Source organism: Notolepis coatsorum, assembly GCF_963971535.1.
Source record: "Notolepis coatsorum genome assembly, chromosome: 5".
Classification (NCBI taxonomy): domain Eukaryota; kingdom Metazoa; phylum Chordata; class Actinopteri; order Aulopiformes; family Paralepididae; genus Notolepis; species Notolepis coatsorum.
Window position 1 is genome coordinate 162,517,816 of NC_140169.1, and position 72,089 is coordinate 162,589,904.

General features: G+C 44.1%; 1 protein-coding gene across 2 annotated transcripts; it reads right to left on the reverse strand.

Annotated features, from left to right (window-relative positions):
* Positions 1 to 9,163: 9,163 nt before the first annotated feature.
* On the reverse strand, positions 9,164 to 58,810 carry ppig (peptidylprolyl isomerase G (cyclophilin G)). Of its 2 annotated transcripts, none has more exons than XM_084314564.1 (13): positions 58,702 to 58,810; positions 41,435 to 41,516; positions 37,378 to 37,452; positions 37,181 to 37,288; positions 32,150 to 32,194; positions 25,429 to 25,516; positions 24,760 to 24,789; positions 24,528 to 24,667; positions 23,105 to 23,261; positions 21,088 to 21,267; positions 20,069 to 20,150; positions 19,595 to 19,728; positions 9,164 to 12,447 (listed from the first exon to the last, which is right to left on the reverse strand). In XM_084314564.1, the coding sequence occupies exons 2-13, from the start codon at positions 41,493 to 41,495 to the stop codon at positions 10,773 to 10,775; spliced, it is 2,775 nt and encodes a 924-aa protein (XP_084170690.1). In that variant the 5' UTR covers positions 41,496 to 41,516; positions 58,702 to 58,810; the 3' UTR covers positions 9,164 to 10,772. The 2 variants fall into 2 exon arrangements, with proteins under 2 accessions (XP_084170690.1, XP_084170691.1); XM_084314565.1 differs by having other exon boundaries at positions 58,697 to 58,810.
* Positions 58,811 to 72,089: the final 13,279 nt, after the last annotated feature.

Sequence of the window (72,089 nt, forward strand, 5' to 3'; positions counted from 1 at the left end):
TCATCGGGAGCAGTTAGGGGTTAAGTGTCTTGCTCAAGGACACTGCGACAGTGTGCGACACACTGCCCGGGAGGAGACGGAATGGAACAGGGAACCTTCAGATCACCAGACGACCACTCTACCTCCTGAGCCACTAAGCACTTAAGCACCATAGTAGGGCCTATTTTTGCCAAATCTTATGATACACGTAGATTGGTATGGTGTGTAGAATACGTGGTTCAAGTTTCAAGTTTGTTTATTAATTATCACAATAGAATACACATACTTTACGGTGAAATGCTTGGTTCTGTATGAGCCTCTGAGAGTGTGCTTCATACAGTAAAAAAAAAAGTAAGTAAAGAGGAATATACAATATACAGTACAATATACAATCTAGTACAACCTAGGTACAGTGAGTAAAAATGTGTAAACAGTGAGGTACAGTGCAGAAAATGAGGTACAAAACTTTGAGGTAAGGTGCAAAGTGCCCACAAGCCTAAACCGGTCACAGACAAATATTTTCAATGAGTTTGTGCCGACAAATTTGCCCACTTAATAATAGAGGCCTTTCATGGACTGTTTTAGAATGTCCTGATCTGTACTCCATGTTGGAAGAGACAACAGTTGCTATGTGCAAAACAATGAAACGTAATCATTTGATATTATTACTGGATCTCAGTGGTGTCATTTCAGTAAAAGACAAGGTATGGCGAGGAGGGGGGGGGGGGGGGGGGGGTGAAGGGGATTTTTGGATTTCTTTTGTCAAATCAGTTGTGCAATAGTCACTTTTGGTGAGTTGTTTCTATACAATTCAGTTATATGACATTTAGGTATGACACAGGACTACACAAGCATTTTTAGTATAGAAATGTCTCAACAGACTAAAGCAGGGAACCACAATATTTTGCATACGAATTATGCAGAATGTAATATTGTAATAAATACGAGAGTTATACCAGTAGCAGGAGAAACTGCTACTTAGCAGGGAAACTGCTATTTATCCAGATGCCTGAAATAACCAACTTCACAACCGGGTTTACAAGGAATACCAACTTTATTTCATTTAAGTCCTATGCTAAATAATGATATGAGCTATTAATTAAAACCTATGAGCCATGAAGCCGATACACCTTTCCCTTCTGTGACATGCAGGGTTTAACAGAACCAGAGAATGCAGCAGGTATAGACAGACGTCCCCTAGGTAAATTTATATCACCTCTAAGTTAATCACTCTATACATTACAGCACTACAGCACTATCACATCTATAGGTAAACCCTTCACCTCTAGGTGGAGCACATCTCACAGCACACTTTATATATGGGCAACAACCCTTAGTTTGAACGAGGTACGGTACATACACAATGCACAACAATAGTCACACACACACTTTATCCGACCAGCTCTGGTCCATGTGAATATCTAGGGCATCGCCTACCGCTATCAGCCCACACTCTCGCTGTAAATCCTCCGCCACCTCTCTCGCTTGGTACGGCCTCACGTCTAATAAGACACTTTATTACAACACCTAAGTAATTCATACAGGTACTAGGGGTCTCTAATTGGGGGACTAATCGGACCCCGTAAAGGTAGTCTGCAACCGTAACTCAGTCACCCTCTTATATGAGGCACGCAATTATGAACATGCATACGTCCTATTACAGTAACCCACGTCAAAACACCCTCTTTAGGAGGCACGGCACGTTATACAAAGGAGATGCCTAATCACACACACGGCCCGCTAATCACACTCCCAAATAGGCACTGGTAGATAATGGATCAATTGTACACACTAATTATAGCAGACCCCCCCAGGTCCGAATTACCCCTCCCTCTTGGTTCCCCTGTTCCCCTTCAATGGGTCACACAATATCTATACAACATATACCAGCCTGGGCTATATAATAAATAGGGCATATAAAAGGACTAGTCGAATATGCAGGTTAATTAAGGGCACGATATCATACAGCTAAGGTAACTAGAAAATACACAATATCCCATATACAATATATATATATACAGTAGGCCTACACAGTTATAAAAATAGACTGTAATACAAAATCCTATACTAAGTGCAAATGTGGGTAACAGTGGACTTAACTCGGCGCACGGCGCGACCCCCCCCGAGGGTCGACGCTTTGGACCCCGTCCAACTCTCCGGACGAATGTTCCGGCACACGGTGGTCCTCCAGGATACAGTTGGGTTTGTCACCTGGTAACGTACTCGGTGTCCGCAAGGACGAGCCAAGTATAAAGTATTTTGGGAGCGATGTAACTCAGACCCTCTATGTCCCGTCCCTACCTATCTCCAGGAGGGTAAGCCTCCCCTCCTCTCGCTACCGGGAACTATGGACGGCTATCTAACTTCTCTTCATCGCCGGCTGATAACTCTCCACGATCGACCCCACCCCCCGGGCCCTAACAGAGTCTGGTTACTGCGTGCGTGCTCCAACCTCGATCTCTGAGTCCCACTGGCTTATCAAACAGTCTCAGCGTCTCATCCCGCACACAATCAGCAACACCTGTGTTCAATAATGAGCCACTTGAGTCCCTGCTCGTGACGTCATCACTTCGGCCCATTCACATCACACTATCATAACTGTCTATTACTTTTCTTGCAATTGAGCGAATTTTCCTTAGGTACGGTTTTGAGGTGTGTGTTCAACAGAATGTAGTATCAAAAACACATTCACAAAAAGTATGAGTTACTGAATGCTGAACTGCACTATTATAATCACTAAGCCAGACCTTACCCGTGTCCCTGTATCACTTGTCTCTGCTGCCCTTTGATTAAAAAACGTCCCTATGTCCATTTTCCTTTTTTTTCAGTTATTTCAGTTAGTCTGTACCCAATAGTTCGAAGCTTCGTTCATAATGTTGACATTCGAATTCTAAATCAACATAAAAAAAATTATAAAAAAAAAAAAAAAAAAAGTGCCATACCTTGCCATACCAAAATGACGCCCCTGCTGGATCTTGTAAACGAGTCCCAGTGGAACAGTAATATCATGCTTTCCCAATGTTTGACCTACTTTGCCACTGCACAGCAATCACACATTTTCTCTTGAAAGTGGTTACCAATGGTTACTGGCAGCCATCTTGGAAGAAGGAGAAATATGCAAACATTCCGTGCTAGGCCTCTATTGAGTTTGAAGTGGCTGGATGAATGTTTTAAGCTCATTTGGAATCTTGGGAATCACTGAGCCGACCACATAAAAATCCACACAACACCGGAGTAGCCTATCATAAGACCTGCTGGAAAGGACAAAGAAGATGATGCATTTAAAAGGGGACATATTATTATACAAATGGGCGTTGTCAAGTTTTTGTTTGGATTTGACGTCTGAAATGTTTAAGTTCTGGGGAAAGATCACAGACACTCTTTGGGCAGAGTTTGAAGTCTTCAAATGAACAAGCCGTTCAGAATTCTTGCTCGTTTTGATGTCACAAGGGGGACACAAGCATTAAATTATCTTAAATGAAGAAGAAAAAAAACTACAAACCCTCATACTGTCTTTTACTATTATGCACTTTGCTACCAAGTAATCTATGCCCATATTACTACCTACTATGCTATTATGTCTATACTACTACTTACTATGTTAATGTCTATACTACTACCTACTATGTCTATACTACTACCTACTATGTTAATATGTCTATACTACTACAGTGGCGGCTCTGCCACTAGGGGCGCAAGGGCGCCGACCCACCTGCTGTTTAATCAGAGAAGAAGAAAATAAAACTTTAGTTTTTTGTTTTATAGCCCTATAAATAATATAAACATGTTTAAAATGAATAATATTTACTCATTTTAAGTATGTTTGTATTTCCAATGCACAATATAACGTTATTATCTAAAATAAAAAAAACACTCGTTTTCCTGAGCAGGAAGTGACGTTTTTTTTATTTTCTTTTCGTATTTCTCGGCCCGGGCTAGACGCGATAGCGCTCTGAGTGCGCGTCACAGTTTGATCGCTGTATCCGTCACAGCCAATCAGTGCATAACGCGTTGTGCGTTGAAATATGACTATTATGTTGGAATCCGGGCGCGATTTGAAGCGGTCTAGCCAGTAGCGTCAAGAATTTCTGTAGCCGCATTTCGCGGAGACGCTCTCTGATTGGCCGACGCCAGTATTTTTTTCCGTAGCAGAATTTCACAGAGACGATCTCTGATTGGCCGAATCCAATTTCTAATGTTCCAATTCTAGCTTCCTAGGTTGGTCCGTTGGTGAGAGATAGTTGTGTTGTTGTGTTGTTGTGAGATGCAGGCAGCAGAGCGTGCCGTGACTGCAAGTTCTTTAGACGGTTAAGCTTAGGCACTCTTTCAAAGTTGGTTAAGGTTAGAGTTTGTCTTAGAGCATGGCGATAGAACGCCAGGTAGTTTGCAGTCTGTTCGACGTGGAAAAATGGACAAAGAAATGTACTTGTGTTGTGCTAACAAGCTAACAGTGGCTAACAAGCTATATGGCGGATGCAGTCTGGAGACAGTGGACAGTGGTCTGGAATACATCAACAGTAGATTATACACGTTTATCAAGCTCTCCTGCCCTGGACGTTTCAACTAAACAGTGAGTCTCTCTCTCTCTCTCTCTCTCGCTATACACAGCTGTCTCCGCGAAATGCGGCTACGGAAAAAAGTATTGACTGTGCTTGCTGAGACGATAATTAATAGGCTAGCGATTCAAAACGCGCTGCTGTGTTGTGAACTATAACATTAATTTAGCTGCTGCTGATGCATAATGAATGAATGGTGAGTTGTTTAAAATGACAACATACATGTGTTAATTATTTGATTTGATTGATCCGAGAGACAGAGAGAGATTGCTCCAGAGCATCTCAGAGCATTACATTTTCAACTCGACCTATTAACGTGAACTGCGACCCACAAGGCACCAGCGCCAGCGGCCGCCACTGGTGGCAAACCATGTTTCCCCTCGGATTAAGAAATAAACCATACCATATTAGCATAGTAGATATTAATATAGACATTAGCATAGTAGGTACTACACAGTAAATTTAGCTGAGTACATTTTACTCAAACTGCGAAATTTACTGTGTAGGTAGTAGTACAGTGGCGGCCGCTGGCGCTGGTGCCTTGTGGGTCGCAGTTCACGTTAATAGGTCGAGTTGAAGATGTAATGCTCTGAGATGCTCTGGAGCAATCTCTCTCCGTCTCTCGGATCAATCAAATCAAATAATTAACACATGTATGTTGTCATTTTAAACAACTCACCATTCATTCATTATGCATCAGCAGCAGCTAAATTAATGTTATAGTTCACAACACAGCAGCGCGTTTTGAATCGCTAGCCTATTAATTATCGTCTCAGCAAGCACAGTCAATACTTTTTTCCGTAGCCGCATTTCGCGGAGACAGCTGTGTATAGCGAGAGAGAGAGAGCGAGAGAGAGAGAGACTCACTGTTTAGTTGAAACGTCCAGGGCAGGAGAGCTTGATAAACGTGTATAATCCACTGTTGATGTATTCCAGACCACTGTCCACTGTCTCCAGACTGCATCCGCCATATAGCTTGTTAGCCAAGTGTTAGCTTGTTAGCACAACACAAGTACATTTCTTTGTCCATTTTTCCGCGTCGAACAGACTGCAAACTACCTGGCGTTCTATCGCCATGCTCTAAGACAAACTCTAACCTTAACCAACTTTGAAAGAGTGCCTAAGCTTAACCGTCTAAAGAACTTGCAGTCACGGCACGCTCTGCTGCCTGCATCTCACAACAACACAACAACACAACTATCTCTCACCAACGGACCAACCTAGGAAGCTAGAATTGGAACATTAGAAATTGGATTCGGCCAATCAGAGATAGTCTCTGTGAAATTCTGCTACGGAAAAAAATACTGGCGTCGGCCAATCAGAGAGCGTCTCCGCGAAATGCGGCTACAGAAATTCTTGACGCTACTGGCTAGACCGCTTCAAATCGCGCCCGGATTCCAACATAATAGTCATATTTCAACGCACAACGCGTTATGCACTGATTGGCTGTGACGGATACAGCGATCAAACTGTGACGCGCACTCAGAGCGCTATCGCGTCTAGCCCGGGCCGAGAAATACGAAAAAATAAAAATAAAAAAGTCACTTCCTGCTCAGGAAAACGAGTGTTTTTTTATTTTAGATAATAACGTTATATTGTGCATTGGAAATACAAACACTTAAAATGAGTAAATATTATTCATTTTAAACATGTTTATATTATTTATAGGGCTATAAAACAAAAAACTAAAAAGTTTTATTTTCTTCTTCTCTGATTAAACAGCAGGTGGGTCGGCGCCCTTGCGCCCCTAGTGGCAGAGCCGCCACTGTTTGCCACCACAGCGAATACAAATATACAAACATGGAAGTAACAATTACATGATACAATACAGGATACACAACACAGTAGGAGAGCCTCTCGACACAGTGCTAACGGTGTTCGTTAAAAGATGTTACCGCAGCAGTAGAGCATTGAGGCATCAACATTCATTCATTCATTCAACAACCTATCACTAAATGAGCTTCGCAGAGCATAAAAAAATATGCTTATACTACCTACTATCTCTATATTACTAACTACTATATCTACTACCTACTATGCTAATATGTCTATACTACCTATGCTAATATCTCTATATTACTACCCGTCTATACTACTACTTACTATGCTGATGTCTATACTACCACCTACTATGCTAATATGCCTATAGTACTACCTACTATGCTAATAGGTCTATACTACCACCTACTATGCTAATATGTCTATACTGCTAATATGTCTATATTACTACCTACTATGCTAAATTATGACTATAGTACTACTATGCACTCAAGACTGTAGCACTCAAGTTCAACAGTTTGACGAATAATCATACTTATACCCTTAGCTGCCAGAGTTGTACCTTCCTGCCGACTTGTACACAACTTGTAAGTCGCTTTGGATAAAAGCATTCAGTTAAATGACTAAATGTAAATGAGCTTTAAATAATAATGAATCATCTGCTTTCTAGAGCCAGGAACTCTGCTGTTTGTAGACGTCTGTGTGTGTGGGGGGGGTCAAGATAGGAAATAACTAATTTTAAATGATATATATTGCTATAGCAACCAGAAACAGCATGTTTAATACGAGGGAAGATAAATAAAGTCACATTTAGACCAGTTTCTTTTTAAGAAACATAACATGTTCCAGATTGGAGTGGAAAAGTGAAAAGACATGATATACTTGTAGTAATATATCTGTAGTAATGACTTAGTACCAGTGTCTTTATACCTGTATCACTGTGCATATAATACAACTCTGTAGATACATCTGATTAGAACTAGTCTATTACTTTATATATTTCATACCCAGTTTAAATCACCTGTACATTGTATATTACTATAAGAAATGGATAAACAGACACGTAATGCTGGGGCTGGTTCTGCATGCATCCAATATCATTCTCATGAGCAAAAACACATGGACATTTCCTATCACATTCCATATAAGTGAAGGTCATATTCAAGGTGGGGTAAGCAAATTTCGTTTAGAAACATTTTGGTAATATTTGGTGAATTTCTCTTTAACACTATGGGTGCCGGCCAGAAATCCGGAAAATGACTGGATTGCCAGCGCTATTTGTCTATGGAGAAATTCCCCTTCTTTGCAGGGCTATAACTTTTTAAATGCTATTGCTACATTGCCATTATTAGGGCCCATTCAAAGTCCTATATGTATTGTTCATTGTGTAGCAACGTTAAACTTTTTCATTCACATATTCATAGTAAAGTATGGTCTAATGTATAAGTATGTTTTCATCTCTTTCTGCAGCTTTCTCCAGAACGTGATATATAGCCCCAAATGCATTATATTGATGATGAAATAGTTTGATGGCAATCGGGGCGATATAAAAAATTTCAATTGGACGTACTTCTAGAATGATCTACGTATGATCCGATGATGACCGGATGGGCGGGGGATCGTTTATAATTCCGTGGGCAGCGTTATATCATTAATCTAGTGTGGGTGATATGTTCATCATAACAGTTTATATGGAATACGATCAAAAATAACGCTGAATCTTACCGTATCCTCCTCGCGCCGTTGGGCGATGAGCGTGGAACAGTCATTTACCTATTACGGTATGTAGAAATATCGGGTCCATTTCCAGCTTGTATAATAGTATATATGTCCAAATCATGTTGTTTATCGCGTTATTGGCAATCGATCGCTATGTATTGTGTCGAGATAGAGTCCCGGTAGCCAAACAGAGTGCCCGGAAGTAATACGGCCGACCAGCACAACCTCCATAGCACATCCTGTTTGGCGATTGCGCCGATCGGCCACCAGATGGCGCTCCTGAACCACCAGAGAGCTCAGTGGGTCCTCCTGGTGGATCTCAGGCCAGCGGAGGGGAAATATGAATCCGATCGCAGATTTTTGAAATATTGATATAAGGACGCTGTAAAGCGTCCTCCGGCAACTTGAGCATGGCCGGGAATGACGCTTTTAAGCATTTTCCGGCAGTCAAAGTGTTAATATAATGACGATACATTTGAATCTAATCTAAAAAGTTAGAAAACTAAAATATATTCAAACAAGTTCCTAAAGTCCCCACCAGGTGTGCTAGCATGACGTTTCTCTTCTGCTGCACCATGCTTTGCTCCGACAGGTAAACGTCTCTTCGTTGTACTGTACTTGTGCTGTATGACGACAATTAATTTTAATCTAAACCTTTTAAGGAATTTAGCATGAGCAGTGGAAGTAATACTTTTAGGATACTACAGGGGGCGACAGTGGCTCGGAAGGTAGAGAAGTCTGGAAAATCTGGAGGTTCCTAGTTCGATTCCCGCTCAGTGTGTCGAAGTGTCCTTGAGCAAGACACTTAACCCCTAATTGCTCCCGATGAGCAGGTTGGCACCTTGCATGGTTGCCTCCGCCGTCGGTGTGAGTGAATGGGCAAAATGTGAGCAACAAATTGGAAAGCACTTTGGATAAAAGCTGCTACATAAATTTATAAATGCATCCATTTAACATTTATAACGTTACCCAGGGAAAGACTTGTCGTCACTGAAAGTTACTCATTAGTCGTTTGTTACTAAAGTCTTTGATAACGTCCAGGACACCCTGGTAGCGACCATCCACGTTATAGAATAAATTACAAAAGAATATTCCACAACTTTACAGTAAGTTTGTTTTTATTCATTCTTTCCACAATCTCTGGGGCACTTTTGAAGTAAAAACAAATCTTACACAAATAAGAATCCATACAAACTTATTCCACACTACCTACAGCATTATTCATCCGTTTCCATTTGAAAAGCAAAACATAGGTATCTCAAAAGCATTTTACAAAAAGAAAAAAAACACTACAGGAATAATGGTGGATCCACATATTTCAAACAGGACAATCGGGGGGGGGGGGGGGGATTGCATGTGAGAAATAACAAGAAGAACGCAACGCATATCCATAGCAACCGTTGTACTAGAATCACTAGCATGTTGAAAGTGAGACACCTGCTGTACGTCCTCCGCTACCCCGTCTCCCTCTCTCTCCTCCCTAGCGTCTCTCCCCCTGGCGTTTCCACTCAGCTCCTGTAGGTGTCCTCGTGTCTCCCCCCACATGCAGTCTAATCTCATCACCTCCCCTGTTGTATTTATGTCCGACCCCCGGGACTCGAGGAGATGTCAACAGTCAGCCATCCCGTGGGAGATGGGAGGGGGGGTATGGTGCAAGCTCAGACTGCACTGGTGGAGTGTCTGGGGGAGCAAATTGAATGGAAATGTGGTCAAATTGCAACTGTGCACGTGCGATACGCCGATGATATGGCACTATACTGTGTCACTGTGATTTCTCCTCGATTTTACCTCCTTGGAATCAAAGTCTATGCTTAGCTGTCAAGTCGGTTTGTGTAGGGATGGGCATTGATATTGGAATATTCTTTAAATTATATATATTTAAAAAATCAAATAGTTTACGCAAATATAGTTTAGTCTAAAAAAAAAAAAAAAAAACCCTTGTTTTTACCGGCACCTATACCGTGTAGTGTTTTTACAGGCACCTACACCGTGTAGTGCACCGAGAGGGGACCCTATTAACGGTTACACCGCTGAACGGCATGCTGGGTACAGCTCACTAGCTAGCCAGGAGAACAGAAAAGAAAGATGAAGAAAAAGAGACCAGGGATGCTACACTGTAGTACGTTTACCATTTCAAGCGTCAGTGATGTAACTTTCGGAATGAATGCTTTTGTCCCCCTTACGAACGCTTGCCTGGTCCACTGGTGTTACCCGTTATCGATTACTATTCAAATAGTTCCAATTCAAATAGTTCCAAGTGACTATCGAATAGCAATTTTGTGATTTGCCCATCCCTAGTTTGTGTCGTCTGCTCTTGGAGTAGTCAGTGAACTGATTCCCACTTGATACTCTTGTTATCCTGCCTGCTGCTTACGTTATACTCTTCAACTGCCCCCCTGCACTTGGATCCACATTCTTGCCCGGTCTTACGTGCCAAGAATTGAGAAAAAAAAATCGGTCTTTACTGCATCTTTAACCCCTCAAACCGATTAAGATACATGACATTAAATAACATTTATAAAATGACAGTTAAAAAAAAAAAAGTGAAAGTGAAAGTAAATTAAACAAATGGTTCTCTGCTGCAGTGAAATCTTATGAAATTTTTATGTTTACAAATTCTCTAGAATTGGATCTATAGTAAAGCCAAGATATCATTGACCAAGGTATTTAAAATCAAAACCGCACACTTCCAAAAAGGGATCTAGTGACGACTTCAGATCAAGAGGACAGTTAATGGTCTTAATCACTATCATCAGAGCTGGAGCTGGACTTATTCCTCTTGCTGTGGTTTCTGTCTTTGCCTTTCGTGTTGCGGTTCCGAGTTGGACTTCTTGATTTGTCTTTGGGGGAGGACTCCCTCTGTGGACTCTTCTTGGAACCGGGACTCCTTCGACCCTTCCTCTTGTCCTCTCGGTCGCTCCTAGAGCTGCTGCTGCGTCGACTCCTGGACCTCCTCCGCTGAGAAGAATCATCTTTATTCCTTCTATGAGAGTCTTTGCTGTGGTCCCTATGGTTGCTCTTACTCCTGGAGCGTTTGCCCCGGTGAGAGTCCCTGGCCTTGTTCCTGTCTGGACTCCGTGTCCGGTCCCGGTTCCTGGACGACCCTCGCCTCCTCTCGTCCCTCTCGCCATGGTGCCGTCTGTCCAGACTCCTGCTGCGCTCCCTGGCCCTCCCTCTGTCCCGTCCCCTGTCTCTCGACGAAGCGCGTCTACCCCTGTCCCTGCCCCTGCTGTTGGACCGTTGCCGGTCTTTTGCGGCGTTGCCGTCCCTGTTCCTGCTCCGGGACCTGTGCCTGTCCTTTCCGGCGTTGCTTTCCCGACTCTGCGACTTTGTCCTGCGCCTCTCACCGTTTCTGCCTTTAGCATCATCTCTGTGTTTTCTGTCAGACTCAGAAGGCTTCTTCCTTTCTTTGCTTTGGTCGGATTCTGACTCTTTATTATCTTTTCCCTTCGTGCCGTTCTTGTCTTTGCTTCTGGAGCGGCCTCTCCTGTCATCACCCTTGTTTTTCTGATCCCTCTCTCTGCTCTTAGATCGTCCGGTCTTCTCTCTGCTCTTAGATCTTTCCGTCTTCTCTCTGCTCTTAGATTTTTCGGTCTTGTCTCTGCTCTTGGATCTTCCAGACTTGTCTCTGCTCTTGGATCTTTCGGTCTTGTCTCTGCTCTTGGATCTTTCGGTCTCGTCTCTGCTCTTGGATCTTTCGGTCTTGTCTCTGCTCTTGGATCTTCCAGACTTCTCTCTGCTCTTGGATCTTCCAGACTTGTCTCTGCTCTTGGATCTTCCAGACTCGTCTCTGCTCTTGGATCGTCCGGTCTTCTCTCTGCTCTTGGATCTTTCAGACTTGTCTCTGCTCTTGGATCTTCCAGACTCGTCTCTGCTATTAGATCGTCCGGTCTTCTCTCTGCTCTTCGATCGTCGGGTCTTCTCTATGCTCTTGGATCGTCCAGACTTGTCTCTGCTCTTAGATCGTCCGGTCTTCTCTCTGCTCTTCGATCGTCCGGTCTTCTCTCTGCTCTTCGATCGTCCGGTCTTCTCTCTGCTCTTCGATCGTCCGGTCTTCTCTCTGCTCTTAGATCGTCCGGTCTTCTCTCTGCTCTTAGATCGTCCGGTCTTCTCTCTGCTCTTAGATCGTCCGGTCTTCTCTCTGCTCTTGGATCTTCCGGCCTTCTCTCTGCTCTTGGATCTTCCGGTCTTCTCTCTGCTCTTGCTACGGCTTCGGGACTTGGCCTTCTTCTTGGACTTGTGTTTGCTGCGCTTGTCTTCCTTCTTGGAATCGTCCTTCTCTTTGCTCTTAGATCTATGGGACCGACCTCTCCGGTCTTTCTTACCCTCAGCAACATCGTGCTTGGTTTCAGAGACCCTTCTCTCCCCTCTTGGAGGTTTACCAGCTTCGTTCTTGAGATCCGACATATCACCCCTGTAACGCAGAGAGGAGAATATCACTTTTAGCTATGCTGAAATGTCCACCTTCCTCAGTATATGACTGCTAAACATAATAAAAACAAATGTTAAATGTTAAGTGATATATTGGGTAAAATAAAATGGCTAACTACATCAAACTAATTTACAGTCAATTGAGTGTGTTTATTGATGGCCTCTGGGTCAATTGACCCATCTCAAGCTCCACCCTCTTTTCTTGATCCTCCAATCATGACCGTATCTTCCCCCGAGTGTGAAAGGAGGGTTTGTCTGAGGGAAGCAATGGTTGTGATTGAAAGATCAGGAAAAGGGGGCAGGGTTTCAGATAGGTCCAATTACATTGGTCTGCTTTGAAACGCAATATCATTGGCCTTTCATTTGCATTCAGAGCAGGAAATGTAACTCGTTCAATGTACAAGCTACAGTGGTTAGTAGTAGGGATGCAATATTTGGTGAAAGATTGAGATTATTGTGGACAATATTGCGATTGCGACATAATACATAAATTATGTCAGTCTACTTAATAATAATAACTTTATTTTAGGGCTCTCAGTTTATCGCGTTAATTAGATTAATTAATTACACAGCAAATTATCGCGTTATGAAAATTAACTAAAAACTAATAATTTTATTTTTTATTTAAATATTCTTTTTATCTCATTCATTCCATAAGAACGTAGAATACACATTTACAGAAGTTTTTTTAATATGGTCCATTTGCATGTTCTTGGTATCTGATTCTAGGGACATCTATGGATCTCAGGGAATGTATTCCCAGTGTCAGACACTGTGTCCGTTACTAGGCTCGAGTAAATTGTGATGAACCAAATGAGAATATCAATTTTTTTTTATCTTTGACTGAATAACACCATGCTAAAATTGACCAGACCTGAAAAATCTAAGCAAATGAATAAATGGAAGATAATTAAACAGAAGGTTTTGTAGATACAGTACTGAATTCTGCCATCCGGACACATGCAATTTGAAATAGCATTATAGAATATCAGGCCTAAAATGGTTATGAGATTAAAATGGGATTAATTAGATAAATATTTTTTATCGCCCGACAGCACTACTTTATTTGTATAGCACTTTTCATAAAGAAGTTGCAGTTCAAAGTGCTTCACAACAGTAAAAAATACAGGCATAAGCAAGCATAAAAAAGATAGAGGTAGCAAGGTAAGGTAAATCAGTGTTTCACATTCACATACTTGCTTGGTTATCAAGGAAAATAGCGATTACTGTACTGATAGTTTTGAAATGTTCATTTCTAAACTCAAACATACATGCAATAAAAAAAAAATTAAAAATAGGGCTGTCAATATTTAAATTGTAAAAAATGTTATCTCCCTTTTTGAGCCCAACCACCTCCCATAGTTTGATCTCCTCCCAGATGGCCGGTGACGTGTTTGTTTACATTCCTGAATCACATGCGCAACAGGGAGAATAGTACGGTGGACCAGACATTCCCCGAATGTCTCATTTCATAATACGTTTTCCGAATGGACGTTTGGATTATATAGAAGTATAATATAGAATAATACATTATATAAATGTATAGATACATGTGTGTGTGTGTGTGTATAAATGAATGAATCTAAATATGTAGTTTGACTGATAGATACACAAAATGGGGTTATTTATGTTGATTTAATTTAGTTGTGTTGATGTTTCCATTTTTGCAAAATGGGTATTATTCTGTTTGGTTTTACCTACCTGTAAACCCGAGAGAGAGAGTTTAGTAGGCCGTTTTTGGCCGTCGAAGCTTCGGGGCAGAGATTCGATTTTAATTCGAAGCTTCTAGATTTTTTTTTTTTTATAATAATAACAAATTTTATCTTATGTTGTGAGACTTGTGCAGCACTTTGGTCAACTTTGTTGTTTTTAAATGTTCTCTATAACGGCGTCTGGGTGGCGCAGCGGACATTGCGCTCGTCACCAACGCAAGAGACACTGGGTTCGACTCCGGCTGTCGGCATTGCCTCCGGCTTGGGCCAGTCGTCATACTAACTCAATTGGCAGAGTTAGCGGGTGGAAGTCGATGGGTGGTAATCTGGACGTTGTAAACAGCGACTCCTACAGGTCAGTTGGGGGATGCCTGCACAGCAGACAGGAAATGGCGGGGGTAGTGTGAGCCTCGCACACATTACACCTCGCCAATGAGAGTCCGCGCTGGCAGGTGAAAAGATGTGACAGGCTGCCTCCTTGTGTATCGGAGGTGATACAAGGCTTCTATCATCCCTACAATCCGACAGGGGAGGGGAGAATTGGCACAGCGGGTAATTGGAATAATCTTTTTGGATAACATCTGATCTCAGGTAAGGAATCTATTTTACCAGTCTTAGGATAATCAGACCTGTTTTCACGGAGATATAAGTGTTTGCCCTATGTGTGTATGTGGCTGTGTGGCTGTGATCGCTGATGAGGAAATGAGAATCGATTTTTCAGCCCGCCTCTATAGCGTGCATAAGTACACATATACTATGCACATATACTATCGATAATCTAGCGTTTATTTGAAAACTATTCATAAATAGGCAAAAAAATTACACTGTTTGTGTATTCTAGAATATTCCAGTAAATGCCTTTTATCACGGAATCTTTATATTTTCCTTGAAAACGAGGGCTTTTCAAAATGCTATAAAAAGGATATGAACAGATTAAAAAACAATCCGTTTCGACAATGTTGACTGCAAACAAGTCATTGATAAGTGACAGGCAGATTAGACAGCCATAATTTAAAACATAAATTATGCATTTTTAACGCCATCATTGAAGTGGATGCTGGCACTCAACAGGGTTTTCAATGTTAAATGGCCGGCACTGAAATTGTTAACACATTGGACGCCAACAACGTGATAATTCGTTATTGCCCGCCATGCGTTGAACACCAATTCGTTGTTGGGATCAATATAAAAAATGTTCGCCATGGCATTCATAATTCATCCAGCCTCCCTGCGGGACTGCAGCTGCACCCTGTCTGATATTGCAATGCCTCAATACCGCCGCCTGGTGGATGATCGGGGGAGTTACACTCCACACCAAACCGGAAGTGGCGCTGGTGCATCGAGGAAATCCCTCGGGCAGTAATATCTTGTTACGTGGGTCCAGACAAACACTCTAGTGCATCGGATCGCTTTCGAAAACGCAATAACCCATATGATTTCGGTGTTTATTGCGTCATACAAACGGGAAATGGATCTAGCAGATCGACGTCAAATAATTGAAAAATTTTCTCCAGTCTCATCGGCGAACGGTAAGAGGAATATAACGTTATTTTCAGCCCGATTGTTTATTCATTTCACGGCAATCCATCTGATGAAGATATCAACCCATACTAAATAAAGCCGTTACTGACGATCAAGGAATTATAAACGACCCCCCCCCCCCCCTTCCTTCATGCATGATGAAGCATAATGTATACCGATCATATACATTTGAATTTTTTAATATAGCGTGTATAGGAAAGAAACGCCAATCGATAATCTATCATATGCTTCAGGGCAGGGAACAAAATAACTACACGCCATTTGCCAAATGCGTGTAGATTTACCGTCTGGCGACTAAAAATAATAGTCTGCCCGCCAGCTGGCGTGTAGTTCATATCGATACTCTTATTTTGAAAATCCTGTGCAGGTCTCATTGCCGCACCAAGCGCAGCTCCAGTCATAATATCTGGGCTCCTGCAGCTAGCAACGTTCAGGTTCATATGATACTCTTATTTTGAAAAACCTAGCAACTCCGCGAGTCATGATATCCGCCCACTCCGTGTTTCACTTTCTTGAAAACAGAGCAGCAGCGTTAACACAGCAGCGTTAACACAGCAGTGCGCCTACAGACTCAAAATAAGTCTGATGTTTTTTTTCTTCTCACATCGAGTCCAATGCAACTACATGCTTTGCACCGTCGCCATTCCTTTATGCCCACATCGCCCGAAATTAACGTTTATGTACCAATCACTACAACGTTAACGTAAACTAACAAGCTAATCCTGATGATCAGACGAGGCAGAGCCATAGTGAACAGCACTGAGGAAAGGGAAATGGGGGGGCACTCTCCCCTTCCCTGTGTGTGTGTGCGTGCGTTTGGAAAGACGACGGAATCACTAGTCAGGACTCAGGACAGGAGTATATTATAGTAAACTGAGGATTACTGAGGATGGACAGATGATGTTGATATTCAAATATAAAAAAGTTTCGAGAGGAGTGGAAGTTTGAAGACAGACTACAATATGATGCAGGGGTGGTGAGTTGAAACACAGTGTGTGTGTGTCCCGACCCCACTTCTATGTTTAAATAAATTATTTGCATTTAAAACTATTAACGCTGACTCATTCCTTCAGTCCACTCAAAATTATGCTAATATTCCTTATGTTGTTTATGATATTAATTGAAAATAGCATATGAGAGTATTATATGTAATAATAACACATGGCGATATACTAAAAAGTAGAGATGTCCGATATTATCGGCCGACCGATATTATCGGCCGTTATCGGCAGTAAAATGTGATATCGGAAAATATCGATATCGGTTTAAAAAAAGAAAAAAACAATAACAATATTTGTTATATATATATCCAGTGAAATTATTAGTTACCTGAAATTATTCCGTTTTTTGGGGGGGGGAAACCCTGCATATATCGGTATTGGTTGATATCGGTATCGGAAATTAAGAGTTGGACAATATCGGAATATCGGTATCGGTAAAAAAGCCAATATCGAGCATCCCTACTAAAAAGCTATTTATAATTTTTGGCTGGTAAAAAATCTGCCCGGCTGGTACTTTTAAAAAGTACCAAAGTCAAAAAGTTAAGTTTGTTCCCTGCTTCAGGGCCTATAACTTGCGTTTTTGGAATTACAGCAGAAAACCTTAAAAACATTCGACGGTATTAACACAACAATGTATGAATGAAAAAATATAACGTTCACACATCCGGAACGATAGATACCCGATGTTGAATGGGCCATAGTAATGTCGATATAGCTATAATATTTAAAAAGTTATAGCCCTGCAAAGAAGGTAAACATCTCCATAGGCTTACAGCGGTGGCAGACTGGACCCAATGATGGGTACAATGCATGGCGCCCAATGTGTTAAGTGTGGGGTCGCCAAAATAAAATCCTAAATAAAATGGGGTCGCGGTATGAAAAGGTTTGAGAACCCCTGGTCTAAACACTACACAGCTGAGCAGAGCGTGTCTAAAACACTACACAGCTGAGCAGAGTGTGTCTAAAACGCTACACAGCTGAGCAGAGCGTGCGTCTAAAACGCTACACAGCTGAGCAGAGCGTGCATCTAAAACGCTACACAGCTGAGCAGAGCGTGCAGGGCTCTACAGTGCGACCAAATTGCTCGCATATGCCCCTAAAAATGTCGGTGCAAACCGTAAAAATCTATTACGCGCACGCTGTGCGACTCAGTGCGAGTACAGATTATAGCCTCTCTCGTCTTTTTTTTCCTCCGCCGCGAGATCGTTAAAAAACTACAAGTCCCACATTGCACTCAAGCCAACGGTCCAATCACAGTAGAGTGACGTGACTGGTTTCATGAGAAAGAAAGCAAATGACCAATCGGAAGCTCTCATTTGGCTTGTTTACTTCCTGAAACGCCACCATTGCGATATGCGAGAGTTTCCCGAGACATGCAACTTCTAGTCTTACCAATAGCAATATATGTTAGAACACCTAGATTTAGCGATAGCAATAGTAATATAACGTTAATGCAACAAAACGAATGCCTTGCTTTGTTAATCATAACGTTGATGCAGTAGCGTATGCCGTTGTGTTGACTGTAACGGACATGATCATAACACTGTACACATTCAAATTGCGATAATCGATTCTAACATTTTCAAATCGATGCAGTTGAATTTTTCCCTTAGGATCGATGCATTGTTACACCCCTACACCAAAGTAACTGGCCCACTGTGTATGTGTGTACAGCTAACTTGGCTAGCGTTATGAACAGCAGAGGTGGGCAATAGGGTCCAGCTGCAGCGCCGGACGGCCGGAGTGCAAGCGGTGTGACGTAATTGGCAGACTCGACTGTCAATCAATGGTCTACCTGACACGCAAACTCATAAACAATGTTTCTGTACTGGAGGTGTACAGTATTTCAATAGGCAACCCTGAAAGGATTATTTCTCTAGAAGAGCAACACAGCCAAAACATAGGCATTGTATGCATAAAAGCGGTAAAAGCTAAAGTTAAGTGACTGTTACTTTTGTAGCAGTAGTTTGATTTGATAGTTTATTTGATAAGTTTATTTGATAGGGACAGCACATGTTAATGAACATCAAGTACAAAATGTAAACATGCAGGGTTGTAGCAAGAGCTAATTTACACACATGCACGAACAGTACAAATATACATTTATTAAAAAAGAATTTAAATTTGTTTTACTTGAAATATTTTCACTGTGCTCCCAAATATTTTTGGGTGCTCCTAAATTTCTTTGTGTGCTCCTAACTTTTTTCATTTAGGAGCACCTGTGCCCCTAGTGAAAAAGGTTAGCGTAGAGCCCTGGTCTAAAGCACTACACAGCTGAGCAGAGCGTGCGTCTAAAACACTACACAGCTGAGCAGAGCGTGCGTCTAAAACACTACACAGCTGAGCAGAGCGTGTCTAAAACGCTACACAGCTGAGCAGAGCGTGCGTCTAAAACACTACACAGCTGAGCAGAGCGTGAGTCTAAATCGCTACACAGCTGAGCAGAGCGTGCGTCTAAAACGCTACACAGCTGAGCAGAGCGTGCGTCTAAAACGCTACACAGCTGAGCAGAGCGTGCGTCTAAAACGCTACACAGCTGAGCAGAGCGTGCGTCTAAAACACCACACAGCTGAGCAGAGCGTGAGTCTAAAACACCACACAGCTGAGCAGAGCGTGCGTCTAAAACGCTACACAGCTGAGCAGAGCGTGCGTCTAAAACGCTACACAGCTGAGCAGAGCGTGCGTCTAAAACGCTACACAGCTGAGCAGAGCGTGCGTCTAAAACGCTACACAGCTGAGCAGAGCGTGCGTCTAAAATGCTGCACAGCTGAGCAGAGCGTGCGTCTAAAACGCTACACAGCTGAGCAGAGCGTGCGTCTAAAACACTACACAGCTGAGCAGAGCGTGTCTAAAAGCTGAGCAGAGCGTGTCTTACTTGTCGCCCTTGATCCAGCGCTCCCCGCTGGCCGCCCTCGGCCTCATGCGCTGCATCTCCTGTCGCCAGTGGGGAGGAGTCTCACTGCGGCGGAAACGGTCCCTCGACCGGGAGCGGGAGGGCGTGCGATATCGCTGAGAGAGAGAGAGAGAGGGGGGGGGGGTATAACATTAAAACATGGTCATGCCCGTCTTGTACTGTAATCATAACTACCTACCCCATTACTAGTCTACCCATATAACTCTGTATGACAGCATGTACAATAGTGCAGGATATATACGTATATATATATACACTTTTATATTTACCGCGCATATATATATATGCATATCTGTCTGAGTGAATATACCTGCATACAATCCTTCTATATACCTACCTGCATATAACCCATAACGCTGTATGATAGCATGTACAATAATGCTGTATATACCATATATATATATATATATAATTATATAGGTTTGATGCACCTACCCGTGGGCCCCTGCCTTTGATCTTCCTGCCAGACCGCGTCATCACAAGCCTCCGGTTATAGGCTGACTGAGTATTAAGCATCCTGCGAGGGGGGGGGGGGGGGGTGTCATGTAAATTAACTGACATCAGCAAACAAAGTTGTTTTCCAACACAGACGTGTTTGTGAGAGATGAAAAATCAGACAGAATTGTGATCAATATCACCCTGATCACAATTGACCCATCTCAAACCCCAGTAGGACTTACTACCATAGTGTCTTTATACGTGTATCACTGTACATATTAATACTACAACTCTGTACATACATCTGAATAACACCATTACTCAGTAGTACTAATTTATATATTTTATACCCAGTTTAAAATCACCTGTACATTGTATATTACTGTTGCACTTCACGGTTACATTTGCACTCTGGTTGGATGTAAAACTTGTTTTCGTTGTGCTGTACTTGTGCTGCATGATGATAATACATTTCAATCTAATTTGGGTTTGAGATAGGTCCACGTCTCTAATAAAGAAAAGAGGGCAGGGTCTGAGATCCCAGTCTGCTCAGGTTAGTCACTGTGCGTTTACTGGATGATAAACAAATGACGTATATCACACCAGCTAGGGTACCTCATTTATACTGCACCCGTGTATACTGTATACTTTAGTATATATTTAGATTCTAGTGTTTATTGTAACCATATGTATTGTAATGTATAATATAACAGACCCTCATCTGCACCTTTGATCACACTGCCTACTTGCTCAGATGCATATATTCAGAGTTAACTATATTGTTTACACTGCCTATATTAACTTTTCTACTGTACTATACTTGTATTGCCTATATTTATGTCAGTCTTTCTACTATTAAACTGCCCATACCTGTACCTCCTCCATGCTGCTATGACGCCTGAATTTCCCCAAGGGGATCAATAAAGGAATATCTTATCACGCGCACGTTAGCTTGGATATAAACATGGATTTGGTTCCCCGGGCAGAGTGAGTGAGAGAGACAGAGAGACACAGACCTTTCTCTCGGCCGTTCCTCTTTATTCCGCCGGGCGTTCCCGGGCTCCCCCGTCTGCTGGGGACTCCTCCTCATCAGGAACCTGTTCTCCGGGATGGAAGGGATCTCCTCGGGCCGCACGGAAGACAAATGCAGATCGTTGTCCTCCTCCTCTTTGTCCTCGCTGCTCTCGGCCTCCGACCTGAGGAGGACATTTATAGATCAGGGACACGAATGTATCGAGTCTCCGAATAGCAGCGCACGCACATAGAATGTCATGGTAACCTTGCCAGTAATCCCAGAACAAGGATCCCGTTCAGAGATGTTTTGATGTATTGAAACACTATCTGCAAGGTATGGCGTGTTAGCGGCTAACGTTCGTTTACCCCGACGTAAATGACTAGGATACAAAGCTGTTTAGAAGCATTGGAGTTTTCACTGCACATAGAAACAGCGCGGAAAAGAAACTGGGACTTATAAGCACTCTGAAGCTATGATGCAAGTCTTCACACACGGACGGATGTTTCACAAGCTGTTGTTGATGGGCGTATACTAGCTACCTTGGGCTACTTTTTTTATTTTTATTATTATTATCTTTTTCCCGCGGAAAAAGCGGAAACTCTTTTTCCGCTTTTCTTTCATCCCAATGTTAGTCGTTATGCCAATTCCCAATCCCCTTCCTGGTCGTTGCACACTCTACCCCCTACCGTCGGTCTGGGAGGGCGGAGACTATTGCATGCTTCCTCCGACACATGTGTACCCAGCCCACCGCTTCTTTTCACCTGGCAGCGCAGACTCTCACTGGGAGAGTGTAACATGTGGAAGGTCACACTACCTCTTAGATCCTTCCCTTGCTGTGCAGGCGCCCCGACCGAACTGTAGGAGTCGCTGTTTACAACGCCCAGGATCCACCCTCTCCGGGTTGCCCACCCTCTAACACTGCCAATTGTGTTAGTATGGACGGTCGGCCAAGCCGGAGGCACCACAGCCGGATTCAATCCCACTGGCTCTGTGGTGGTAGACAGACGCTTAGTCCGCTGCACTAACCGGCCGCCCATACCTTGGGCTACTTCTGATTGGTGAGCAATGAAAGCACAGCACTTCGATTGGTAAGCATGACTGGCACGTAAGAAAAAACCTTGAATTAAACTCGCTGTATAACGTATCACAAATCGCAGGCTTTGCGATTAGCTAATTGCATCATTTCAAATCGCAATTTCGATTTAAAATCGATTAATCGTTCAGTCCTAAATCGCTACAGGCCAACGTTATTTCCAGGAACAAAAGCATTGATTCAGATAGTTACATTGTTGATGCGTTAACGTATGGTTTTGTTTTTACTTAATAATGAACGTGAGATAATCAAACAAGCGAGCTAGCTGGCTGCTGCTAGTGCTAGCGGACCAGGTAAGCGTAAAGCGTTCATTCTGAACGTTAGATCTCCGATGGTCGAAATGTGTGAACATGTAACATCTCCAGTCTCTCTTTCTTCCATCTTTTTTTTCCTGTTCTCCCAGTTGTTAACGGACTGTTATGCTACCCGGCTAGCTAGCTACGTCCTGTACCCAGCAGTGGTGTAACAGTTAATAGGGTCCCCTCTCAATACACTACAAAGTGTGTAGTTGCTGGTAAAAACAAGGGAAAATATTTGTTTTGAGACAACAATATTCACATAAATAATTCTATTAAAATAATAAAAGATTGAACGACTATTGAAATATTCAAAGATCGATGCCCATCCCCATTAGCTGAAGTTAACCCTTTCACTGCCACACTACAGAAGGTTAACCCTTTACTATCACACTACCGACGGTGAAGGTTAACCCTTTACTATCACACTACCGACGGTTAACCGCCAGTAGTGTGATAGTAAAGGGTTAACCTTCTGTAGTGTGGCAGTGAAAGGGTTAACCTGCTGCTGTGTGGCAGTGAAAGGGTTAACCTGCTGCTGTGTGGCAGTGAAAGGGTTAACCTTCTGTGTATTGTCGCAGTGAAAGGGTTAATAATGAAGAAACGCCACAAACATGTTGATGACGTACCTTTTCTTTTCAATCTTCTTCTGTTTCTTCTTCTTCTGCTTCTTCGCCTTCTTTTTCCGCTTCTTGGACTCTTTGTCGGAGTCGGAGGAGTCAGTGGAGCTGTCTGACTCACTGGCGCTGGACACGACCTTCACCCTCTTCTCAACTATCTGTTTGACTGCAAACGGGGAAAAAAATTAAATAAAATAAAACCGGGTTTGTCGTTACATATTGTGCCTTATGACTTTTTAACTCCTAGTTGGGGTTAGAAGCGGATTGATGAGCGGATTTGACGGTTATCCTTTAAAAAGGTGCTATAGATAAAAATGTTATGACGAGTATTTTTCTAGTTCTCTGGATAGACAGCGGAGAAATACAGCCATCCAATCTACCAAGAATTAAACCATTTACAAGTCGTATTACATTTAGCAAATAAGGAAACAGATAGAGAACATTGCAAAGCACTAGAAATTGCGAATATCTCATTTTTTTATCTAATTCTGAATCCCAACATTTTCGGCATTTATAAAAATCCTCTGGCGACACAAGGACGTTTGTTCCTCCCCGACGGGAGCTTCGACCTCAGAGTGTTAAGAACTTCTACTTGTGCACAATAGAGAGCATCCTGACTGGTAACATCACCTCCTGGTTTGGGAATAGTACACGACCACAGCAGACTACAGAGTGGCCCGTTCAGCCGAGCGCACAATTGGAGGTGGGCTTCCCACTCTCCAGGACATTTATAACAAGCGTTGCAGGGCCAAGGCTAAGAAAATAACCAAAGACTCTAGTCACCCAAACAACTGCCTCTTTGAACTGCTGCGGCGCCGGTCAGGCAAGCGATACCGGAGTCTCATGGCCAGTACAGAAACTCAGAAGGAGCTTCTATCCCCAGGCCATCAGGATGCTCAATGACTCCATGTAACTAACAACCCATCATCTACACACACATCCACATGCACACACTCAGTTTTAAACAAACACTCACCTTAACACTCACTTTAGACACTACATTATATTTATCTATTTATCAAATATACCGATATATGCGGGGTTTCCCTCCCAAAAAAACTGAATAATTTCAGGTAATTAACATTACATATATCTTGTCGTGGAATTAACAACATTATGCATACTTTTGACAAAATAAAATAAGAATTTGTTCTTACTTGCTTGCATGGGTAAATAAATGAAAAAAAAAAATTGAAAACAGATACCGATATTTTCCGATATTACATTTTAATGCCAATATCGGCAGATAATATCGGTAGGCCGATAATATCGGACATCCAAAATAATTTGTTCTTACTTGCCTGGGTAAATAAATGTAAATATATATATATTTTTTTTTTAATGTTGAAAACAGATACCGATAATTTGCGATATTACATTTTAATGCCAATATCGGTAGGCTGATATCGGACATCCCTATTCAGAACCTTACCTTTTGTTTTGGGGATGAGCTCTCCGCAGTTCATCACCTTCACCTCAGCATACGGCTTGCTGCTGGCATCCGTCTTCTGGCTCTCCATGTTCTGGACCACAGCTTGGCCAGAGATCACATGACCAAACACCACATGGACACTGAAAACAAGGACCGGCGTCACTGAGTGGCAGAGCAACGACGATAGGGATTTATTCCATGACCTTTTTAGATAGGTCCTAATTGCACTTACCCGTCTAGATGTGGCGAGGGCTTTGTTGTTCTAGAAAAGGTTGACGTTGCAGCAGAGAATTGTTGTAAAAGAAAAAACACGTATTATTTAGTTGAGGGTATGAGAACGTTACATTTAGTAATTTAGCGGACACTTTCATCCAAAGAGACTTAAAAGTTCTGTACAACAAGTCAGCAGGAAGGGTACAACTCTGGCAAGTAAGTTTAAGTAAGATTGTTCATTAAACAGTGTTGAACTGGAGTGCTACAGACGTGAGTGCATAGCAGTATAGACATATTAGCATAGCATGTAGTAGTATAGTCATATTAGCATAGTAGGTAGTAATATAGGCACAGTTTCCCCCCCTCCATTTCAGATATAGATCAAAGAAGTGTTTTTAGTCAACGGCGGAAAATTGGGAACAGTGACAGATGTAAAAGATTTGCACTACACCATTGTTTGCATTTTTTACTTTAGTTGGTACATTGTATATTTTGTAGTGGTTGGTCTTTATTCCTTTGCCTTTTTTACCGTATATGAAGCACATTATCAGGGGGCTCATACAGAACCAAGCATTTCACTGTAATGTACATGTACTTTATACGTGGCAAATAAAAACAAGACTTGAAACTATCCAACACAATATCTGAAACCTATTCGATATTTAGAAAAAATTTATATGCTGCTTACATGAAAAACTGGGATCCATTGGTATCTTTGCCTCTGTTTGCCATGGAGAGGAGGTAACCTTTTTCGTGTTTGACAGTGAAGCTTTCATCTGTGGGGGGGAGAAACGGACCATATTATAATAATAATTCATTACATTTATGTAGCGCTTTTCTAGACACTAGGGGTGTAAAGGTACACGTATCCGTACTGTTTCAGTGTGTACCGTACAGCGGTGTACCGAACAAATACACATGTATGTTAACCACTTATGCCCATCGGGGGCTGTTTTTTTCCCACAATCTAATATAATTATTGTTATATATATATATATATATATATTTTTTTTTTTTTTACAAGTCGATTAATTTCGATATAGAATATTTGTTGACAGCCCTACAAGTACAATTAGTTACTTCACACTACATCACCCCTGAGTTACATGGAAAGCCAAACTTTCCCCCACTGTACCGAAAACCTGTACCGAACCTTGAATTCAAAAACCGAGGTACGTACCGTACCGTGGTTTTGGTGTACCGTTACACCCCTACTAGACACTCAAAGCGATCCCCACAATGTAGGGTGGAAATTGGGCATAAAATATTGTTTGTTTCTGGTTGCCGACCGACCCTGCCGATTTAGGTGCGGCCCAATATATTTTATGAGTTTATTATATATAAAAAAAAAAAAGGCATACAAGTATACAATTAAATGCGGGTGGTCTTGCCCGCAACGATGTGCAATACAGTAGTACAACATATAATAGAATCCAATAGACAACATTGTGCAATAAACAGGTAACATAGTGAGACATCACGGTATTTGTACATAGTTATTTACAGAGCATGAAGGACATGCTAGGTCCCTTGGTAGTGCAATACACTGTTACTATTCTATTTTTAAATTGACCTTTCCTTTGTGGCCATAAGTGTGGGCGTGTGCAGCATGAGTGAGTGGCTGCTAGTGTGCGAGCGTGCACAGCGTGTGTGTGCTAATGTGTGCTTGTGTGTGTAGGGTTCAGTGTTCTGTGACCCTCAGTGTTCATTGTTCAAGGCTCTGATGGCCTAGGGGAAGAAGCTGAGCCGAAGCCTCTCTGTCCTAGTAGCTGGTGTTCGCAGGCGTCTGCCTGACCTCAGCAGCTGGAACAGGTTGTTATTGGGGTGGTGAGGGTCTTTCATTATTCTGCAGGCTCTGGATTTGCACCTCTTGTTGTATAGAACCTGCAGGGGAGGTAGTGCAATACCTCATAATACTCTCTGTAGGGCCTTCTTGTCCTGTGCCGTGCTGTTGCCATACCAGGCAGTGATGTTTCCAGTCAAGATGCTCTCTACAGCTCCGGAGTAGAAGGACTGGAGTATCTTCCCAGATACTCTGAACTTCCTTAACTGTCTCAGGTGGTAGAGGCGCTGCTTCGCCTTTTTTACAACTGTGTCTATGTGTGTTGACCATGTCAGATCCTCTGAGATGTGGACCCCCAGGTACTTAAAGCTGCTCACCCTGTCCACGGTGGCCCCGTTTATCCTCAGTGGTGTGTGTGTCTCCTGCTGTCCTCTCCTATAATCCACGATCAGCTCCTTGGTTTTACCAATGTTCAGGAGCAGGCTGTTGTCCTGGCACCAGCGTTCCAGTACCTCAACCTCCTCCCGGTAGGCCTTCTCGTCGTTGTCCGAGATCAGCCCCACCACCACTGTGTCATCTGCAAACTTCACTATGGAGTTGGAGCTGAACTTGGCCACACAGTCGTGTGTGTGTATAGTGAGTACAGCAGGGGGCTCAGAACACAGCCCTGGGGGGACCCGATGCTCAGGGTGATGGTGTTGGAGGTCTGACCCCCCACCCTGACCGCCTGGGGTCTTTCACTCAGAAAGTCCAGTACCCAGGCGCTCAGAGCAGAGCTCAGACCCAGCTCGATCAGCTTGTCCACCAGTCTGGTGGAGACTATGGTGTTGAACGCTGAGCTGTAGTCAATGAACAACAGTCTCACATAGCCCCCCTTCTGACGGTCCAGGTGAGAGAGGGTGCTGTGCAGTACTTGGGAGACCGCATCGTCAGTGGACCTGTTTGGCCTGTATGCAAATTGCATAGGGTCCATATCGCTGGGGAGGGAGGCACAAATGTGATCCTTGACCAGCCTCTCGAAACATTTCATGGCCACAGAGGTGAGTGCCACCGGTCTGTAGTCATTGAGACCTGCTGGGGAGGGTTTCTTTGGTACCGGGATAATGGTAGACATCTTGAAGCAGGCAGGGACCACTGACTCCTTCAGGGATCGATTAAATATGGTGGTGAACACAGGGGCTAGCTGGTTAGCACAGGACTTGAGTATGCGTCCTGTTATTCCATCTGGGCCAGCCGCCTTCCTGGTGTTCACCTGCATAAATGCTCTTCTCACACTGTGTACCGTCAATGAGAGCGTCCCCGCCCCCCCGTGGATGCCCCCCCCCCCCCCCCCCCCCCCCTCTAGAAATCTTAGTCAAATCTTTAGTATTATGGATATTAAACATGCTGGCAGAGTACATGCATCCATGTTGTTGTGAACATTTTAATTAAATAAAGAAATTCCCTATCCATAGTCGCCGTGGGAAAGAATAAAAAAAAAATCCCTACCTACCCATGCCTTAACTGACAACCAACAGGAAACAAACAATATTTTTTTTTATGCCTTGCCTCCTTCACCACCACTGGTAGCACCCAACCTTGGGCTACGCAGGCTCAATGGCTGCCTGCCATACACTGGCACCAGGCACATAGCACACTACCCAATGGCTGAACGGCTCAGGAGACAGGGATTAATATCAGCCAATTAAGGGGAAGGGGTGATTAGGTGGCCTTGATGTCAGAGACCCGATTGGGACATCGGGGAACCCTCTACTCTTTGCAATAAGCACCCTGGGTTCTTTTAAGGACCGAATTCAGTCAGGACCTCGGTTTAGCGTCTCATCCGAAGGACGGCACTTGCAGCTGTACGGTGTCCCTATCACTGTAACAGGGGCATCGACGCATCGTTACTGACTAGTCCAGAGGACAGAGTGCCCCCTGCTGTACAACAATACCACTTTCCGACAACGGCCTTGACCGGGGCACAAACCGGTGATCATGAGTCTGGAGCTCTACTCATGTAGCAACGCTGCCGGGGAATATTTAATTTAATTAATTTAGACTCTAAAAGGCAACTGAGGCTTCCCTCATTCACAGTCACGTCGAGTGTACAATACAGTTAGGCAAACGCAGAGTTAAGCAAAAAAAAGGGCATATCAAATCACATACAATCATGACAAGTAAAGACAAGTAAAGATAGCAATCGATTAAAACACCTACAACTTGATTGACAAAGGTTGGAGATCAAGGATTTAAACTCTGCAACAGAGGGGAGAATCTCAAGCTTTAAGGACTGTTGGAAGTAGGCTTGGGCGGTATGACGGTATTAAGGTATACCAGGGTATTTAGAAATACCTACGGTATTGATTTTCAATACCGTCCGTCACCGTCAAAATCACAGATGCGCTTCAGTTTCAGTGAAACAGAGTTTTGAGTGTAGTGCACACACGCGCCAGCAGAGGGCGAGACCGCTCTAGTGGAGCGAGTGGGTCACAACGGTGTTCACGTTTTACGGTAATGTTGCGACAGTGCTGTGAAAATACCGTAAAGCGTTGTGACGAGAGCAGTGTTGTTGTGGTGCACTGGTGGAGCAAGCAAATAATCCGTCTCTTATTATATGTGAACTAAAGAGTACAAGGTTTACACAACAGCCCCCACCCGCCTTTTTATTGTATTTGTACCGTCCTGTACTATCCGCTGTCAGCTGTTTATCTCTCTCTGTGAGCTACTGAGCTTGAATAACTAGCGTTAGCTCACGTTAAGTAGCGTTAGCTCTGCGGCTAATCTTAGATTACCCTGAACTAAATCAATGACTAGGTTATAAAGCATTCAAGTAGTTTTCACTGCACATAGAAGTATCCAAACAACGGGAGCATTTCGGGAGCATATGACCAAAACCCAGGCAATTTCTAGCCCTTAAGGAATCAAATAGTCTGCCATGGCTATAGGCTAGATGCTAACGCTAAAACGGTGCGGGCTTCTACCGGTGCGGGACTACCACTCTGAGAGCTGACGATGATTTGTTTACTTGGTAACACGTACTCCCCCCCCCCCCTGCTGATGAAAATGAAAGTCATACCGTCAAATACCATGCACCGGGGTATTATAACATAAAGGTTTGCCGGTTTGAAAATAAGGATACCGCCCAAGCCTAGTTGGAAGTTCATTCCATGAGCTAGAGGGGCATCATAGCAAAATGCAGATTTACCCTGTTAAGAGCAAACTCTGGGGACCTATATAGCCTAGCATAGGGCTGGGCGATATAACGATAAATATCGCGATATATTTTAATAATCAAATTGAGATTTATTTCTCTCTTGTCCATTTATTTTGTTTGCTTTCTAATTTAAAATACAGTTTGAAACCGTCTGTACACAGTAGGCTATGTGTGCTAGCAGAACTAGACTCCAGTCACGAGTCACGGTGCACATGTTTGTCCACCAAAAAAGCGCCAAAAGATCGAAAATAAACTAGCAGAGCCAGAACTGGTCAACTCTCCTGGAGCCACAGCCAGCAGAGAAGCCGGTTTACTTTTGCTTTTAAACCAGCTGCAGCCTGAGAACTGGAGTGTGAGGGGATGTAACACTAAAGATGGCGGCAACGACAAAGAATTGCTGCAAAATAAACATACATCTGTTGTTTTTATATAAAAAAAAAATTATACTTATAACAATTTCGATAATTATAGATATCGAGAAATATGATAACATTATCATATCGTTATCGCGATATGAATTTTTTCCATATCGCCCAGCCCCAGCCTAGCATATAGCTACCTCATACTATAGTCTACCCATATAATTATGTATGGTAGCATGTACAATAGTGCTGTAAATACAGTCTATATATTCACATTTACCACATATATATATCCATATCTGTCTGGATATAATCCTTCTATATACTACTTATTAGGGATGTACCGAATGGGAAATTTTTGGCCGAAACAGATACCGAAAATAGGAAACAGTTGGCCGAAAACCGAATGCCGAAAATGATTAATATAAATATATATATAATGTATTTCTTTTCTTTTAGCTACCCGATTATGGCAAAAGACATGATTATGGCAAAACTTAACTTAAATAATATTAATAATCACTATTATGGGCCCATAAAACATTTATTCAGCACTTTTGAATGCATACATTAATTCCAGACTGCTGAAAGATTGTACAATTTAAACATTTTCTCTTTGCATACAACAAAATGTGCATTAAAGTCAAGTGCATTTTCTCTGTAGGATAAGTGCATTCAGAACAAAGCCATGGTGGGATTTACTACATCTCCCATGACTCTTAGCGGGGGATGACGTAGCTTACGAGAGACGGGTCAAAGAGGAATGGAAGCGTTAGCTAGCTTAACGCAAACGTTAGTTCAAAAGGTTTTAACCGTGACGGGCATATAGTAATGGCGAGGATATAAAGCATGTTAAAAGACGCATTTATTGGATGCGTTGCTCGCAGAGTTTACATAACAGCGCGACTCCCAAGAGGAGTTAGTTATCACAGGCTGCAGAATGCAGGAAGAGCAGCCAAGCTGCTCACGTTACACGTTTTGATTACGTCATCACAACAACACTTTAGGTTACGAACGTTACGTAACCCTGTTCTTTGACATTCAGTGATATATTTTCGGTGCTAAAACCCTTTCGGCCGAAAGCCGAAAGAGCCTTTTTAACCATTTTCGGCAGATAATTTTCGGTGGCCGAATTTTCTGTGCATCCCTACTACTTATACACTTTAACTCTGTATGATAGCATGTACAATAATGCTGTATATATTTTTTTTCTTACCTTATATAAATATATACACACACACATCTGTCTGTACATACCTGCATATAATCCTTTTTACATATCTGTAGATACTATATCTATACATCTGTACATATCCCTTACCTACTTATTAGTTACGCTGCTGGCCAGTAGATCAATATCACCCTTATCACAATTGACCTATCTCAAACCAGAGTACGACTTACTACCATAGTGTCTTTATACCTGTATCACTGTACATATTAATACTACAACTCTGTACATACAGCAGACTATTACTCATTTATACATTTTATATCCAGTTTAATCACATGTACATTATATATAACTATTGCACTTTTACTGTTACATTTGCACTCTGGTTGGATGCCAAACTTCATTGTACTGTACTTGTGCTGTATGATGACAATACATTTTAATTAGGGATGCTCGATATTGGCTTTTTTACCGATACCGATATACCAATATTGTCCAACTCTTAATTTCCGATACCGATATCAACCGATAACAACAGATACCGATATATGCAGGGTTTCCCCCCCCCCCAAAAATGGAATAATTTCAGGTAATTAACATTACATATCTCTTGTTGTGGAATTAACACAACATTATGCATACTTTGACAATAAATAAAATCAGAATTTGTTCTTACTTGCTTGCCTGGGTAAATAAAGGTTATAGAAATGTGGAAAAAAAGAAGAAATAAATTGAAAACAGATAGATATTTTCCGATATCACATTTTAATGCAGATATCGGCCGATAATATCGGTAGGCCGATAATATCGGACATCCCTAATTTGAATCTAACCTAAATACCATGACAATCTAATATTATACTTAAAAACAGCTGAGTTCTTGTTTTTTTTTACCTTCAAAAAAGCCTCCATAGATGGATTCACCCCCTCTTCCATTTCCTGTTAAGGGATAAAGAGATCAGTTAGTATCCTCACAGGGGAAATAACCTTAATCCATTCTCTGCCGGGCTTATATCCATCCTAAACCATCCTCCGCCAGTGCTATTTGTCTATGGAGATGTTCACCTTCTTTGCAGGGCTATAACTTTTTTAATTGTATTGCTAAATTGACATTACTATGGCCCATTCAACATCAATTATCTATCGTTCAGGATGTAGGAACGTTTTACTTTTTCATTCACACTAAAATACCGTCTAGAGTATAAATATGTTTATCATTTTCTGCAGTATTTCATAGAACGTGAGATATAGGCCTAAATGCATATATTAGATGATCAAATGCAGTTTGATACCGTTATGACTTATCATCTGCGGGTGAACGGAGGGGGGGGGGGGGGGGGTAGTTTATAATTCCGTGGCCGACGTTAAATCATTTATGTAGTATGGGTGATATATAGATCAGAGCAGTTTGTATGGATAATAATAAACAAAAACGCTGAAAGTAACGTCAGCCTCCTCTTACCGTTGGGCGATCACACTGGCGCAAACAGATCCCAGTTATGTGATGTTGATCGAGGTGATCCAGTTACGGTTTGTATAATACTAATATACGTCCAAATCATGTTTATTGAGTTATGGCAACGGATCGATATCTACGGTGTCTGGATTGAGTCCCGGGAGCGATAACGAGTGGCCGGACGAAAATAGGGGACGGGCACTTCCGGTTTTGGCAACTCGCCGATCGGCCACCAGGTGGCGGTATTGAAGCGTTGCAGAGTTGTGATGGCCCAGACAACATCACCCAAGACTCTGTGGGTGAAATGTGAATACCATGACGAAAATATGAAATATTGATCTCAAAGACGCCTTACGGCATCATTGGCAGATTACGCATGGCGGAGAATGACGTGTTAACACGTCATCGGCGGAGAATGGGTTAATGTAAACTAAAGAATGACAATCTACCATATTCACACGGCAGACATTTCGCTCTTATGTCATGTTCAGTTTGGGATTCCGTTCCATCTTGTTCCCACAGGGCGACGGGTAATCCCAACCCGAGCGTGACATAAGAGCTAAATGTCTTAACTCATTCCCCACCAACTCATTCCCCACCAACAACGAGTTTACTCGTTATTGGGAGCCAACACTTGAACGCCAACAACGAGTAGAACGCCAACAACGAGTATACTCGTTGTTTGATTGTTTTCCCCTGATATTTTTATTCATTATTCATCCAGGGACCTTGGTGTTACCATAGGGAATGAGTCTGAGATCGCCAAAGTGCAATACCGGCCGCATCCAGCTAGACGGCGGTATCGAGCACCCTTTGAAACCTTGTATCTTGGCCTGTGCAACGGTCAAATGTCACCGGGAGCACTTTTCTTTGTCGGGCGAATGGAGCGGTAATAACGATCGGATTGAGAAGCGTCAAATGCTCCCGATGCATGATGTGTGGTGGATTATGTTGGCGACACGATTGACACCAATACTGGGACTCGCGATCAGATAATTGGAATATTCTTTTTGGGGTACATCCTAGTGAAGGTAAGGGCTATATGATATCAATCCTGCGTTGATCCAACCATGTCTTCACCTCGATCACAACGTGTGTGTAACATTACTCCCCAACGTATGCCGTTGGTGACGATCAAAGCATCAAACACCCGCCCCCCCCCCCCCCCCCGGCAACCCACCGAAAGAGAAACTAGGGCTGGGCGATAAAACGATAATTATCGCGATATATTTTAACACATTGTGCGCCATAAACGGTGTAAGGCGTTATTGCCCGCCATGCGTTGAACACCAACAACGGCGTAAATCGTTTTTGGGATCTGTGACGTACGTGGGTTGGTCATTATCATCATTACTGTATTTGGAAGACCATATGAACATCAGGTTAGTATAATTAGTATGTGTTATGTTATTTTTGTTTGTGTGATGCGTCATCTTCTAATCCCGTTTCTCTTTCTCCCTTCCCAGATACCACTCATCCCCCTGATTGAGCTGATTGCACCTGCTTGATTGCACCTGTGGGCAGTCAGTTGGATTAGGGCTAGGCGATATGACGATATTATATAAATATCGGGTACAGTTCATTAACGATACACTTTTTCAACGTATCGTGGATATCGTGATGTTTTGCCCAAGAGGATTGTGTCGCGTCAATCTGTCCACACGTTACTCGTTCATATCTCAGCCCGTGCTGAGATATGCCCATTCCGCGGTCTGTTAATAAAGTTTTCAATCAGACAGATGTATGGAAAGGCTTTTATTATAACATTCGTTGTAGTAAAATCATTATGCCTCATTTAGTCATCCTGTTGAGCACTGGTCTCCTACTCGACGGCCGCGGGGAGCTAACGTTAGTAGCTTTGTTGACGTTGTTCAGCCACAGGACATTCAGGAAGTAAAAAACTAGGAGCTTGCCGATTGGTGCTAAGAACAGCAGGGCGGGTGCAAGCGCTGTGACGTAATTGGCAGACTCGACTGTCAATCAAAATTATATGTTTCCGTCAGAATGAATGAGTGAAGACTTTGTTAAAGGGTTGCAGAATGGGTACAATACAGTACAGGAGGATGAAGACCAGAAAAAGACTTTCGACTTTTTTACATAAGGGTCCTCCATTTTCAATTCATCAAAACATTTAGAGACATACATATATACAGTAGTTTCATTAAAATGCTATTTATTGATTGATTGATTGATTGATTGATTGATTTAAAACTTTATTAACATATTGCAGAATGGGTACAGTACAGCTCAATACATACAATTGTTAAGGGGATGCAGACCAGAGAAAGACTTTAGTCTTGTTTACATCAGGGTCCCCCATTTTCAATTCATCATATTTCATATCTAAATCATATAATATCTCATTGCTAAATATATGCAATATATAATCTAATAATCTAAATCTAATATATAATATAAAAATGCTAAATGCATGGGTATTTTATTTTGTCTTTAATGTTAGCTTGCAAAATCAAATACTGTCTTGGTAAGCCTCATAATGAATTGTTTGGGGTAAAAAAGAAAAACATCGTGATGTGTATCGTGTATCGCCGAAAGGTCAGAAAATATCGTGATATCATATTTAGGCCATATCGCCCAGCCCTAAGTTGGATGAGTGGATATAACCTGGAAGATGACACACACACGGGGCGCCTCATTTGGATCACTGCCACGTTCCAGAGTGGAGTGAGGAGGTTGCCTTCTTGCCTAGCTGTAGCTGTGGAGGGATACTGTGTGGCTTGGTGCCATTTACCACTTGGTGTGGATTAATCCTGTACCAGTTGTGGTGTCCTATGACGGACACGTTAATATTTTGCTAAGTGTTTGTTTGTCTGTATGTATACCTTGTTTGTTCTCCCCTACCTTTTTCCCTGTGCACCATGGAGGAGGTTTAAAGCCCTACCTCCATTAAATATATAATTTACTATTTGGAAAACATCTTGTGTTGTGGCTTTCTTACCTACCTGGGACATTGCTTTAAACGCATTTACTGAGGCTGTTTTTGCTCATGTGCAGCCGGCTCCAGTTATTATTCTGTGTGGTCCTTAGACCTTTGTACATGACGGGATGAATATTAAATTTTTTCGCCATGGCATTCATAATTCATCCAGCCTCCCTCCGGACTACAGCAGCAACCTGTCTGAGATTGCAACGCCTCAATACTGCCGCCTGGTGGATGGTCGGGCGAGTTACACTCACGCCAAACCGGAAGTGGCGATCGGTGCATCGAGGAAATTCCTCCGGCAGTAATATATATATATATTTTTTTTTTATCTTTTTCCCCCTCCTTTTTTCGATTTTTCTCCCGTCCCACCTTTTCCTGGTTGTTGCGCACTTTCCCCTACTGTTGGTCCGAGAGACCGGAGACTGTCACATGCTTTCCTCCAACGCATGTGCAGCCAGCCGGCTGGCCAGCCTGGCCGCGCATTCTCACTGGGAGAGTGTAACGTGTGGGAGGCCGCACTACCCCTCTCCAGATCCTACCCTCGCTGAGCAGGCGCCCCGACCGAACTGTAGGGGTCGCTGTCCACAGCGCCTAGGACCCACCCCGCCAGCTTTCCCACCCTCTAATACTGCCAATTGTATTAGTGTGAACGGCCAGCCAAGCTGGTGACAACGCCGGGAGCTGGATTCGAACACGCAAATCCAGCATCTCCGGCATTGGTGACGAACGCAATCTCCGCTACGCCACCTGACCGCCCCCCCGGCAGTAATATCTTGTTACGTGGGTCCAGACAAACACTCGAGTGCATTTGGATCGCTTTCGAAACGCAATAATCGATATTTCATCGTTTATTGCGCCATACAAACCGGAAATGGATCTAGGAGATCGACGTCAAATAATTGGGATATTTTTCCTCCAGTCTCATCGGCGAACGGTAAGAGGACACTAACGTTATTTTCAGCCCGATTGTCCATTTCTTTGTTTGCAATCAGTCTGATCAATATATCAACCCATACTAAATAAAGCCGTTACTGACGATCAAGGAATTATAAACAACCCCCCTCTTGATGCCGGGGCTCAATGGAAATCCCCCCGTCACTATCGAACACTTCCCAGTGACCATCAAATAGCAATGAGTTTCTCCCCATCCGTAGTTCATACACACTAGGGCTGACCTCGACTAGTCGAATCGATCGAAAGGAGCCATAGTCGATACCAGCGAGGCTAACTGCATAAGAAAACGGGCAAAGAAAGAGGATTTCACACACTAGACCTATCAAGATGTATCCATCAGTGGACCAATTGCATGCTTTCGCAGAGGACAAGAAGCCTTCAGTCGACTTCTTCAGACATTAAGCACCCCCCACAGCCCAAATGGAATGATCCCCCCCACATTTATTTTTTATAAAAAAAAATATATATACCGTATACAGGTATATATTTATTTTGTTGCACTACCAGTCGACTATCGGCAAATCAAAGTAGACTATACAAATCCTTAGTCAGGGACAGAACTAATACATACCTTCACTGAAGTCACCTCCTTGGATCATGAAGTCCTTCACAATTCGGTGGAACAGGCATCCTTTGTAATGGAGAGGCTTCTCTGTTCCTTTGCCAATTCCTTTCTCGCCTACAACAACAACAACACCAGTGATATTCATGAAAATTGGTTCGCTAGCTGAGAATTTGCAATCATTTATATCCAGAAAACGTGTTTACCTGTGCAGAGGCATCTGAAGTTCTCACAGGTTTTGGGGCAGACTTCTGAAAACAGCTCCACTATTACTCTGCCGACTGAACAACAAATGTAACACAGTCAGAGAACAGAAAATATGTTCTTTTTTATTTTTAACGTTTTTTTTGTGTGGCATTTTACAGCTTTTTATTTGTTTTCGGATAGACCCGGCAGAGAGGAAAGTTGGGAGAAGATGTGGGGGAAGATATGCAGCATAGGTCTCCGGGCCGGAGTCGAACCCGGGACGTCTGCGTTACTGCGGGTGCACCCTGGCGCCCCAGAGAATACAATGTTCTTGCACGGATTGTTTGTGTAGTTCTCCCTCTTCCAGTATGGCTGCCTGTAACCACTGGTAACCACTTTCAAAAGAAAATTGGTCAATTCAGTGCAGTGGTAGCTAAGCGCAGGTAAAACACTGGAAATGCATGATATCACTGTTCCACTGTGACTCGTTTACAAGATCCAGTAATAAGACACCAAAGACTAATATATTTATTATAGGGCTGGGCGATACGGCCTAAAAATAATCCGATTTTAATCGATTAAAAAAAAATGAATGTCCCTATTGGGATTGAAGTGCAAACCTAACTTTCACCAATCTTCACTTAAAAATATTTTTATAATAATATATATATATATATATAATATAAAAGGTTACTCTTGATCAAACAAAGATGAATGTCCCGTAGAGCTGCCGCGGTATTGATGTTTTCCTTACCGCACACATTTGCAAAATATTTCCTACCGCCGCGGTTATTACCGCACGCACAAAAAAAAAAAAAAAAGTTTGAATGCATTTTTTTTTTTAGTAGTAGTCTACTCTTTATAGCATATAGCCTGCCTCTAGTCTAAATGTCTATCTTTAGAGGATGACTTTGCAGCATGAATATTGTTTGGGATTCGGCAAGCACGCATTAGTTATTGAAAGTGAAACACGGATTCGAAGTTTCCCCTCTGGTCGTGCGCAGTTCACTCGGTGTCGCGGGCAGGGGTGGTTACCCCCCCGACCCTTTCTTATTATTATTACTATAAAGTTACTACTTTATAATAAAGGCATTCGTTTTGTGGCATTAACATTATATAGTTATACGTTCAATAACATCAGCGTATTTACCGGACCATTAGCAAGGCAAGCAATACTCTATTCATATCTCAGTTCCTTTCTTTGCTCAGAGCGTGCCGAGTTGTCCCATTCTGCGGTCTGTTAATAAAGTTTTCAATCAGACAAGTGTATAGAACGAAGGGCTTTTATTATAACATTCGTTGCAGACAGTAAAATCATTATGTCTCGTTTAGTACTCCTGAAGAGCGATGGTAGTCCACTCCGGCGGAGAGTTAAAGCTAACGTTATTAGCCGTGTTGTGATGAGCTGACATTCAGGACGTAAAAAACGTGTGACGCGTCTCTCTTCTGACCAATCAGTGGTCTGCAATGTTTCACGTGACTTTTCTGGTACCCAATAGGGTCGCTTGGAACCTCGATAGAGAAGTAGGGTATATCTGCAGAGCCGCAAGCCCAACGAGAGGAGGGTAATTTATTATTATTATTATAAAAAACAGCGGTGACGCGGTATTCAGCCTACTCTGCGGTGGCCGTGATGTAACAGCGATACCGCGGTAATGCGGTAATCGCGGCAGCTCTAATGTCCCTATTGGGATTAATAGTGCAATAACCTGCCTTTTCACCAAACTTTACTTAAAACAAATAAAAGGTGCCTCTTGATCATCAAACAAGAATGAATTTCCCTATTGGGATTAATAAAGTGCAAATCTAACTTTCACCAAACATCACTGTTTGTAAAATAAAAAGGAGACTCTTGGGGGGGGCCGGGGGGGGGTTACTTTTTTTTTTGAAAATAGTCCCAAATCATTCATTCGAATTAGAATATCGATTAATCGCCCAGCCCTAATTTATCATATAGCAACCATAGTTTCTTCTATTGCCATGTACAAAACAATGGTTGCCATGTTACAGGCCGCCATGTTGGAAGACATAACTACATTAATAGTCTGTGCACGGCATCAAGTGTGTTATGTTGAGATATTGTAGGGATGGGCGTGAGTAATCGATTACTCCAGTGGTTATTGAGGGTGCTCGTTTAAAAAGAAATTACTATTTGGTTACCACCAATTATTTTCTGGCCACTGAAACAGAAATCTCGCTCTGAAATCCCGCATGGCGCGAGTTGTTGCAGGAAGACAACAACTGGAAGCTGTGGAGCACGAGAGCTGACGTCTTATATCCAGCCTCTCTGCTAGCGTTACCGCTGTGGAGCATGAGAGCTAACGTCTTATATCCAGCCTCTCTGCTAGCGTTAACGCTGTGGAGCATGAGAGCTGACGTCTTATATCCAGCCTCTCTGCTAGCTGGAAGCTGTGGAGCACGAGAGCTAACGTCTTATATCCAGCCTCTCTGCTAGCGTTACCGCTGTGGAGCATGAGAGCTAACGTCTTATATCCAGCCTCTCTGCTAGCGTTACCGCTGTGGAGCACGAGAGCTAACGTAGAGCAGGGCGATAGAACACCAGCCCTGATTCCAAACTCTAACCTTAACCAACTTCGAAAGAGCGCCTAAGCTTAACCAGTGTGGAAACTGTTTCTGTAAGCTTAACCAGTGATAAACTAGGCGTTAGGTAGTTTTCTGCTGTTCGAGGCGGAAATGGGCGCGTCACGCGATTGGGCGCACATGTCACATGACCAGAAACGTCAGTGGCCAATCAGATGGCAGAACGCGAAACTGGAAATCTGTTAGTAAAAGAATAGACTGTTTCAAACTGTATTTTAAATTAGAAAGCAAACAAAATAAATGGACAAGAGAAAAATAAATCTCAATTTGGTCAGTATTGTCATTTGGACAAGCAAAGCCATTACTTTAAGTTGCAGGCAAGAAAGACAAGTCTGTCTACCGTCTCTGGTTTTAAAACTGCCCTGTTGCAGGTCACAAAAAAAATAATATATATATATATATTAAAAAAAAACGATTTTTTGATTTTTTTTATTTATTTCGATATTCGCTATTGATTATTAAAATATATCGCGATATTTATCGTTATCGTTATATCGCCCAGCCCTAAGCTAACGTCTTATATCCAGCCTCTCTGCTAGCGTTACCACTGTGGAGCACGAGAGCTGACGTCCTCCTGTATTCCAGCATCTCTGCTAGCGTTACCGCTGGAGCACGAGAGCCAACATCCTCCTGTATTCCAGCATCTCTGCTAGCATTACCGCGAAAGGTTTGTTCCATAGCTAGTTTAGCGTTATCTAAAAGACAAAAAAAGCAGTTCATGTTTGTGCATTTCCAAATTGTGCCCAACATGTCGCCCACTTTACGTAGCATTCATAGACTATCGATACGGACACGCCGTTCCATGAGCAGAGAGACCTGCTGCGGACAGAGTGGAGGTAATGTAATTATTACAAATGGTAACCGACTGTTTTGACTGGCAATACGCTTTAAGCATCAGGTATATGGCTGTACATCGTTATGTCCAGGGAGCGAGACATAATACAATGGGTAGTGTGCAAGTGAGTGTGCGAGTGAGCAAGAGACTCCACACAATCTCATTATTGCTGCTGCAATAGATGCATAAATGCATTCTAAAAATAGATTTCCCTAAACAATTGCTCCGAGCGCTACTGGAGTAATTCATGAGTACTGGATCTGGGGAGACATTGCTGGCGCTCATCCCCAGCAGGCATCAGGCAGGTGGTGAGCAAGGTGACCGTCATGCCTCCCATCTCACATTTAGCTGACGTTTTATGCAAAACGACTTACAAGTTTTGTACGACAAGTCAGCAGGAAGGGTGCAACTCTATCAGCTGAGTAGCCATGTTCATCAAAGTGTTGAGTGCTACAGTGTAGGTTAGTATATTAAGACAAGTGCATGACAGTAGGGTTAGTTGGTTTTTTTTTTTTAAATTTCATTTCAGATAATGATCGAAGTGCGTCTTTAGTCAACGGCGAAAGATCGGCTGTCCCAACTGTGGTGGGAAGTTCGTTCCACCATTGTGGGGCAAGGACCGAGAATAGGCGGCTTCTTACCGAGCACGTTTCCTATGCCAATGTCCAGGAAACACCGAGGCCGAGGAGCCTTGATCCCCATGTTGATCGACGCAGGCTGGACCTGGAGGATAGGGGAGCAACCGGTCAGTTCAAGATGAGGTGAGTGACCTATCGGATGAGGTGAGTGACCTATCAGACGAGTTCAAGATGAGGTGAGTGAGTGACCTATCAGACGGGTTCATCGATGACTAACATTTCATGACTGACTTCACTTCTCAAATGCACAGCCCTGTTAAATATTCAAGAGATTTATTTGTCACATACACAAGACATGCAGTGAAATGTAGGTGGCCATGCCCGCCTGGATTGTGCAAAAATACAACCAAAACATGATAAGTCATACGAATAAAATACAGTACTAAACATAAGAAGTAAAAAAGCAATACTATACAAATATACAGTGGATTTAGAATACAAAATATCTGCAAATATGTATACAGTAGTTTTTTTAAAGTGACCTTTTTTGTAGTGTATTATGTATGTAGGGGTATGTGAGAAGGTGTTAGTGAGGATGTGTGTTCATACGAGTGTGAGTGTTCTGATGGCCTGAGGGAAGAAGCTGAGGCCATGGTTACACTGGTGTAAAACAGCAACGTTCTATTTTCAAATGATTACGTTTGCATGTCCAAGTTAAAAAGAAACAGTTTTGGCAGGAAAACACGTTTTCCTAGTGGCAACGCTCAAAATGTGTTTTCGTTTTGGAAACTCGCAGACAATGGTGCCATGTAATTTGCGCAAGCCAGATACGGAGCCGTTCTGCCCAATGCCCATGCGCAGTAGAGACCTGCACGGTTATTTCCAGTGTTTACAGCAGAGCTGTCCCAAGTAGCTGCGGCTACCAACGTGTTGTCAAGTTATTGTTATAAGGAGCCGAGTCCAAGCTACAACAGTCTGCATTCCCTTAACAATTGTTTGTATTGAGCCGTATTGTAGCCATTCTGCAATCTGTTAAATAAAGTTTACATCCATTTATTCTGCTAGCATTAATGTTACGACGCTGCTAGCTACAATGCTATACTGTTATAATGGCATATCCCAAGCACGTTGGCTAACAAATTCAGCAATATTTTTGTGAAACTAAACTCCGCTCTTGGTGGTCAATTGTGTTCTTCTGGCGTGCGTCTTTAGACCTGCAGCTCCGTTGAGGCAAGCCAGGCCAACGTTTCATCGTCCAGTTCCATCAGACCGCGTTCTCCATACGGTGGCCGGTGTTTGGAGCAACTGGTGATTATATGTTCCACAGTCTGTGCAGGGGCTCCACACTCGCATGAGGCACTGTCCTTGAGGCCCCACCTCTTCATTGAGGCGCTGTAGCGTCCGACGCCGGTCCTTAGGCAGTTGAGGGTTGTCCACTGCTTCCGGGGCAAGTCCTGACCAGGGACGTCCAGATGGTCATTGATGAAGAGGTGCAGCCTGGATGGCAGCGTTTCCGTTAGCCGGTAATTACCGGTATTTGACTGGCAAAATCTGTTGAAGTCCGACATATTTAATCTCTCCGGTCTTAATGTCCGGTGAAAATAATTCCCTGAGTCTAAGCACAATTTGATTATTTGAATTGTATTAAAATAGGCTAAAATTAAATAGCCTATGCGATGAACGAAACGATCATTACATTTGTTTCCTCGTTGCTTCTAATAATGACAACGACGTTGTCAGCGAGAGCTTAGTGCTGGGTGTGCGAACTTTTGTGAAGCTGCAGAGCCGGAGCAGCAGCAGCACAATGCAGTATTCCAGCAGTACTCCAATTCAGCCATTTTCAATTCAATGTTGGGTGGGGGACGCTGCTGTGCGGTCCCCAGAAAAGAGCCAATAACAGCTGAATCAGCTGCTCTGCAGCGCCATACTCTTTGCAAATAAGTCGTTGCGAGGTGGAGAGAGTCGTCACGCAAACCCACGATAATGTTGCCGTCTCTCTGCCAAATTTCTCAGTTCTTCGCTTGATATAATTAATACAAATGTCCAATATAACGGAATTCGTTAGCTCATAAAAATGTGATTATAACAGACTGTTGTTTATTAATGTCGGGCGACTGCCCACAGACACCCATTTGATTTAAAGTCGGCAGCAGCACGAGTCTCGGGACTTATTTTATTTGGAATATAATGACTTTATACGCAAAAGTAGCCTAGTTTTAAGTAAAAATATTATAAATCTACATGCCTTGATGATGCCATTCTTTTGTTTTGTCATCATTCTTTTGCCTATCAATTGTTTTTAAGCTCAATAAACTGACCGGAATTTCTCTCATTTGACCGGTAGATTGAAATCTACCGGACACTGAGGCCGGCAACAATTTTTTCTAACGGAAACCCTGCTGGATGGTTCTGCTGACCTCCACTGGTCCCTCCATCTCGTCCTGACCCAGGAGGCCTTGGAAGTGTCAGATGGTGTTGTGTAGAGTAGCCTGTAAGCTTGCATGGAAAAGGGGCGCCGTGACTTTAGGCGCACACGTCGTGGTGTCTCTGTGGTGGTATTGTGAAGGAGGTGGGATGCACTGATCTGTGCCTTGCGGGAAAGCGCCAGTGTGGCTGCTTCTCGTCTGATGGTAGCCGGGGCAATACCAGCGAGTACGGGCAGTTGGTTTACCGGTGTGGCTTGTAGGCAACCAGAGACTGTCCGCAGGACGCTGTTGAGAACAACATACAGGTTCTTCACGTGGGTGCTACGGCACCAGACCGGGCGCAGTACTCGGCGGCAGAGAACACCAGGGCCAGTGAGGAGATGCGCAGTGTCTTTGTTGAGGCTCCCCATGTGGTGCCGGCTAGTCGTCGTATCAGCGCGGCACGGGCAGTTGTTTTTCCCCTGGCACCTTCCAGGTGTTGTTTGAATGACAGTGTTCTGTCAAGCGTCACACCAAGGTATGTGGGGGTATGTTGGTACTGTAGCCGGACGTTATATCTCACGGGTCGCTTCCCTGTTGTTGAGGTGGAACATTGTAGACATTGTCTTTCCCATGCTGAGCTTGAGACGCCAGTTCCTCAGGTATGAAGACAGGATGTTCATATCTTCAGTGAGGCCCTCTTCGGCTGCTTCCCAAGTTGGCTTGCTGAGTAGGATGGCCAGGTCGTCTGCATAGCCATACTGCTTTGATTGAGTTGCAGGCAGGTCGTATATGTAGATGTTAAACAGCATCGGTGCCAGCACTGAGCCCTGTGGGACGCCATTCCTAAGTTTCCTCACTCTGCTGCATTGGCCGTTGCTGGTGTGTAGCCGGAAACTGCGGTTGCTCAGCATCTCCATGATGAAGCTCACCATGTGCTTGTCTGGGATGGTTTCCAGAAGCTTCATGTGGAGACCACGCAGCCATACAGTGTCATATGCAGCTGTGAGATCCAGGAATACAGCGCCGGCCTTCTCACCTGCCTGGAAGCTGTCCTCTATGTCTTGGCACAAGAGGGTCACCTGGTCTGCCATAGACCTACCACTTCGAAAGCCAGCTTGTTCTTTGGGCAGCTGGGGGACGATCACTGGGTTGAGACGTGAGTGGAGGAGGCGTTCCAGGAGCTTGAAAGGCACACATAGTGAGATGGGCCGGTATCCCTTTGGGTCGTCGCTAGGCTTATTCGGCTTTGGCAGGGCGATCACCTTGGCTCGGCGCCAGATCTTTGGCAGCCTCACGCAGCGGAAACACATGGAGAGGAAGGAGCACAGCCAGTCGGTTGCCTTCTTGCCTTGGTGTTTAATGTATTCCGGGTGGATGTTGTCAACGCCTGGTGCCTTACCGGTTTTCAGCCGTCTGATGGCCTGCTCGATTTCTTGTGCTGTGAAATCGTGGGATAGGTTGGAGTCGCATCCCATCGCCCTGTGCAGCTCATGGACTCTTGCCGATGTTGTTCTGGCGAAATCCTTGTCTGCATTTGGGAAGCGGCCGTTGCTCAGCAGTAGCGATGCGATGGAGTTTGCCGTGATGGGACACTGTGCTGTGGTTGTCGACCTGCCTGTCAGCTTGTTCATGGTCTGCCACGCCTTTCGGCTGGAGTGTGTGAAGTCGATAGATTCCACTGTCTCTGTCCATCTTTGCCTTCGTTTCTCATTCAGCCTGCAGAATAGGTTGTTCGCCGTTACGTCCCGGTCTTCACTGGTTTGAGCTTCTGTGTGGGCACACAGAAGTCAATTGTGTTGATGTTAGTTTTGTTTCATCAACAAATGAGGCAGAACAGAACACAGTGAATGTATCTGTTTTTGTTTATTGCACTTTATTTCTTGCTGAAAAATAAATGCTATGTAGCTAAATGGCTCATTCGAGGTATAAAGATGGTGGCTTTTCTGAGATTTTGAGCAGGATGTGGAGTGACTCGTTCAACCTTTCTGATTGGTTGAAAATGGCCTTCATGTTTGAACTACATCGCCACCTACTGCTTTGGCAGGGCTGTACAGTGCGAGATATATATCGCACGTGCTAGAGCAACAGCGGTCTGTGCGATGAATGGATTTACTTCAGTAGCACTGGTGCGATAGGCATTCGGTTCATATCGATACTCTTATTTTGAAAATCCTGTCGCGGGTCTCATTTCCGCCTAAGCGCAGCTCCAGCTATAATATCTATGGCTCCGGCAGCTAACAGCGCTCAGTTCATATCGATACTCTTATTTTGAAAATCCATGGTGTCGTGACTCATATCCGCTCCACAGCACACAACAGTACTCGTCTCAGTAGTAGCAGCAGTAGCGTCTGGAACGCGGACATTGCAACATAGCAAGGCTAGTGTGCTTATTTCGCGACCCAAAACAAATCCCTGCCGTTTTATTCCGCAACGGGTCAAATGCATATAACATGCGTTGCAATCCTCGCCATTTCTTTATGACCACGTCGTGTTTAAGACCGGAATTAACGTTGCGTTAGCATAAGCTAACAACAAGCTAAAACCCTGTTCAGAGCGACAGAGAACAGCAGAGTGGGGACTGGGAAGGAGGGGGGGGGGGCATTCTCCCTTCTGTGTGTGTGCGTTTGAAAAGATATGAAGTCGGATGAGTATATTATATTGATAGTAAATGTACTGAGGGTGGTAGGGCTGTCTTAGGGCCTTTTCTCACTCACCCTATTAGTTTCTATTTCGTTCCGTTCTGCCCGTTCCGAGATCTGATGCGAACTCCCCCCCCCCTCTCCCCCCTCTAGTTTGTGTACACACTTCAGTCTGGGTGCGCTCTGGGTTTTGTTTACAGTTTGCGTTTTGAGCTTGCCGTAGTCGATGATGTCACGCTCGAAATGTAAACACAGGAAGTGTTAACACGGAGACTGGAGAATGGATGTTGATATAAAGAAACAAATAACTAATAAATATGAAGTTATATTTGAACCTCTGTTGTTGTCAAGCCTTGTCAATATAACCCACCCCCCTTTTCTCACGAATGGAACTCTGTTGTAGAGTCCGCTTTTGATCGTTTTGCAGGGTTAACAATAACGCTAAGCTAACGGCTACCGCTAGTTAGCTTTATAACCTTTTACTAGTAACATTGCTCGCATCGATTATATTGAATGTCATTGATCTACTGGTCGACCGAAAATGTAAACGGGAATGTCTTAACACGACTGCGGACTCTGGATGTTGATATAAAATGAACAAATTGCCAATAAATATGAAGTTATATTTGAACCTCTGTTGTCAAGCCTCGTCAATATAACCCACCCCATTTTATCACGAATGGATGGTGTTGTAGAGTCCGCTTTTGAGCGTTTTGAGCGATCTACTGGTCGACCACGGCCGACTGGTTGGGAACCACTGGTCTAATAGAAATAAATGCATTCGAACAATGTATAGACATAGCAATGGCAAACAAAATTTATGACGTTATGTCAGCACCAGGCGCCACGCCCGTGAAAAGGTACAAGCTCGCAAAGCCACCCGGGGCCGAACCCGAGACCACCTCTGCCAGCTGATCCCGTTCAGCGGGGGGTGAAACGAATCAGAGCCGTTTCGCACCCCAAAAGGGGTGAGTGAGAACACTCCCCCCCCCGTGCTCCGGGACGGTGATTCGATACAAAAGGCTGAGTGTGAAAGCCCCCTTAAATACTTCAAAGCTTCGTTCGATGGGACGAGCTTCGAACATTAAAAAGAAAAGTTTATATATTTTTTTTACTTCGATTTTTGTGTGCGTGTTTTAGGGCTGGGCGATATGGCCTAAATATGATATCACGATATTTTCTGACCTTTCGGCGATACACGATACACATCACGATGTTTTTCTTTTTTACCCTAAACAATTCATTATGAGGCTTACCAAGACAGTATTTGATTTTGCAAGCTAACATTAAAGACAAAATAAAATACCCATGCATTTAGCATTTTTATATTATATATTAGATTTAGATTATTAGATTATATATTGCATATATTTAGCAATGAGATATTATATGATTTAGATATGAAATATGATGAATTGAAAATGTGGGACCCTGATGTAAACAAGACTAAAGTCTTTCTCTGGTCTGCATCCCCTTAACAATTGTATGTATTGAGCTGTACTGTACCCATTCTGCAATATGTTAATAAAGTTTTAAATCAATCAATCAATAGCATTTTAGCATTTTTATGAAACTACTGTATATATGTATGTCTCTAAATGTTTTGATGAATTGAAAATAGAGGACCCTTATGTAAAAAAGTCGAAAGTCTTTTTCTGGTCTTCATCCTCCTGTACTGTATTGTACCCATTCTGCAACCCTTTAACAAAGTCTTCACTCATTCATTCTGATGGAAACATAATAATTTTGATTGACAGTCGAGTCTGCCAATTACGTCACAGCGCTTGCACCCGCCCTGCTGTTCTTAGCACCAATCGGCAAGCGCTACTAGTTTTTGACTTCCTGAATGTCCTGTGTGCTGAACAACGTCAACAAAGCTACTAACGTTAGCTCCCCGCGGCCGTCGAGTAGGAGACCAGTGCTCCACAGGATGACTAAATGAGGCATAATGATTTTACTAGAGATGTTCCGATACCATTTTTCCCTTTCCGATCCGATTCCGATACCTAAGCTTTGGGTATCGGCCGATACCGATATTTATCCGATACCAGTGCATACAAAAAAAATTTAAAAAAAAATTATATAAATTATACTTTTTTTTTTTTTTTTTTTTTTTTTTTAAGATACTGTTATACTGTTTTTTAGTAATAACTAGAACGTATGGTATTTATTCAACAACAGGTGATTGTATAGATTTGTATTAGTACTGCAGATATACCCTACTCCAATGATCCACACGGACATTAAACGGTGTTGCACTCGCTACTCAGTGGCTCTGCAGATATACCCTATTCAGTCTGTAAGCTAGTGGCAGATAGAAGTTCGTTCATGTTGTGATTTTTGATGCAAAATAAATATTCAACATTCTCTTTTGAAACTCCGCCTCAGACTCTTATCCTTTGGCACTTGCTGTACTTTGCTTGCAGGTCTGCAGCCATTATTGCTGGATTATGTGAATAGCACCAACTTTAGACACGGTAACGTTATCAAGCTAAGCTAACTGACCTAGCTCGCCTTCCCGCATCGACATTAAGATAACGTTAGTAATAGTCAGCTAACGCTAGTCCGTAGCTACTTAACTTAAATACAATTCACCGTGGGTGCATTATTGTTGATAGACGGTCACGGACAGTGTTAGGTCCTGGAGAAAGGACAGGCGATCATCTGATTTGATGTAACGTTAAAAGCGGATGTTGTTCCAACTAGCTATCTTTCCAGCTAATGCTATCATAACACCAGCCAAACACATCCCGATTCCCGTCCGAGCTCCCCGTCACACCGCACTGTCGGGGACAATGGAATTTAAGAAAGTGTATCTGCTGTTAAAATGACACAGCATCACACTTTAAAACATGTTCATTTTATAATCCTCACTCTCCGCAGGACTCGGCAGGAGATAAATTACATCATGGGATCGGAGGCTAGAATTTACGTGTACTCGCCGATACCGATACTAGCATTTTAGGCAGTATCGGCGGCATTTCCGATACTAGTATCGGTATCGGAACAACTCTAGATTTTACTACAACGAATGTTATAATAAAAGCCTTTCCATACATCTGTCTGATTGAAAACTTTATTAACAGACCGCGGAATGGGCATATCTCAGCACGGGCTAAGATATGAACGAGTAACGTGTGGACAGATTGACGCGACACAATCCTCTTGGGCAAAACATCACGATATCCACGATACGTTGAAAAAGTGTATCGTTAATGAACTGTACCCGATATTTATATAATATCGTCATATCGCCCAGCCCTAGCGTGTGTGCGTATGGGGCCATTGGGTGGGGCCGGGGGACAAATACACTGGAGGAAAGTAAACCAGCTCAGCACTGCCCAAATTATATCATTACTATTGCCTGTTTGAAGGATATCATCCTCAAACACATATACACCTAGAGCTGCCGCGGTATTGATTATTTCCTTACCGCACAAATTTGCAAAATATTTCCTACCGCCGCGGTTATTACCGCACGCACAAAAAAAAAAAAAAGTTTGAATGCATTGCATTTGCATTTTAGTAGTAGTCTACTCTTTATAGCATATAGCCTGCCTCTAGTCTAAATGTCTATCTTTAGAGGATGACTTTGCAGCATGAATATTGTTTGGGATTCGGCAAGCACGCATTAGTTATTGAAAGTGAAACACGGATTCGAAGTTTCCCCTCTGGTCGTGCGCAGTTCACTCGGTGTCGCGGGCAGGGGTGGTTACCCCTAACCCCCCCGACCCTTTCTTATTATTATTACTATAAAGTTACTACTTTATAATAAAGGCATTTGTTTTGTGGCATTGACATTATATAGTTATACGTTCAATAACATCAGCGTATTTACCGGACCATAGCAAGCAATACTCTATTCATATCTCAGTTCCTTTCTTTGCTCAGAGCGTGCTGAGTTGTCCCATTCTGCGGTCTGTTAATAAAGTTTTCAATCAGACAAGTGTATAGAACGAAGGGCTTTTATTATAACATTCGTTGCAGACAGTAAAATCATTATGTCTCGTTTAGTACTCCTGAGGAGCGATGATAGTCCATTCCGGCGGAGAGTTAAAGCTAACGTTATTAGCCGTGTTGTGATGAGCTGACAGTCAGGACGTAAAAAACTAATACGCGCTTGCCGATTGGTGGTAACACACTGCATGACGCTACAACGTGTGACGCGTCTCTCTTCTTTTTTTTTTTTTTTTTTTATTGGTCTTTTTCCCCCTCCATTTTCCTCCGATTTTCTCCCATCCCAATGTTAGTCGTATGCCAATTCCCAGTCCCTTCCTGGTCGCTGCGCTTTACCCCCCACAGTCAGATCATTTGGGAGAGTGGAGGCTACCACGTGCTTCCTCCGACACACGTCCAGCCAATCACCGCTTCTTTTCACCTGGCAGCGCGGATTCTCATTGAGAGGGCGTAGCGTGTGGGAGGACCACACTATCCCCCTCACGTCCAATCCGCGCTTAGCAGGCGCCCCGACCGAACTGTAGGAGTCGCTGTTTACAACGACCCGGACCCACCCCGCCAGCTTCTCCCACCCTCTGATACAGCCAATTGTATCAGTGCAGACGGCCAGCCAAGCTGGTGACAACCCCGGAGCTGTGAGCTGGATTCGAACAGGCGAACCAAGCTCACAGCTCCGGGGCTGGTGACGAACGCAGACGCGTCTCTCTTCTGACCAATCAGTGGTCTGCAATGTTTCACGTGACTTTTCTGGTACCCAATAGGGTCGCTTGGAACCTCGATAGAGGAGTAGGGTATATCTGCAGAGCCGCAAGCCCAACGAGAGGAGGGTAATTTATTATTATAATTATAAAAAACAGCGGTGACGCGGTATTCAGCCTACTCTGCGGTGGCCGTGATGTAACAGCGATACCGCGGTAATGCGGTAATCGCGGCAGCTCTATATACACCTACATGCCTTGTAGAATTCCACACATAAGAAAGATACTGGGATGAATAAACAATTAGGAAATAAAATGTACAGTAGGTACAGTACAGTACGGCTCAATACACACAATTGTTAAGGGGATGCAGACCAGAGAAAGACGTTTGTCTTGTTTACATCAGGGTCCCCCATTGTGTGTGTGTGTGTCCCAACCGACCCCACTTCTATGTTTCAATAAATTATTTGCATTTAAAACTATTAACGCTGACTCATTCCTTCAGTCCACTCAAAATTATGCTAATATTCCTTATGTTGTTTATGATATTAATTGAAAATAGCATATGAGAGTATCATAGTAATAATAACACATGGCGATATACTAAATGACAGCCAAACATGGCACTGCAACTAAATAACACAAATACAATAGGCACATTTGTGACTGTTACAAATATAACACGTTTTATACTTGTGCTACAAGATTTTGGCCTGTGCTACAAAACTATCAACCTCTGTAGCACCAGTGCTATGTGCAAAAAAAGTTAACGTACAGCCCTGCGTGGAGTCTACAAGGTCTACATTGCCGGACCATGTAGAATCCGGACCTTGTAGACCAGGGGTCTCAAACTCGCGGCCCGCGGGCCAATTGCGGCCCGCGGGATGATATTTTGCGGCCCCCTACTGGACATCAAAGTGTAGTGTTAATGCGGCCCGCGCACTACTGTTTGCCGAGTCGTTGCGCGAGAGTTGGAAGTTTTATTTATTTGATCACTTGTAGGCTACCATAGCGCAGGCTCATGACAGCAACGTTATGTTAGTGACTTGGTTGAAACGTGATTCTGGAGTGATATGATATCAAGTAAAGTGGAAGCAAATGCATCCTCGCTATCTCTCCTCTGCGAGCAGTGCTGCGCGCTGTCCGCCTGCACTGCCACATATGTCTGTCTGTGTGTACGGGTCTGGTCCAATCACATACGCGTCCCGTCAGCGTTTTTCCCCCTCAGCCACAGTCTGCGAATCAGAGGCAGAGTAGGGGAGTAGGGCCGGTCTTCACGGACTGCATGTCGTCTCTCTCTTTCAGTTCAAGTCGGAGCAGAGTTGAAAGCGCATATACAGTAAACTCACTCCCAGTTTTATCTCTGTGAGATAAATGTAGCTATTAGCCTATTTTCGCCAGCAGGCAGCCAGCAGAAAAATATGGCATTTTCAAAGATGGTCAGTAAAAGAAAAGTCGACTGCAATTCAAAGGTGAATGGACGGAAAAAGTCCCAGCCAGGCGCGTAGCTGGAGATTCTGGGCCCCACTAAAGAATCAATTTGTGGGCCCCCAATCTATTAAAAAATGTGGGGCATTTATTTATTGATGAAAACGCATAATATGGGTTTTACCTATTTTTTTTTATAAACAGCTTTGTGATAGAATAAAAAAAAATGCACAGTGCATTTCCATAGCTGTGGATGAGTCCACTGACACCACTGAGAAGCCTGAAGAACCGTTCATGTTCTGAAGAACTGTTCATGTTCTGAAATGTTATTGCTAAAGATTGAGAAGATTGGATCAGTTGTACTTTTTTTTGAATACTTGAAACCCTTTTTTTGTGGAATATTTGATGCGGCCCAGCCTCACCCAGACTCTACCTCCAGCGGCCCCCAGGTAAATTGAGTTTGAGACCCCTGTTGTAGACTGACATAATTCTGTGCATAGTAGGGCTGCACGATTAATCGTTTTTTAATCGAAATCGCGATTTGGAATGATGCAATTATCAAATCGCCAAGCCTGCAATTAAAAAAAAAGAAAATAAAAAAAGATTTTTTTTTTTTTTTAACCAGGAAGTCCCATTGAGATACAAGATCTCCTTTGCAAGGTAGACCTGGCCAAGATGACACCAATAACATTTGCAATACATCACACAGCAATAAAATGTACGATACATCACACAAGAACATAATAAATGTGCATGTATACAATACATCACATGTAAACACAAAGCAGAATAGTCTACATGATAGTAAAAGTGTATAATACAGGGTAATTCAGTAATTTTGCAGTTGGGACCCGACTACAGAAAGCAGAAACATTCTTCTTGTAATTTTTTTTTTAAAATATGTTATAATCGCATCGCAAATCGCAATCGCAATATCTGTCAGAATAATCGCAATTAGATTATTTCCCAAAATCGTGCAGCCCTTTTAGTCTACACAGACCATATTTCAAATAATCTAAATCTTACTTCATTCATCTTAAACATTCTTGATTTGGGGGATTGGTAGTTCCCATGAAATCTGAAGTTGCGATCCACCTTGAATTAAATCACACAGCCGAGTGAAACCTTGTTGGCTGCGTCACAGTCACGAAAGGGGCTACTTAATTAATTAATCCAATCCACTTTATTTATAGAGCACATTTAAAAACAACAAAGTTTACCAAAGTGCTGTACAAGTCCCACAAAAAATGAAAAAATTCCGAAGCGTCAAATTAAAATCGAAGCTCGGCCCCGAAGCTTCGATTGCCAAAAAAAGCTTCGAAGGTCAGCCCTAGAGGGTGGACAGATTATGTTGATATTTAAACATAAAAAATACAATACATAATAAATGTATGCATGATCATCATGCAACATAAAACAATTGCAGGAACGGTTTGGGAGAGGAAGGGGTTTTAGGTTGCGTGTTCCAAATTTTTTTACTTAAAGTTTAAAGCTCAATATATCAAAATGTGTCACTTTATAGTGAACAGGAGGTCTCAGGGAACAAACTTAACTTTTTGACTTACCAGCCATTTGGCTGGTAGATTTTTAAAAGTACCAGCCGGGCAGATTTTTTACTAGCCAAAAATTATAAATAGCTTTTTAGTATATTGCCATGTGTTATTATTACATATAATACTCTAATATGCTATTTTCAATTTATATCATAAACAACATAAGGAATATTAGCATAATTTTGAGTGGACTGAAGGAATGAGTCAGCGTTAATACTTTTAAATGCAAATAATTTATTGAAACATAGAAGTGGGGTCGGGACACACACACACACCAGCGTTTCCGTTAGCCGGTAATTACCGGTATTTGACCGGCAAAATCTGTTGAAGTCCGACATATTTAATCTCTCCGGTCTTAATGTCCGGTGAAAATAATTCCCTGAGTCTAAGCACAATTTGATTATTTGAATTGTATTAAAATAGGCTAAAATTAAATAGCCTATGCGATGAACGAAACAATCATTACATTCGTTTCATCGTTGCTTCTAATAATGACAACAACGTTGTCAGCGAGAGCTTAGTACTGGGTGTGCGAACTTTTGTGAAGCTGCAGAGCCGGAGCAGCAGCAGCACAATGCAGTACTCCAGCAGTACTCCAATTCAGCCATTTTCAATTCAATGTTGGGTGGGGGGCGCTGCTGTGCGGTCCCCAGAAAAGAGCCAATAACAGCTGAATCTGCTGCTCTGTATCGACACTCTCGCAAATAAGTCATTGGGAGGTGGAGAGAGAGAGTCGTCACGCAAACCCACGATAATGTTGCCGTCTCTCTGCCAAATTTCTCAGTTATTCGCTTGATATAATTAATACAAATGTCCAATATAACGGAATTCGTTAGCTCATAAAAATGTGATTATAACAGACTGTTGTTTATTAATGTCGGGCGACTGCCCACAGACACCTATTTGATTTAAAGTCGGCAGCAGCACGAGTCTCTGGACTTATTTTATTTGGAATATAATGACTTTATACGCAAAAGTAGCCTAGTTTTAAGTAAAAATATTATAAATCTACATGCCTTGATGATGTCATTCTTTTGTTTTGTCATCATTCTTTTGCCTATCAATTGTTTTTAAGCTCAATAAACTGACCGGAATTTCTCTCATTTGACCGGTAGATTGAAATCTACCGGACACTGAGGCCGGCAACAATTTTTTCTAACGGAAACCCTGACACACACAGTGTTTCAACTCACCACCCCCGCATCATATTGTAGTCCGTCTTCAAACTTCCACTCCTCTCAAAAAAAAATTTATTTGAATATCAACATTATCTGTCCATCCTCAGTAATCCTCAGTTTACTATAATATACTCCTGTCCTGAGTCCTGACTAGTGACTCCGTCGTCTTTCCAAACGCATGCACACACACACAGGGAAGGGGAGAGTGCCCCCCCCCCCCCACCCCATTTCCCTTTCCTCAGTGCTGTTTACTGTGGCTCTGCCTCGTCTGATCATCAGGATTAGCTTGTTAGCTGACGTTAACGTTGTAGTGATGGTACATAAACGTTAATTTCAGGCGATGTGGGCATAAAGGAATGGCGACGGTGCAAAGCATGTAGCTGCATTGGACTCGTTGTGAGAAGAAAAAAACATCACAGACTTATTTCGCGTCTGTGTAGGCGCACTGCTGTGTTAACGCTGCTCTGTTTACAAGAAACAACACGGAGTGGGCGGATATCATATGACTCGCGGAGTTGCTAGAGGGTTTTCAAAATAAGAGTATCATATTAACCTGAACGTTGCTAGCTGCCGGAGCCCAGATATTATGACTGGAGCTGCGCTTGGGGCAGCAATGAGACCCGCACAGGATTTTCAAAATAAGAGTATCGATATGAATTACACGCCAGCTGGCGGGCAGACTATTATTTTTAGACGCCAGACGGTAAATCTACATGCATGTGGCGATGGGCGCCCAGTTATTTTGTTCCCTGGGAGGTCTATTTGTATTAAAAACAATAAATAGTTTTTCATTAAATGTCTGGAAAAGCTTAAAAAAAATTCCAAATTATATTTGTTTGAGTTGATCTAAATGTTACTGATTGTGTTAAATGGGCTTATGAGATATCATCTCATATCGATTGCAGGCACCTGCATTGTATCATATCGTGGCAGATATCGGCAAATATCGTATCGTTGTCCGAAGAATCGATATCGTATCATGATGAAACTGGTGATTTTTCCCACCCCTAGTAGAGTCCATACACCCAACACCAAATCCCATAATTCCTTACACGTAACGTGTCTGGCTGTGTGACGTCAACTTGTCAGCATGAAAATGACAGCCAAACATGGCACTGCAACTAAATAACACAAATACAATAGGCACATTTGTGACTGTTACAAATACAACACGTTTTATACTTGTGCTACAAGATATTGGCCTGTGCTACAAAACTATCAACCTCTGTAGCACCAGTGCTATGTGCAAAAAAAGTTAACGTACAGCCCTGGCTTTGGCATTGTACTACATGTATATACATCACTCGTGGTCAGGAGACAAAATGATGTCTAACTTGCCTGCCATTACGTAGCGTTCTGAAAAACGAAACTGAAACTGAAAACGGCCCTACTAGTGTAACCGCAGCCTGAGTCGTCTCTGTTTTTGCTGCATGAATGTGGAGGTTTGTGAAATATTCCATCCCACTGTATTGTAATTTGTATTCTAATTTAGTGTATATATACTTGACCACGTCGTGCACAATTGTACAGCCCCCTGGCCTATTTTTTATTTTTATTATTATGTTTTTGGTAGATTTTTTTGTTTTGACTGCCGGGCAGAAAGGGAGACAGAGCGGGGGGAAGACATTCGGCAAAGGACGCCGGGTCCGGGAATCTAACCCAGGTCGGCCGCTTCGCGACGCAACGCGTTACATGGTTCGCCACTTGGGCGCCCAAGCCCTGGCCTATTTTATAATTATATTCTATTGTGCTTCTATTTTAGTTTATATTCCATTTTATTCTACCGTAATTGTCTGTCTGTTAATGTCGCACTGAAAAACGACCAAATCAAAATCCTTGTACATGTAAACTACTTGGCAATAAAGACTCCGACTCTGATCATCATCATTTACTGGTGACAAGACGCACCACTGTGTCCTTTATGAAAAGGTTGAAAAGGTGTAACCATCATTTGTATTTGTTTATCTTTAAAGCCCTTATTGGTAAACTTCCCTCTTACATCAACACTGTTGAAATGGAATCTTGGAACCTATTCTACACGTTCAAATGCCTGCTTGGTTCTTAGGGTTCATCCAGTTTGAACTGAGGAAAACTGCTTTTTCCATTGATGCTTCCAACACCTGGAATGCCCTCCGACTATTATGCATGTCTCACGAGTGAAATAAAGGTTTGAAATTAAATCAAATCATCATTCATAGACATACTAGCAGCAGGCAACAACCAGGATAGGACATTTAAAATAAATTCAAAAGTGCACCCCCCCCCCCAGTGTGTTGGTGACCGATATACATGAACATTGACCCAGAACTCACAATTTGATTATATTAAATGTATTGTCATTATAAAACACAAGTACAGTACACAAAAATAAGTTTGGTACTCTGGTTAGATGCCAAAAATGTGCTCATGCATCTTATTCATCAAATAGACTAATCCTTTTGTTAAAATAAATACTGAGTTCAAATATCAGACTGGTGTTAGTGTGAGGATACTTTGCCCCTCTAACGTATCTACAACCTTGGAGGCAATAATTTGATTGATTCATGGGGGTCAACAACATTTAATTAGAATAATAGGGAATATTTGCCCTTGTATATTTCCTACAAGGAATCAACCTACACACGTGGAATTTAGCTGGAATAGAGGCATTGCACGTTTTTTGTGTAGTTCTCATTTTCCCAGCATGGCTGTCTCTAACATAGCAGCCATTGTTTTGTACATGGCAATGGAAGAGGCAACCGTTGCTGTGTGTTTATATGAGAAATACGTCAACAAAAAGATAATAAATTTGGCGTCTTATTACTGGATCTTATAAACAAGTCAGTCAATATTCCAATGTACAGTTTCGCTTGTACAGTGTCCCCCACCCACCCCTCCTATCAACAGGCAGCCATGTTGGAAGAGAGCGAGTACTACAACACAACCAATCCGTGCCAACCAGGCCTCTATTCCCGGAGGTTTAAATTTAAGCGGGTAAATGAATTAAAGTGACCAGACTCTCGTTGAACAAAGCGTGTTAACATGTTCAAATAAGAAGAAGAGGCCAACAGTAGAGTGCAGTCTCTCTAGAGACTCACTGCGAGAGAAATGACCAACAGTCAACATTACTTCCGACTAGCATTCAAGCTAGCTTCGTGTTGACTCAACGGTTACACGTTAGCATAGTTAGCTCCAAAAACGCCCCCGTGCTAATGCTAATTAAATAGTTAACCCCCCACGTACAGGCGTATGGTATTTGCAACCACGACGAGTATCTCAATTAATTCTTGTTCCTACAAAATCGGGATCCAGTATTATTATTGGATCCATTCTCCTCGCAAACCACGCAGCCAGGCGGGCTAACAGCTAACCCCTAAATCGGCCTGCTGCGGCTAACTACTGTTAGCCAAACAATACGATATATGGGATTCTTCTTCCTACTGTCAACGTTACTTCCACAAGTAAAACAAGTGCATTATTATTACCTCACCTTCGCGGACCCAGTAGAGTTCCTTCTTCCTCGCAGCGAGCAGGTTATTATTTTAAAAACGGATAATCAAGTTTTTTGTTCATTCAATGACCAGCAGCAGCAGCGACGGTGTTTTTCTAAAGATGGCGCCGCGCGGTGCAGGACGTCAACAACAATGCATTTCGGGAACGATGCGCGAGGCTCAGGCGCACAGTAGTTTTGCACACGTGCGCAGGCACCGTGGTGATTGGCGTTTGATGTTGGCGGCGGCGGCGCGCGCGGTTTGGACGAGTGTGGCAAGCAACTCTGATTGATTGATTGATTGATTGAAAACTTTATTAACAGATTGCAGAATGGGTACAATACAGTGCAGCTCAATACACACAATTGTTAAGGGGATGCAGACCAGAGAAAGACTTTCGTCTTGTTTACATCAGGGTCCCCAATTTTCAATTCATCAGGATACAGATAGACAGTACTGCTACATCTATGACATACCAGATTTGCAAATACAGTACCGTTTGTGATACAAAAAGAGTCCAGAAAAGGGAGTATATACATTTGATGTAGAAACTGTACATTGGAGGAGGTTGGGTGGGGTTGTGTGGGGGGGGGGGGGGTTGGGTAGGGCGGGGAACACTGTACAACTGTACAAGCAAAACTGTACATTGGGATATTGACAACCATACTAGGTCATTTACATTGGAGGGGGTTGGGACTCTGTACGAACAAGCAAAACTGTACATTGGAATATTGACAAAACCATACTAGGTAAATTACTGTACATTGGAGGGGGTTGGGTTAGGACATTTACAGGGGCCAGTTTCGAATTGCAGTCTCCCGTAGGTGATGAATGATTGAAAACTTTATTAACAGATTGCAGAATGGGTACAATACAGTACGGCTCAATACACACAATTGGACCAGACATTTATGACATACATGACATCAATATGAAATGAAAATGGGGGACCCTGATGTAAACAAGACAAACGTCTTTCTCTGGTCTGCGTCCCCTTAACAATTGTGTGTATTGAGCCGTACTGTATTGTACCCATTCTGCAATCTGTTAAATAAAGTTTTCATTCATTCATTCATTCATTCATTCATTCATTCATTCATACACAACATATATGACATCATGACATATGGCATAGAGACATACATGACAAACAGGTATATACGATATCATCAAGTTTCAAGTTTCTTTAATAGTTGTCATACAGAAGTACAGAATACTTTTACAAAATGCTTCTTACTGTTACGCTCCAGAGACTGTGCTAGACAAGATAAGTATGAAATAACATAGTATAGAGGGCGGCTACGTGGCGTAGTGGGCAAGGCGCTCGCCACGAATGCAGAGACGCTGGGATCCCAGCGCTCCACATTGCTTTCAGTTTAGCTGGTCGTCCGTACTAATACACATTGGCCGTATTAGGCAATAGGGGGTATCTGCAGAGCCGCAGAGCCAGGCTGGACGGGTTGGAGGCGGTCTGGACAAGTATTAGTGGTCTGGACAAGTATTTGCACTACTGCGCACCATTTTCAACTTCACTTTCGTCTCGTTTACATAGGTACATAGACAGTAATGTTACATCTAGACATTTATGACATGTAATAATAGAGTAAACTTGTAAATAGACAGTAATGTTACATCTAGACATACCAGATCTAGTAATAATAGAGTAAACTTAACTTTCGTATAAAGTGTACATCTAGACATGATGTGTACATAGACAGTAATGTTACATCTCTAGACATACCAGATCTAGTAATAATAGAGTAAACTTAACTTTCGTCTCAGTAACAATGTTCATAAAGTGTACATCTAGACATTTATGACATACCAGATCTAGTAATAGAGTAAACTTAACTTTCGTCTCAGTAACAATGTTCATAAAGTGTTGAGTGCTACAGTGTAGGTTAGTTTATTACTATTAGGACAAGTGCATGACAGTAAGGTTAGTTAGGGTTAGATTTTTTTTATTTTTAATGGTTGAAGTAGTGAGTCTTCTTGTTTTTGTTGTTGTTGAAGTGTTCTAGGATGTTTCTCATCAGGAACAGATGGGTCGATGGTAGTTGCTGCGTTAAAAAGTAATTGTTCCTTCTCATTTGTGCAAACAGTTGTTCTGCAACTTGACTGTTTACATGTCCTGCAGTTTGAGGGACTATTATTATTATTATTATTACTAGATCTGGTATGTCTAGATGTAACATTACTGTCTATTTACAAGTTTACTCTATTATTACATGTCATAAATGTCTAGATGTAACATTACTGTCTATGTACCTATGTAAACGAGATGAAAGTGAAGTTGAAAATGGTGCGCAGTAGTGCAAATACTTGTCCAGACCACTAATACTTGTCCAGACCGCCTCCAACCTGTCCAGCCTGGCTCTGCGGCTCTGCAGATACCCCCTACTCGTATTAGGGGGTGGGAAACTGATGGGTGGGGATCGGGCGTTGTGGACAGCGACTCCTACAGGTCGGTTGGTGCGCCTGCGCAGTAGAATCAGGAAGTGTCGGGGGCAGCGTGAGCCTCCCACGCGTTACTCCTCGCCACTGAGAGATCGAGCTGCGCAGGTGAAAAGATGCGACTGCTGTTACCTCAAGTACCGGAGGGGACTTGTGCTATGTATGACTTAGTCCACATTGCAGCCGGCTTGTGGGAGGCAAGAAACAGCGTTCGTGACAGGGGAGGGTTGAATTGGATGATACGAAATTGGGATGGGAGAAAATATAGAAAAACGGGAGAAAAAGTGGATCAAAAAAGAAATAACATGTAAATTAGAAGTAAAAAAAATGAGGTCACAGTGTTCAGTATAGACATATGTACAATGTTCGATGCAGAATAGACGTAACTGAGTTACCATATAATATACAATATACTATGCAGTGTACTAATATACAATACTATATAGTGCGGCGGTTAGGTGGTCGAGCGGAGATTGCGTTCGTCACCAGCCCCGGAGCTGTGAGCTTGGTTCGCCTGTTCGAATCCAGCTCACAGCTCCGGGGTTGTCACCAGCTTGGCTGGCTGTCTGCACTGATACAATTGGCTGTATCAGAGGGTGGGAGAAGCTGGCGGGGTGGGTCCGGGTCGTTGTAAACAGCGACTCCTACAGTTCGGTCGGGGCGCCTGCTAAGCGCGGATTGGACGTGAGGGGGATAGTGTGGTCCTCCCACACGCTACGCCCTCTCAATGAGAATCCGCGCTGCCAGGTGAAAAGAAGCGGTGATTGGCTGGACGTGTGTCGGAGGAAGCACGTGGTAGCCTCCACTCTCCCAAATGATCTGACTGTGGGGGGTAAAGCGCAGCGACCAGGAAGGGACTGGGAATTGGCATACGACTAACATTGGGATGAGAGAAAATCGGAGGAAAATGGAGGGGGAAAAAGACCAATAAAAAAAATAAAACAATACTATATAGTGCAAAGCAGAAATTGTGAGAACTGGAGTCTGGAGCACAGCCCAATTGCTGAATACACAAGAAGAGAAAGGGAGCGGTTTCATGGGTGTTTAATGGAATTGAGCAACACAGGAATTGGGGGGGGGGGGGGGAAATAGAACGGGGTTAATGTTCTGTCCTGTGGCTGCCACGGCGGCAGTGAGCGAGCAAGCGGTCCTGGTGCTTGTCGGGGGAGCTGCTGGGGGGGCAGCGGGTGAATAGGGGTTCCTCTCGGGAACAGGTGACGTCCAGACAGGGACGCTGGAGCTGCTGGGTGGCAGCGGGAGATAGGTGTTCCTCTCGGGAACAGGTGACGTCCAGACAGGGACGCTGGAGATGCTGGGTGGCAGCGGGAGATAGGTGTTCCTCTCGGGAACAGGTGACGTCCAGACAGGGACGGCGGCCCTTTGGGGCACAGGAGAGAAACGGGTTAGAGCAAGCCAATACACGGAGGGTATCTAGCAGTAGAGCTTGTGGCAGAGACGTCGTACCTGGGCAGTGGTAATTAATACCACAACCGCTTCTGGTCAGCGTCGAGGTGTAGATATAGTCCCCTCATCAGGGGAGGATAGGGTGCAGCTGGGTAGAGTGGTGTGCTTGCCCGTGTGTGAATTAGGGGGATGGAATACAGCTGGGTGAATGAGGGTGAAGGAAGGGGTGACTGAAGAAAGAGAGGATGATGAGGAGTGCGCAGTGGATAGAGAGGGGGGTGAAGAGGAGCGTGTGGAGGACGTGAGGGGAAAAGGAGGGGGAGTGAAGTAGGCCCGTGCTGTGATTATGACAGGACCCCCCCCTCGACGGGCGCCTCCCGGCGGCCCAGGCTTGTCAGGGTGAGCCTGATGAAAGTTCTGGACGAGAGTCGGGTCCAGGATCATTGGCCGGGAGATCCAGCTCCGCTCCTCTGGGCCGTAGCCCTCCCAGTCTACCAGGTACTGGAAGCCGCGGCCGCGTCGCCGCACGCCCAGCAACTCCCGGACCACGTAGGCCGGGTGGTCGTCTATCACCAGCGGAGGAGGGGGCTCTGGAGCAGGGGGAGACAGGGGGCTGGAGACCACCGGTTTGAGCTGGGAGACATGGAAGGAAGGATGAATGCGCATATGGGGGGGGAGCTGGAGCTTGACAACAGAGGGATTAATGAGGGACAGGATCTTGTAGGGCCCCACGAAACGGGGGGTTAACTTTCGTGAGACGGATTTGAGTGGCAGGTCCCGAGACGAGAGCCATACCATCTGACCTGGTACATAGGCGGGAGCCGGGGTCCGGTGGCGGTCGGCGAAGCGCCGGTTCTGGTCCACAGTCCGGAGCAGCGCAGCCCTCGTCCCCTCCCAGATCGTCCTGCAGCGACGGAGATGGTCCTGCACCGACGGCACGGCGATCTCCTCTTCCTGGGCAGGGAACAGTGGGGGTTGGTAGCCCAAAGATGACTCAAAGGGGGACTGACCTGTGGCCGCCGAAGAGAGGGAATTGTGGGCGTATTCCACCCACGGCAGGAAGGCGCTCCAGCCGGAGGGGTCCCGGGCTGTCACGCAGCGGAGTGCGGATCCCAGGTCCTGGTTGGCCCGCTCCGACTGGCCGTTGGTCTGAGGGTGGAACCCGGAGGAGAGGCTGACCGTGGCCCCCAGAGCCCGACAGAAAGCCCTCCAGACCTGGGATATGAACTGAGGGCCTCTGTCGGAGACGATGTCAGCTGGGATCCCATGGAGCTGGAAGACGTGGAGTACCATCAGGTCAGCAGTCTCTGCAGCAGAGGGGAGTTCGGGGAGAGCAACGAAGTGCACAGCCTTTGAGAAACGGTCAACAATGGTGAGGATGGCAGTGTTACCATGTGAGAGGGGAAGGCCGGTGACGAAGTCCAGGGCGACGTGCGACCAGGGCCGATCGGGGACTGGGAGTGGACGAAGGAGTCCGGCGGGCGGTCGGTGGGAGGCCTTCGCACGAGCACACACGGTGCACGCCAGGACGAAAGCGCGGGTGTCCTCTCTCATGGTGACCCACCAGAAGTGCCTCTTCAGCAGAGATAGTGTCCGGTCGATCCCCGGGTGGCACGCGAACCGGGAAGCGTGAACCCACTCGAGCACCTGGGAGCGGACGAGGTCAGGGACAAAAAGCCGGTTAGGTGGACCGTTACCTGGGTCCGGCTGGGCACGCTGTGCCTCCCTGACGACGGACTGGATCTCCCAGGTGGCGGTGGCCACCAGACATGAGGTAGAGAGGATGGTGTCGGGGTGTGTGGACCCCTACTCAGGGACGAACTGCCGGGAGAGGGCGTCTGGCTTGGTGTTCTTGGAACCAGGCCGGTAGGTCAGGGTGAAGTTAAACCTAGCAAAGAACAGCGCCCAGCGAGCCTGGCGGGAGTTCAGGCGCTTGGCCGTTGAGACGTAGGCGAGGTTCTTGTGGTCCGTCCAAACCAGGAAGGGGACCTCCGATCCCTCCAGCCAGTGCCTCCATTCCTCCAGGGCTAGCTTGACCGCCAGGAGCTCCAGGTTCCCGATGTCGTAGTTGACCTCGGCTGGGGTTAGGCGGCGTGAGAAAAAGGCGCAGGGGTGCAGCTTCTGGTCGGTGGCAGAGCGCTGGGAAAGAACCGCCCCTACTCCGGTGCAGGAGGCGTCCACCTCCACCACGAACTGGCGGGACGTGTCCGGCTGGACGAGGATGGGAGCGGTGGTGAAGCGCCGGCGCAGCTCGGCGAAGGCGGAGTCCACTGCGTCGGACCAGACGAAGGGCACCGAAGGCGAGGTGAGTTGGGTGAGAGGCGCCGCGACCAGGCTGTAGTCCCTGATGAAGCGCGAAAAAAGTTGGCGAATCCCAGGAAGCGTTGGAGCTGTTTAACGTTGGTGGGACGGGGCCAGTCGGACACCGCTCTGATCTTCTCGGGGTCCGCCCGGATCTTGCCGCCCTCTATGATGTAGCCAAGGAAGCCGATGGAGGAGACGTGGAACTCACACTTCTCCGCCTTGACAAACAGCTTGTTCTCTAGAAGACGCTGGAGGACCCAGCGGACGTGCTGGACATGCTCCTCCATGGAGCGGGAGTCATCTAGGTAGACGAATACGGAGCGGTGGAGTACGTCACGGAGAACGTCATTGACGAGGGCCTGGAAGACAGCAGGGGCGTTGGTCAGACCGAAAGGCATTACCTTGTACTCGAAGTGGCCGAGTGGTGTCTTGAAGGCTGTCTTCCACTCGTCTCCTTCCCGCATGCGGACAAGGTGGTAGGCGTTCCTGAGGTCCAGTTTTGTGAAGATGGTGGCACCTTGCAGGGGCTCAAAAGCAGAGTCGATTAACGGTAGGGGGTATTTGTTCTTTACCATGATGTTGTTGAGACCCCGGTAATCGATACAGGGGCGAAGGGAACGATCCTTCTTGGAAACGAAGAAGAAACCTGCGCCGACAGGAGAGGAAGAGGGGGTGATTATGCCCGAGGCCAGGGATTCGTGAACGTACTTCTCCATTGATTCTCTCTCTGGGCACGAGAGGTTGAACAGGCGACTAGCGGGGAGTGGCGCCCCGGGGAGTAAATCAATGGCGCAGTCGTATTGGCGATGGGGAGGTTTGCTGAAAACTGCCTTCAAATCGTGGTAGGCCGGCGGAATAGCAGACAGATCTATGTTCTCTTTGGGGGGGTACGAACCGGCGGCCTCTAGTGGCGGCCGAGCCGACTGTAGACAAGCGACGTGACAGTGGGCGCTCCAGCTGGTCACCAGGCCGGTAGGCCAATTGATAACGGGATTGTGGAACTTGAGCCAAGGCATGCCAAGGACAATGGGATTGTGGGGAGAGTTGGTAACGTGAAACCGAATACTCTCGCTGTGATTCCCGGATAGCAGAAGGCGAAGGGGTACGGTGTGGCGAGTAATCCGCGTAAGTAGTTTCCCGTTTAACCCCCGGGCGTCGCGGGGTATCGGCAGGGCGTCAGTAGCGATGTTGTAACGGGAGACTACTCCGGCGTCGATGAGGTTCTCGTCGGCCCCTGAGTCAACCAGGGCAGATAACGGGAGTGTTTGGTTATTCAGACACAGCGTGGCGCGGAATAACATGTTTGGGCCAGAGCTGGGAGCGACATCTAGACTCGAACAGACGCCCAGCGCTACTGGGTTAATGTTCTGTCCTGTGGCTGCCACGGCGGCAGTGAGCGAGCAAGCGGTCCTGGTGCTTGTCTGGGGAGCTGCTGGGGGGGCAGCGGGTGAATAGGTGTTCCTCTCGGGAACAGGTGACGTCCAGACAGGGACGCTGGAGCTGCTGGGTGGCAGCGGGAGATGGGTGTTCCTCTCGGGAACAGGTGACGTCCAGACAGGGACGGCGGTCCTTTGGGGCACAGGAGAGAAACGGGTTAGAGCAAGCCAATACACGGAGGGTATCTAGCAGTAGAGCTTGTGGCAGAGACGTCGTACCTGGGCAGTGGTAATTAATACCACGACCGCTTCTGGTCAGCGTCGAGGTGTAGATATAGTCCCCTCATCAGGGGAGGATAGGGTGCAGCTGGGGAGAGTGGTGTGCTTGCCCGTGTGTGAATTAGGGGGATGGAATACAGCTGGGTGAATGAGGGTGAAGGAAGGGGTGACCGAAGAAAGAGAGGATGATGAGGAGTGCGCAGTGGATAGAGAGGGGGATGAAGAGGAGCGTGTGGAGGACATGAGGGGAAAAAGAGGGGGAGTGAAGTAGGCCCGTGCTGTGATTATGACAGAAATGGGATGAGGTACAATTTAGGTACAATTTACAGTAAGGTGTATGAGTTGTAGTGCAAATCCTTTATCAATAAATATAAAGTGTGTTTAGGTGATCTAAAGTGTGGAGAGTGGGTGCTGCAGTGTGTTGTTTGTTTAAAGTGAGTGTGTGCGTGTGGATGTGTGTGCTGTGTGCATTTGATGGTTGTTGTATAGTGTTTATTGTTCGTTGAGCAGCCTGATGGCCTGGGGATAGAAGCTTCTTTTGAGTCTTTCTGTGCTCGCCTTGAGACTCCGGTATCGCTTGCCTGATCGCAGCAGTTCAAAGAGGCAGTTGTTCGGGTGGCTGGAGTCCTTGATGATTCTCTTAGCCTTACCCCTGCACCGCTTGTTGTAAATGTTCTGGAGGGTGGGGAGCCCCCCTCCAATTGTGCGTTCGGCTGAACGTGTCACTCTTTGTAGTCTGCTTCGGTCTTGTGCAGTGCTATTCCCAAACCAGGAGGTGATGTTGCCAGTCAGGATGCTCTCTATTGTACATGAGTAGAAGTTCTTAAGGATCTTCTGACTGACTTGGAACTTCCTTAGGCGCCTGAGGAAGTAGAGGCGTTGTTGTGCCTTCTTCACAACACTGTCAATGTGTGTGGTCCATGTCAAGTCCTCGGATATGTGGGCTCCGAGGTACTTAAAGCTGTTCACTCTCTCAACCGGTGCCCCGTCGATGCTGAGGGGGCTGTAGTCCTTGACCCCCGACCTCCTGAAGTCCACAATCATCTCCTTTGTTTTGCTGACGTTCAGGGAGAGGCTGTTCTCCTGGCACCATCCCGCCAGGACCTTGACCTCTTCCAGGTAGGCCCTCTCGTCGTTTGCAGAGATCAGGCCCACCACTACTGTGTCGTCAGCTAATTTGATGATTTGATCGTCATAACATCATAACATATATACATGACATACAGATAGACAGTACTGTTTTTGATACAAGAATAGTCTAAAAAAAGAGAGTATAACATTTGACGAAGAAACTGTACATTGGAGGAGGTTGGGTAGGTGGGGTGGAGGGGGGGGGGGCTGTACATTGGAGGTGGGGGGGGGGGGGGTAACTGTACATTGGATTATCGACTAAACCTTACTTGGTCCCAAGAAGAGGGTCTCGTGTATTATTGGGTTTAATAGGACATTTACTGTACATTGGAGGGGGTTGCGTTAGGACATTTACAGGGGCCAGTTTCAAATTGCAGTCTCCCGTAGGTGCTCTTTGAGAGTGGTTTTGAAGGTGGGTAGTGATTGAAATTCCTTTACAGCTTTGGGTAGGGCGTTCCACATTGATGTTGCATAATTGCGAAACGTGTATAGTCCCTTGTTTGAGCCGAATCTGGGTTTAACATGATTTGTGGAGCTCCCTCTGTACATGTACCGGCTTATGTTATGTGTCCACCTTTAGGGGCCAACTCAGGAAATGGCTGTTAGACAGCCAAATATGCACTCATTAGGGATGTTAGTGAGGACTGAATGTCATGTTAGTGTGGTCATGTCAGTGATGTCAGTTTTTATGAATGAACGTTGTATGGTCCGTTTTGTGTTTGTTTTATGTTAGGACTACGGGTGGAAATTAGCCCTGTGCTATTCCCAGCATATTTACGTCCTTATCATGCTGTGATGTTATGCATACACATGTAAATGATGTTCATTAATTTGCATTGTCCTTAATAAACAAATCTTAATCTTAATGTGTGACAAATAAAACAAAACTTGAACTGGAACTTGACTTTGTATTTTTGTAAAACTACATTATGAGGACATTAGCTGTCATTGGTGTCCGGCTGTCCGCCCTGTTGACAGAGTCAGCTATGGAGCGACAATAATATGTTCATGACGACAAGGTTTCTCTCTTTAGCCTTTGGTGTGGTTTATTATCACATTGCACACATCAGTACACATGAGACCTTCTCTCGTGAGAGCGACGGAGGAAGAGAGTGAGGGGGGAGGTAACATCTCCTTTTATACCTCTCACCTGGCGTCAGCTTCAATAGCTACGCCTATAGCGCCCTCTTGTGGAAACAGTTAGACAGTTACATGCAATCATACATAACATCTAACTTCAACACGCCCACTTGTTATATTTATGTATATGTATATATTCTCTGTTAGAATCTATGGGTATAACAGTACTGTATATTTGCATATCGTATATATGTCACAAATGTAACAGTACTGTATACCTGTATGTCATGTATGTCCCTATGCCATAAATGTCATGTATGTTGTGTATGTCATAAATGTCACTATGAATTGAAAATGGGGGACCCTGATGTAAACAAGACAAACGTCTTTCTCTGATTGATTGATTGAAAACTTTATTAACAGATTGCAGAATGGGTACAGTACAGTACAGCTCAATACACACAATTGTTAAGGGGATGCAGATCAATGAATGAATGAATGAAAACTTTATTTAACAGGGGATGCAGACCAGAGAAAGACTTTTGTCTTGTTTACACCAGGGTCCCCCATTTTCAATTCATCATAACATATATGACATACACGACATACAGATAGACAGTACTGCTACATCTATATTTATGAGATACCAGATTTTCAAATACAGTACTGTTTGTGATACAAAAAGAGTCTAAAAAAGAGTGTATACATTTGACGAAGAAACTGTACATTGGAGGAGGTTGGGTAGGAGGGGTGGCCCCGGGTGGGTGGGGGAAACTGTACAACTGTACAAGCAAAACTGTAGATTGGAATATCGACGAAACCATACTTGGTTCTAAGAAGACTGAATGAATGAATGAATGAAAACTTTATTTAACAGATTGCAGAATGGGTACAATACAGTACGGCTCAATACACACAATTGTTAAGGGGATGCAGACCTGAGAAAGACGTTTGTCTTGTTTCCATCAGGGTCCCCCATTTTCAATTCATATAGACATTTATGACATACACAACATACATGACATTTATGGCATAGGGACATATAGGTATTTAGTACTGATACATTTGTGACATAAACGGTATTCAAATATACAGTACTGTTAAACTGTTAGACGGTCTCGTGTATTCTTAGGTTAGGTAATTTACTGTACATTGGAGGGGGTTGGGTTAGGACATTTACAGGGGCTTACTCTGGTCTGCATCCCCTTAACAATTGTGTGTGTATTGAGCCGTACTGTATTTTTTTTTTTTTGATCTTTTTCCCCCTCCATTTTCCTCCGATTTTCTCCCATCCCAATGTTAGTCGTATGCCAATTCCCAATCCCCTTCCTGGTCGCTGCGCACTTACCCCCCACAGTCAGATCATCTGGGAGAGTGGAGGCTATCACGTGCTTCCTCCGCCACACGTCCAGCCAATCAACCGCTTCTTTTCACCTGGCAGCGCGGATCCTCCCTGAGAGGGCGTAGCATGTGGAAGGATCACACTATCCCACTCAGGTCCTATCCGCGCTTAGCAGGCGCCCCGACCGAACTGTAGGAGTCGCTGTTTACAACGACCCGGACCCACCCCGCCAGCTTCTCCCACCCTCTAATACTGCCAATTGTATTAGTGTGAACGGCCAGCCAAGCTGGTGACAACCCCGGAGCTGTGAGCTGGATTCGCCTGTTCGCAGCTCACAGCTCCGGGGTTGGTGACGAACGCAATCTCCGCTACGCCACCTAACCGCCTAGCCGTACTGTATTTGTACCCATTCTGCAATCTGTTAAATAAAGTTTTCATTCACGCCCTCTGGACCGGTGGCCTGAATACTTTCGACAACAAATGTTTGTTTCCGCGTCTCTGATTGGCCAGGTAATTTCTGGTCATGTGACATGTACGCCCAATCGTGGGACCGCAAGTGTCTACACTGGTTAAGCTTAGGCGCTCTTTCGAAGTTGGTTAAGGTTAGAGTTTGTCTTTAGACGATAGAACGCCAGGTAGTTTGCAGCATAGATATCTATGGTTTGCAGGCTGTTAGACCCGGAAATAGGCGCAGAACTTGCTGTCCCACGATTGGCGCACATGTCACATGACCTGGCCAATCAGAGCGCAAAACTCGAACGCGAAAACAAACATTTGTTGTCGAAAGTATTCACGCGGACCGGTGAGGAGGAGGAGCTGTCGTATTCGATTTATATAGAATAATCTTCAGGACGAGGAGATTGCATTTAGATATTTATTCAAAGGTAAGTACTCGTTAAGCATGAGTGTAACTCCATCCACGGCTGGCAGCCAACTAACTGTCAGGACCCCTGGTCAGGTATACATAATAGGAAGGTGCGCCTGGCGCGCCTGTCGTAAATGATATATTCAAAGCATGAATATTACAGTAAATGATATATTCAAAGCATGAATATTACATCCTCCTTCTTTTAAAGAAAGCTTTATAAGCTATGAACAAAATTGAAATAAAGAAAGGTTGTGCAATACTCTGTAAGAGTTTCTTTGTAAACAATAACAAGTGCGTTACCTGTGTCAGGACCAGGCAATGTAAACAGGTAGGATTAATATGTTAAACATAAAAGATTCATGTATCAAGGTATTACAGTTCGTATTGTGTGCCCTCTTATTCTGGAAAGTCTGCTTTAATATTTGAATACTTCAGCTGTGAATAAGGTATGTATTCATGGCTTATTTGGTCGTGTGTCTCAACACTCTTACCATATGCAGTTCTTATTTGTAGAATTAGCTTGCTAACAAAATGGGAATATATCGACAATTAAGCAAGGTAAGTAGGTCATAGATTCAACACATATAGTAAGTCATCATTTCAGCATACATTAATATTTTGTTACATTTCACCACCCCCTTTTTTTTATTTATTTTTTTATTTGGGTAAATGGTGTTATAATAGGGCAGCGATCCGCCTGCACCCTGTACATTTATAGGTCTAAAATGTCCCGAGGCTTCACTGCTCGGCCGGATCTGGTGTAGTATGAAGCTGAGTTCTCTTCTGAGTCCTCTGACAGTTCAGGGTCGTTGGTCTCCGGCGGTTGATCGACGCTCTCTGGACTTGGCATACCGTCGCTGTCCTGGAAGTGTTCCTCTTTTGTGTCCCTCAGGTGCCTGCGGTTGCGGCGTTATTCGCGTCCATCTTGGGTGCGAACGTGGTATGACCGCGCAGTGTCGGCTGGTTGTATGACTACTGCTGGCCTCCAGCGTCCATGTTCTTGTAGCCTGACAGATTCACCACAATGTAGTGGGGGCAGCGGTCTAGCTGACCTGTCATAGTATTTCTTCTGGTGCTGTTGTCTCTGCACTCGCTTGTCATGTCCATCTTTGGGGCTTACTACCCCTGGCCGCAGCTGTTGGTTGGTGC

What these genes read in the sequence shown, in the direction of transcription:
- ppig (XM_084314564.1), bottom strand. Translation starts at nt 41,495, where the DNA reads ATGGGGATCAAGGCTCCTCGGCCTCGGTGTTTCCTGGACATTGGCATA. An exon ending in TGGCATAGGAAACGTGCTCG is followed by an intron (nt 37,453 to 41,434) that starts GTAAGAAGCCGC and finishes TTTGTTGTTCAG; the next exon opens with TCGGCAGAGTAATAGTGGAG. An exon ending in GAGGAACGGCCGAGAGAAAG is followed by an intron (nt 20,151 to 21,087) that starts GTCTGTGTCTCT and finishes CCCCCCTCGCAG; the next exon opens with GATGCTTAATACTCAGTCAG.